General features: G+C 38.8%; 3 protein-coding genes across 5 annotated transcripts in view; 2 read left to right on the forward strand and 1 right to left on the reverse strand.

The window, feature by feature from the left end:
• Window positions 1-3,932: 3,932 nt before the first annotated feature.
• LOC104593226 (homeobox-leucine zipper protein HAT5-like) lies at window positions 3,933-7,018 on the forward strand. 3 transcript variants are annotated; one of them, XM_010252992.3, is made up of 5 exons: window positions 3,933-4,070; window positions 4,157-4,552; window positions 4,998-5,131; window positions 5,805-6,044; window positions 6,431-7,018. In XM_010252992.3, the coding sequence occupies exons 2-5, from the start codon at window positions 4,471-4,473 to the stop codon at window positions 6,812-6,814; spliced, it is 840 nt and encodes a 279-aa protein (XP_010251294.1). In that variant the 5' UTR covers window positions 3,933-4,070; window positions 4,157-4,470; the 3' UTR covers window positions 6,815-7,018. The 3 variants fall into 3 exon arrangements, with proteins under 3 accessions (XP_010251294.1, XP_088757233.1, XP_019052550.1); XM_088901107.1 differs by having other exon boundaries at window positions 3,975-4,552; XM_019197005.2 differs by having other exon boundaries at window positions 3,976-4,552; window positions 5,795-6,044.
• A 3,110-nt stretch (window positions 7,019-10,128) lies between these two features.
• Window positions 10,129-56,615, reverse strand: LOC104593227 (methyl-CpG-binding domain-containing protein 9). Its single transcript, XM_010252993.3, has 10 exons — window positions 54,873-56,615; window positions 47,208-47,940; window positions 45,907-47,046; window positions 45,105-45,785; window positions 26,996-27,295; window positions 24,594-24,929; window positions 16,690-16,788; window positions 15,810-16,244; window positions 12,527-14,920; window positions 10,129-11,053 (listed from the first exon to the last, which is right to left on the reverse strand). Exons 1-10 carry the CDS (start codon window positions 55,379-55,381, stop codon window positions 10,811-10,813), a joined length of 6,870 nt encoding a protein of 2,289 aa, XP_010251295.1. The 5' UTR covers window positions 55,382-56,615; the 3' UTR covers window positions 10,129-10,810.
• An 11,274-nt stretch (window positions 56,616-67,889) lies between these two features.
• LOC104593228 (uncharacterized) overlaps window positions 67,890-72,089 on the forward strand; it is a 7,397-nt gene continuing 3,197 nt past the window's right edge. Inside the window, exons 1-5 of the mRNA XM_010252994.3 lie at window positions 67,890-68,708; window positions 69,353-69,641; window positions 69,779-69,885; window positions 70,241-70,373; window positions 70,514-70,708. Of these exons, the coding sequence (XP_010251296.1) occupies window positions 69,372-69,641; window positions 69,779-69,885; window positions 70,241-70,373; window positions 70,514-70,708 (705 nt within the window). The 5' untranslated portion in view covers window positions 67,890-68,708; window positions 69,353-69,371. The remainder of the gene's footprint in view (window positions 68,709-69,352; window positions 69,642-69,778; window positions 69,886-70,240; window positions 70,374-70,513; window positions 70,709-72,089) is intronic.

A 72,089-nucleotide genomic window follows, 5' to 3' on the forward strand; every position in this document is an offset into this window, starting at 1 on the left:
ATTCTGAAAAGGGGTAATAGCATATAAGTGAAGTTTAATATCAATAAAAATAATATATTTAAAAAAATTTCAAAAACAGGTTAATTTTTTAAAAATAATATCAATAAAGAGAAAACATTGTTCATCTTTTTCTTTTTGCCATTTGTTCATCAGAGCCGTCGCTTGTCGTCGCCTCTGCCCATCTCCGCCTCCGCCTCTGTCCATCTCCGCCTCCGCCTCTGCCTTTGGCAACGTTGTCGGAGGTGACCAGAGGCAAAGGTGGCGGCGGCGGCGCTGGTGGTTTTTCTGTCCAACACCGCCACCTCCGGTAACATTGCCGGAGATGGGTGGAGACAAAGGTGGCGGCGGCGGTGGCGGGCAAAGGAATGACCACTAGCACCACCGCTACCACCTCTGCCTTCGGCAACGTTGTCGAAGGTGGCGACGGGTGATGGTGGACGGTGGCTTTGATGAACAAATTACAATTAGAAGAAGATGAACAGTATTTTTGTCCTTTATTAATATTATTTTTAAAAAGTTAACCTATTTTTGAATTTTTTTTAAATATATAAATTTTATTATATTAAACACCAAAAGTTACCCTTATATGTTAGAAACCCTTCTGAAAACGATGTAATGGTGAATAGATAATTTCGAATTGGGTATTCACTGGATTTGGTGGCTGGTGCTGACTTTTTTGTTCACTGTTTACTTCAAAAATTATTAATTGTTTCTTTCATTCATTTACATCAACAATAGTTAATTAGTTAGGTTGCAATTTGGGCGGACCCAACCTGACCCAATCCAAATATTTTTTTGGGCTGGACTTAGATTTTGCTCCTCCATAAGATTGACCCTAGAATCTCAAGGATTTTCATTTTCTCGGTCTGGGGTTGGGCCTAGCCGCTGTTATGTAGCTCAATAGCCCAAGCCCATGCCCGACCCAATACACACAGACAATAATTTCAACTAAGGCTTAAGATAATTAACCTGAGATAGGTTTAAAACTTTTTCAAGGGCTTAGATCTTAGGCCAAAGCATTAAAGTGGGACCTATGTTGACCTTAATTCCAACTAATCCCACCCAAGTTTCAACCTAGTGATTACTAACAAATCACACAACACACTTACACACACCTGGTATTCCTTTCTCTATCTTTCATATTGACATCATCATTTCTCTAGCCATAGCTTATCACTTTTAAGCTTTTCTCTCTCTCTCTTGGGGATTTACAGACTGATCATATTTTCATAATCATCAATGCCTTTGTCCTAATTATATGAGATTGGCCACATGAATCTTATTTAGCCTCTATTCAGTTTAGGCCATGTTTGCAAGTGATTATGTTAAAAATAAGTGTTTAAAAATAAGTACTTATTTGAATAAGTATTTATGTGTATTTTGGCATCCAATTTTTTCAAGTGTTTATTCGATAGAAGTGCTTTATAAAAGTATTTCTGTAAAAAATACTTTTATAAAAGTATTTTTATAAATGTATTTTCGTGCAAGTGATTATGTTAAAAATAAATGTTAAAAAACAAGTGCTTATTTGAATAAGCATTTGTGTGCATTTGGCATCCAACTTTTTCAAGTGTTTATTCGATAGAAGTGCTTTTATAAAAGTATTTCTGTAAAAAATACTTTTATAAAAGTTATTTTGTAAAAGTAATTCCATAAAAATATTTTTATAAACGTGTTTTCATAAAAGTGCTTTTGTAAAAGTGTTTTCATAAAAATGCTTTTATAAAAGTATTTTCGTAAAAGTACTTTTACAAAAGTGCTTTCATAAAAATACTTTACTTTCATAAAATTACTTTTATAAAAGTGCATTTGTAAAAGTGATTTTATAAAAGGTTATAATTGGTATTCTAAAAATTTACCGGAGATGATTGTGGGAGAAAAAAATGAATAGGTGCTTATTGTATGAGCACTTAAAAAAATCTGGAAATTTGGGCTTAAAAAATAAGCACTTATTTCAGGCTTATTTCCCAAACACCAATAAATGCTTAATGGTGTGGTCCCTACCCAAATAAGCACTTATTTTTAAGCACTCCCAAACATGGCCTTAGTGCCATATCAAGTATAAGCAATTAAATAATTTCTTGTTACTTCAATCCATGTCCATTTTTTGTGTGCCCTTAGCCCTTGTAGCCTGTTCAACTTGTAGATCATTTTTTCTTACAAGTGATAGTCTTTTATGCATGTGACCATATAATTTTAGTATATTCATTTTTCTTAATATATTGGAGCTACTTTTAAGTTCCTTCAAATGATTTCACTTCTAACTCTATCATTCATTCATTTGTAGTTTTTCACTCATCCATCTCAATATATGCATTCAAGCCACATTAATTTTTTAGACACGTTTCTTGATTGCCCAACACTATACTCCAAACAGCATTACTGGCCTAATGACTACTTTATAGATTGATCTTGTTTTGATTTCTTTTTAATTTTTTTGTTAATTTATGTTACTAGTGCTTCCTTATGATCTAAAATGGTAAAAAATAAATAAATAAAAGATTCCATGGCTTAAGAAGTAGTCTATTAGATAGAGGTGATCATGGGCCAGGGTTAGCACCTAGAATAGGGGGCTTAACCTAGGTTAAGGCAGGCCAAACTAGGCATTTGGACCAACAAGCTTTAAATATTTAAAGTATGTTATTTAATATATAAAAATATTTTATATATAATATTTAGGGTGTAAATTGCGTAACCAATTTGAATGAATAGGGGCTTTTTATTTTCTTTGGGGGGCGGAGGGGGGTGAAATTGATGTAAATAAAGTCAGTTTCCGCCTATCCGGCAATGTTTTCAAACCATTATTGACCTGAAAGGTAAGACCACTTGACCAAAGAATAGTCGAGGCAATCGGTTCCGTGTTACCCCAAACCCAATTTCTAGCCAAAAACCATTGAATTGGTCAATAATTTATTAATCCGAGCGATCGAGTTGTCCACCCATTCAATGGTTTTGACCATTTTTTATTTTATTTTTTTTAATTTTATTGTCAAAATAGGCCATTTGTTTGAACTTTGAACCAAATGGTCGAAACATTGACCCAAAAACCGGTGGTCAAAACATTCCTTTTTTGAGAACGCTTCTAGACGCCATCATGATGGTATGGACCATGGTTTTCAAAACCGGACTGGAAAGTTAGACTGGAAAAAACCGGGAACTAGTTAGATGACCGATTCCATTTTACCCCAGAATTATTATTTTGTCAAAAACCGTATATTTGGTTAGCAAACCGCTGACTCGGGCAATCAAACTGTTCAATAATTTTGGCCATTTTTATTTTTTAATTTTTTTAATTTATATTTTTTATCAGAACATGCTACCCATTTGGTTCAAATGATCCGACCCTTGGACCTTGGAACCGGATCCTGACCAGTTCGGTTTAAAAACCTTGATATGGACTATGGACTATGGAGCAAAAGTATGCAGATAACTTATGGTCGTGGAAATAATTTAATGGAAGCTGGAGGATCTAAACGAATTCTCAAAGTCATAGGGACCGAAATAAAAAATATGGTATTAGACTGAGCCACAGAGCCACTGAGGGGATGATAAATCATAAACCTAGGATGGCTGTTAAAAAGCCAAAAAAGGGCAAAACCCAAAAACTGACACAGTAACAGTAACTTGGGTAGCCGAGGACCGAGGGATCCGACAAAGACCCGACCGAAAAGCATGCAACTTTTTTTTTTTTTTTTTGAAAATGAAAGCATGCAACTAATTAGAAAGCACCTCGCACAAACCACGAGAATCTCACTGTTTGATCAACCTTATCCAATGGCCCAGATCTGCTAGATAAACTACCGCTTGCGGCGTAAGTTAGTTAAACTTCCAAGCTGGCCTTTCCGAATTCCCCCCATGGAGCAAATATACCCTCGCCTAATAAAAAAATTACAAATACAAATCAAATTGAAGGGTATTTTATTCGTTTTAACTTTGCTTCTACCGCTATAAAATGCGACGTCTCTACTCGAACTCAACTTTAGCTGCGAAGAACAGCTTTGACGGGGGGGACAGTAGCAAGGAGCCAGAGACACAGACGTGCTCACCGGAATTCGAGCAAACAGCCGCCGGTCTGTCTGATACCGGCCAAAAAAGTCTTCTAATTGTATCTGCTTTACTTTTTGTCGCTTATTTCAAGTGTTTGGTTTCTTGTTAGATCGTCAGCTGGTCCGAATTTTCGATCTTGTCTCCGTCTGAACCCCAGGTTATCTGACACTCGCCTGAAAACTTCCCGGAGATAAGAACAATTGTTCCCGTGATGGGATTTGGCATTTGTCCACTGGAAACCCCGACGAGATTGCTGTGGAGTACTAGCTTCTTTCGTCACAAGGTCATGATCTTCTGAGAATTAAGAAGATAAAAAGACCAGAGTTTGGGGGTTGTGGAGTTTGCTTTTCGCCGGAAAAATCATCCACGAGGAAGAACTCTCCGACGATCCGAGATACAAAGATATACACTAAGTTATCTTTTATGGATTCCGGCCGTCTATTCTTTGATGCCTCCTGCCATGGGAACATGTTACTCCTTGGAAGCGCAGATCCCCATCTCCGAGGTGATCTCTCACCTTTGTTCTCATATTATCCCTTCTGTTTCCTTTTTTTTTTTTTTTTTTACTGCATACTTACTTCTTCAGTTCTGCGAGCAAAAGCTTTTCCGTTTCGTCATAATAAAGTTTCAACTTCAAGCGTTTATGTAAAACCTCATGCTATTTATTGCGCAAACTGTGTCTGTTATGCAGTTCAAGTTGGAATCTTTTCTTTTATCGAAGATCTGTAGCTCTGTCTGTTTTTCTTTGTCCAGAGTGTCGTATTTTTTTTCTGCTCTTTATGGTTGCATCAAGATCTGCTTTCTATCGATTGTTTTGTTAATCTATACTTAGCTTTAAATGTCAATTTGATCCTAAAATTTAAGAAACCTAAAAACTATATTAACTAAGTTAATTCCTGTAGTTGATCTACAGAAAATTACTTAAATCTCTCCTTGAATTGGCATTGCAGAGTCAAGATCGGTGCTGAACATGGAGGAAAACTCAAGGAGGCACCTTTTTTTCAGCTCGCCGGACGATCTGCTAGATGAAGAATATTACGACGAACAGTTGCCGGAAAAGAAACGCCGCCTCACTCCCGAGCAGGTTAGTGACCTTTCCACTTACTTTGTGCTCGTACCTTCAAAGTATCCCACACACTAAAATTCTTCAAGATAATGGCATATTCACTAAAAATGTTCTAATCTAATTGACGACTGGTATCAGCATCTGCTCTGCTTTTCATAAATTGTTTTGTCAAACATCAAAAGTGTATGAACGAAGACTCTTGTGTGAAATGAATTCAAGCCCCTCCCATTCCTGTTAAAAAATTCCCTCTTATCAAAAGAAGAAATTCTCGAGAATCCCCCACTCCCGTTTCACGAACAGTTGCCGGAAAAGAAACGCCGCCTCACTCCCGAGCAGGTTAGTGACCTTCCCACTTACTTTGTGCTCGTACCTTCAAAGTATCCCACACACTAAAATTCTTCAAGATAATGGCATATTCACTAAAAATATTCTAATCTAATTGACGACTGGTATCAGCATCTGCTCTGCTTTTCATAAATTGTTTTGTCAAACATCAAAAGTGTATGAACGAAGACTCTTGTGTGAAATGAATTCAAGCCCCTCCCAATCCTGTTAAAAAATTCCCTCTTATCAAAAGAAGAAATTCTCGAGAATCCCCCACTCCCGTTTCCATTTTATCTTTTTGGTTTGCAACTTTTTCGTTAGAAGTAATATGTTTTGGGTTGAAATATTTGGCGGAAGCTATGTCCAGGTTCACCTGTTAGAGAAGAGCTTCGAGGCGGAGAACAAGCTGGAGCCGGAGAGAAAGACCCAGCTCGCCAAGAAGCTCGGTTTACAGCCGAGACAAGTCGCTGTTTGGTTCCAAAATAGACGAGCTCGTTGGAAGACTAAGCAGCTCGAAAGAGATTACGATCTTCTCAAGTCCTCTTACGATTCACTCCTCTCAGATTATGAATCCGTTGTCAAGGAGAACGAAAAGCTCAAATCCGAGGTTGAGTATCAAATCCTTTTAGGGGCTTTAATTTGTTTATGGCATTTTGAGGATGTACAAAGAAAGGTGGAAAAAAATGGAGGGTTCGTATTTCATAGCCAGGCCACCACCAACCCAAATCTTTTCTTTTCTTGCATTGGCCGTTGAGGGGGTGATGGGTCTTTTATTTACCTTTTTTTTTATTTTTTTTATCTTTGTGGTAAAATTTGTAGAAAATAGAATCTGTTCTTCTGACTAATGGTTTTAAAATTGATCGACGAATATACCAACCTGCTTTTTCCTGAAAGATGTCTGTATCATCTTTCCATCTGGTGACAAAATCTATTTAAATGAAGGGTGTCTTAGTAATTTCCGATCAACGTGTGGTTCCTCTTGCATGGTTGCAGGTGATCTTCTTGAATGATAAGCTGCAGGCTAAAGAAGCGGCGGGAGAGGTGGTGGTGGTGGGGCAGAAAGCCGACCCACCCCTTTTGGCTGCTTCCAACGGTGAAGCAGTCTCTGTAACCGTAAAGATGGAAGACCGGCTGAGCACTGGCAGTGGGGGAAGTGCAGTAGTGGACGAGGATGCCGGTCTACAGCTAGTGGACAGCGGGGATTCCTACTTCCCGGACGACGAATATCAAGATTGCATGGGCCCTATCGATGGCATGCAATCGGAGGAAGACGACGGCAGCGACGATAACCGGAGCTACTTCTCCGACGTCTTTGCTGTTGCTGAACAGCAACACCACGAAGCGGGCGAGGCGTTGGGTTGGTGGGTCTGGTCTTAAATCTTCTTCGACAGAAACACAGTAACTTTTATGTACTATATATGTTCGTTCTTATGTCGTGGACGTGGAGTAGTTGTCTGTCATGTTTAGGGCTTTAAGTTTAAGCTCGTATTGTCTTCTCCCTCTGTTACTTTACAAATTACAATCACAATCTCTCTCTCTCTCTTTCACACAAATTATGGACGTGGGAGAAATTAAAATTAAGGTTTCACTCATGGTTCTAAAAAACGACCCGGAAACGGAATTGTTGAGGCCACCGTTTTTCTGGGTCAACGGTTTGATTGTCTGATTCGAATGGATGGTTTATTGTGATGGGCGGGTTGAGGGTTTTGACCACCTAGGTTAATAGTATTGATTGATTTAATGGTTTTTTAGTTAGGGGCCAGGTTTGAGGTAAAATAAAACCGATTGTTGAACGATTCTCAGGCCCAATGATCCGACTATCCAGGCTAACGATGGTCGGGAAACCATGGTTTCACTTACTTTTGATCCCATCAATTTGGTCACAGACACTGGTGTATGTATATACAGTGGTACACTTATGCAAACTTTGTAGCAATCATATACTTGAAAAATGATAACCATAACTCTGTTTTAAGTAAAATCGTTGCACAAGACCGACCGTCGTGCAAAACCAACTGCGCACAAACAAAACCAGACATAGATCAATAAATAGCTCACATATAAGAGTGAGTGACTTTACTGACTTGATTGAATTGAACTTCCATGGTGGCAATGGACTATGATGTTGTACGTAGTAACAGATATGAATAAATAAAATCAAGGGTTGGACTTAAGATATTGAAGGGTGCAATTTGAAAGTAAGAATGACGTACATGGTGGACGATGGATCACCGTTCACCGGAAGTGTAAAAGTAAAACAATTGTAGTAAAGACTATCTCATCATCTTCCAAGGAGATCCAACGCAAAAAAGGCCATGGATTAGAAGGGTAGATTAGATACAAGGACATGTCGCGTCTGTTGTACAGGTGAACAGGTGTGTGATATGGTCATCATACTCATATATCCCCATTCTCCCACGACTTGGGATTTGCTCCTCCCAGAGAACGCCTCCTCACACCACCAGGGGTCCCGACTCCCGATCACCTGCCGGCTGCCGATAATAATTGTTCCAATACCCTTCCAACATGATGTGACAGCATACATACATCTCATAGTCATAGATGGCCGATCCCACCTTTGGCATTGGCAGGTGATTCCAACTATGTGGACAAGTAGAAAATCCCATATGACTTCTCACACAAACTTCACAGCACTTTTCAGCCGTGTTTTGTGAGTAGTAAGTAAACCGGGAAGTCGTCCCCAAAGGCCGCCTGCCTCTCCAACCCCCGCACCTTGCCAACCACTCCAGGTAGGCTCTCTCTCTCTCTCTCGACTTTATTTGCTTTTTGAATTATATAATTAGAATGATGCTATGTCGGTAGCAAGGAGCATGATCATCTTTTGGGTGGTTCCGAGCATTTAAACCATACAAGTCACAAACAAGAGTACGTACACACATGTTTGAATGGCTAAATGCTAGAAACTGCTGGTTAATCATTTATAAATAATAGTGAGCCAAAATGGATAAAAGAGAGCATTAGACGTGTTTGATTTGTCAAATGATATCATCATCCACCCAAACAATTGTAAGAGACGGGCCTTGGTTTGTCTTTGGTGTTCCATTTATATAAATAAATAATAAAAAAAAAATTGATGTTCTAATATTAATTACTTTCCTCACTTTTCTTATATCAGCTTTTGCTTTGACTAATTGACTCTGTTGTATAAGTATTTTTCTCTTTTAGTAAGAACCAGAAATACCGTCATTTCGTATGTTTGTCAGCTAGAGAAGATACCTATTTCCTACATCAATACATCGTTGAATTGCTTATCTCAACAGTGAGAGGGATCAACTACCAAGTACCAACCACCAAACCAAATGTGAGCCATTTTAATGGAATTTAAACCATTCATATTCATGCTTAGTTGATCAAGCAATTACACTAAATAAAAAGTGGACGTAAATATACAATGACACTTCCTACCATTTGATTGTCGCTCATTATCTACATAACCACCCTAATTTTAATATTACATGTAATAAGAAATTAAAGGAATCTCCTTTTCCTCGTTTTCAGGGAGTGGATCATCTGCCTCTTTTGCAATTAATCAGCAGCTATACTGCCACCGAATTGAGAAATCTTAAACCGTTCACCGGTATTATAGATGTCGTTGAAAATTTTAAAAATTTTTTGCTTGTCATTATGAAAGAGCATACATATCAAAGGCTTTGACAAATCAGATTCAGAACCTCCCATGAATTTTAATTTTGATAAAAACCTACCTGATCGATTATCACTTTTATGATGCCAGTTGTTTGGCTATAAGTTTTTCCGAATCATATATAGTCGCAAAACATAAAGAACAATGCAAGTTCTTCATACAACATTTAAATTCTAAATCATCTCACATGCTTGCAGCGTTCACATGAAATATAGTCATTGGAGCTCTAGCAAGATTTGAGGCTGTGTACCCACCAAAAAAAATTAAAAAGAAAAGGACTAGAGCGGATGACAATAATTGGGATGATGAAAATATGATCAACGAATGACGGTGGAGCGGGTTCCTTATCTAAACGACTCCACATGATTATGCCACGTAGAGGAATGACGTGGCCAATTAATATGTTATAGCACTATATGGTTAAAAAATTGAACTTCATTCTCCAACCCAATTTTGGTTGCACTTGCACTTGCACGGGAAATGGGAAGGGTGCAAAATTACTTCATCATTTGTCATATAGTACACAGAGAGAGAGAGAGAGAGAGAGAGAGAGAGAGAAGTATAAAAAGACGGCCTTTAATTTCTTAAAAATTTTGGTGGATTTTTTCATCAAGAAAAATAACAGGTCACTTCTACCTTAAATGCATAGTGGCATCAAAGGGACATTTGATATTTGGCTGAAACGGCTGAATTGAATGACTAAACAGCTTTTAGGGAATAAGTTATTACTTGCGTTTCTCATTAATGGCTGAATAAGATGTTGGGCTGATTGCTATACCAAAAGATGTATATTGCCTTTTTAATTTTTTTATCCACTAAAAGTCTGAAAGTAACTAATCACTCAGTTCAGCAACTTCAACTATTGTTAATGGCCCCTGTGTACTCAGGTACTTAAGACATTTGATCAAGTACCTGAATTAGAAATTTTTGGACCGCGATGACAGATCAAGCGCTATCCCATTTCAGAATTCAGATTTGCTCTCTAACATAATGATCCACGATTTGCATGGATGGACTCCCATAGTTCTGGGCAGTAGGCACTAATCCCAGGACCATTAGATCAGTTAAGTTGTGAGTTGTCTCCAGTAGTTGACCGTGCCCGCATTTTTCTGCAAAAATGCAGTGAATATGCACGAACCTGTTACTGAACAGTAAACCATGGCAGTCACCACCAAAGTTTCAGTATTGGCATCAAGAAAACCAGCTATGAGGGGGTAAAGAATAAACCAGAGGTAAGAGCAAAACATATATAAAGAATGAAATATATTGACTGCACTTGCTCAGCTTCATCTTTTTCCCCTTTTTTTACATTGGTTCCCTTCCTATGTGGACGTGGATCTGGTTCTTGTGGAAAAAAATCTTCCCATTTCCCTCCGAGTGACCATTCTCGGCTTTGTGGTGGCAGCCGATTCAAAATGAGAAGCATTCCCATGCATCGTCTTCCCTCAGCTTCTGAACTCCCCCATGGGAATCACTTCAATGAACTCTGATCCAGCATCCATGTTAGTTTGTTAGCCGTTTGCTCTTTATGTACAAACATGAGGCAGCAGTGTAAGAAAATTCCTTTCTTCAGTCTTTATCCTCGATACCCATTTGACCCAGCACTAGGAGAATTCCTTTACATCGTACCAGGCAGGGCCTTCTGCTGCCTCACATTGCCACAAGGAATAAGACAGATTCCCCATGAACAGGAGGTGCATGCTTTGGGATCAACCATCCATATCCTTCCTTTTCTTGCCTGGTTTGCTGCTTGGCTTAGGAATGTCTGTTGGATCCAAATTGGATGGAGCCTTCTGGTACACAATGGCAGAGTCAAGTGTGTATATGCGGAGAGCAAGGGAGGAAAGAGTTGAGGTTTTGACTGCAGCAGATAGTGATGACCAGTACCACCAACCATTCTTCAAGTACTCTGTCTTGATCATGTCCTCAAATACAATAGTTGCTTGAACTATCTGAAAAAATAATAAATAATAATGATAATAATTTTATCTGCAAATTTCACACAATTCTAAGGAACATACAGGAGAAAACTAAATGACCAAAAATTGTTCAATAACTTAGATTTTTTGTTTTGACTAGTAATTGTCAATAACTAAGATTGGTAGAAGGGTGATCTATTTTCATTTGCACTTTCTCCAGAAAACTCTTGTTCCTTCTATATGAAAACTGTCAGCTTGAATATTACAAACAACAATTCCAGTCAATAGATTTGAAAAGAAGCCTGGATTGATGGAAGTGGTAAATGGTGTTAAAAAGAAGCCTAGGTTGATGGAATCATCCAACCAATCAGGTTGGCATTCAACATAGCTATGCCCAAGAATAGAACCAAACATGACCATGATCTACATGGACGTATGAAGCTAGATTCTATCCACCATACTCCAAAGATTTACCCTCCAAACTAATTAATTCTTTAAGTAGGGCTGTACATGGGTCAGTTCGGTTGAAAATATTGGATTCATTTTTATGTAAACTGAAACTGACCAACTGGCATTAAAACCAAAACTCTCAGTTTACATAAATGTTGGACAGTTTAATCAGTTCTAATTCAACCAACGGAAATTTCAAAGCAAAAAACACGTCAGGAAAACTACTAAACCACGTGGGTCCCACTACAATACTTGGAAATTTAAAAAGAGATGGCTTGAAAACAGGACACTAACACAAAAAATTGTTTGCATTTTTAGTTTTTTTCTTAGCAAATGTTAGAAAAGGAATTATTAAACTGCCCACTTTCGGGTTTTGGACGGTAAGGAATTAAATCATCACCACGCATCCTCCCTTGTCTGTCCAAGTATAGCACCAGTCCCAGCATTTATGGCTCAGATTTTCTCATTTTCACCTGTTAGTAAGTTAATATGAAACTGTCATTTCATTCGCATGACTTTTTTTTGGCTTTTTACATTTTAGTTTGTCTTTTTGTTGGAGCCAGCCTGACACAATAGACTAGAGAAAAGGGAGGCGGGTTAGGGGCTGAAAACTTGACTCAACTAACAAAACAAAAAACATGAAGAGAGTCTGGGGATTTTGATACATATGTCAGATCAGGTCGGTTTTATTTCAGGTTACAAAACCATAACCCGCAACCAAACTGAGCCTTTGGGTTATAACTTTTTCTAAGCCGAAACCAAGCTTTTTTAGAACCCACTATGTCAGGTCAAGTCGGTCCATTTTGGTCGGTTTTTAACATTCTATCAACAGCCCTATCTTTAAGTATATGATACAAGGCAATTTGGTCATTCCTTGTAAACAGCAGCAATATCAAATAGCAGCTAACAGGTTATCAGCAGAAATGTTCTTGAATGGACAGTCTATTCAAATCACAGATCAAATACAGAAAGATGGCAAACAGTGAACAAACCCTGATGAGCTATATGAATTTTGATTGTGAAATAAATGATGGAATACTAATGAAATCAGCTTACCTCAAATATGGACTCTGCAGATTTAACATATGCACGCCAGGCACATCGCTTTGTCAGGTGCCCCTTCGATGGTCTGAGAGCCTCTTCAGGGAGAGCAGCATCCATGTCAAGTAAGTTGATCTTAAGGCGCCTTAAAATTTGAGAAACTTTTCCCACCAGCGGCCTCAGTGAGGACTCAGGAACTATGCAGCAGTGACCAGTCTCAGGGTCTAGAGTTCTATTATTTAAACAAGATTGAGTACCTCTATCATCAGTACATTTGGATATGGATCCATCTGTTTTTAGAAGCTCCTCATTGCTGCCGGTAGCAGCACATCTTTTTGGTGAGTTGTGGACAATCCCATTATGGTTCATATCAGCTGCAATGTTGTTCTCTTGAAATGAAAACAGTTGCTGTTTTTCTGCAGGCCCAGCTTCCAGATCAGCTTCATCCTTTTGAGTAGGGACTAACACTAGTGCGGGATCACTGAGATAAGAAGATGAAGATGGGACAAATGAAGGAACACCATTTGAACTAATGAGTCCTATTTCTTGCACCAAATCCTTGTTAGAGTTTGTAGTGACAAACTTTCTACTGATGTCATCGATGTCAAATGGGCATGCTACCCCCTTTCTTTGAAATTTAATAAGCCTAGAATTGATTTCAAACTTCCTAATCTTTGACGGATCAGTAACATCCACTTCCTCATTGCAACCCAGCCATGTAATCCCCTTCCCCTTGAAGAGATCATCATTTTCCTTGTTGCTGTCAGGGGCAGATGATACCAAACTGCATTTTCCGTCATTATGCCCCTCAAGTTCCACAATAGTGCAAAAAGTCTGGTGGCACAGAAGGCAATGATGTCTAGAAGGCCATACAGGTTCTAGGCACTCGCATCTGTACATTCTTTCCTCATAAGCTACTTTTGCCTTCCTTCCCCGCTTCTTAGGGATGTCAGTGGTTTCTGGCTCCAGGCAAGGACCATACTTCTTCTCCAGCAATGTAAGAGCCCTGGTAAAAAGACAATCAACAGCCGCTGCTTTTTCACTATCTAAGGACTTTGGTGGAGTAGTTTGAGAGTCATTCTGAATAGGATTTCCAGACTGATGAGAGTCTTGAGGCCTTAGTCTCTGCCACTGCAAAATAGATTCTTTCAGTTCTTTCTCTCTTGGATCACTGGCTTTTAACCACCCAATAAGTTCCTGAATTTCAGCATCAGATTCATAGGCAAACCAGGAAGAGGAATAGTGAAATAAGTCATTAAGTTCATATGCATGTGGACAGGAACCATTAGTGCCTCTTGAACTCAGGTGACTATCTTGGTATGGAACATTATTCCGCAAAGTTGAACTCTTTGCAAATGAATCCCACTGTTCTTCCATTTTTCTTTGTTTCTGTTGCACCACAGCACTCCCATCAACAACCAACCAAGGACGTCGACCAGGCCTTGCTAAAACCCAATAGAGTCGCCCAGCAGAGTCCCTTCCCAAAAAATCTCTTCGCATGGATACCTTGAGAAACTGTGATTCTACACTGGCAATGGAGTCCTGCAAAAGTGAAATCTCATTCTTCAGGGAGTTCAGTTCAAGGTTGCATGTTTGTGACTCTTCAGGATCAGGTTGGATGCTACAGTGATGGCCAGGAAGTGTACCACCTGAGCTCACAGGCATCGGAAAATGTTCAGCCGTGTGACTTCTCCTGGTATCAGATAAAAAACTAGATCCTTGTAGAACTTCAGGAACAGGCAGCATATGACCATTCCTTTCAGTGTCCAGCTCATGCTTTCCATTCATATTACTAATACCATTCATTTTACCCAAGTTATTGGTTTCTTGTTGTTGACAAGTTGACAGAGGCTGCTTAGTTTGTAAGTTTGGTTCATCTCCTCTAGTAGAAACCATGCTGGGAAAAGGATTTCCTTGTAGATTGTTACTCATGGCATAATGGAAATCTTTGATGTGGCTTCCAGTATCTCCAGGTTTAACCTTTATAATTCTAATATCACTACACTTTTTCTCTGTAATGCTCTTTGAATAAAACCAACCTGGGGGCTTATTAATATCGTTTTGTCTACTCCCCTCAGGACGATCTTCTAGCTGAAGTGAATTTCCAGAGAAAGCTGTATTGTAATTGGATCTGTTACCCAAACCATTCCCTTGACCATGGTTTGCAAGCACAGTGCCTATCCCTTCTTCCGTTCCAGGTTCTCCAACTCCACTACGTGTGTTCATGTTTTCTTTTACAGCTTGGGCAGCCAGAATTTCTTCTCTGAACTTAATATTTCTCCATTCTACAGCAAGAGATCTCAATTTCTGCTGCAGATCTACTGACATATCAGCACATTGCTCAAGATGTTCACGTACAACAGCTGAATTCAGCACCTCATCACATAAAAATTTTAGCAAGAAAACCCTCTGCATCCAAGGTAAAGAAAAAGCCCAAAAGGAAAAGAACATTAAATTGACATCAAAAATAAAAGTAGAAAAGTAAGCACAGATAGGAAAAATTCTATATACAACAGTTTTCACATTGGTCTTTTCACATTACAGTTCAAGAAAAATATTGCTCATATATATATATATATATATATATTAAAATCAATAATTAATAGTGGAATCAGAAAATGTTTTATGCAAAACAAAAGAAATGGATTTTAAGAAGGAATTTTATTGCCAAGTTACAAAAAGCCTCCCAGGAAGGGATCATTGTAAAGGGAAACAAAGAGAGCTAAGTTTGTTCTGCATGAAAGGGGGGAGGAGGAGGTTACTGCTAAGTGCAAAGTGTGGAGAAACAAAAAAGGATTTAATGCTGATGCAGATACCAGTACCATCGTCAAGACATGGCATTAAAAAAAGTGTAGGGATTATATCAGCCTAGACCATGAGCAACTAAAAAAGTAAAGACAAGGATAAGCCTTATGAGTGTGTATCAGAAGCAGAAAAACCAGAAAGAAAACAAAGGATTACCCAATGAATGTAAATAGAAGGAAATTCCACACCATGGGACTACAGATACCCATGCTGGGGCGATTTTCAAAAGAACTAAAGAACTAGATGAAAGAAGAAGAATGGAAAACAAGTTATTGTTATGGTCATCCATTCGTCTCAAAGCATTTTAAAACCACTGGATTTGCATGAAATAAAACAATGTTGTTGACTAAATTAACACAGTTTTTACCAAAGAAGTGGACATGTGCATAAGACATCATATAAGGCTGGAAAGGACATGAGAAAACTCATAGCATCCTTGGACATCAAATTCATAGTATAAAGATCTCTAAAAATAGGGTTCCTAAGAGCAAACCTCCTCCACACTGAACTCCCAGTACTCTTTTTCTTCCATTGAAGCTGCTAAATGAACCAATGCCTCTGAAAAAAGGCGGGTTTCCTCACTTTGATATCTCTTTTGTCGCCACCGGCTAATGATCTGGGTATGTTGTGATGTATCTAGGGTCTTACATTGATTAGAAATACAAGAAGGACAATACCAGTTTCCTTCAGGAATCCTTGCAAGTGGAGGATTTAAGCAGTAAGTATGGTACTCTGAGTCACAAGTATCACATAGCAGGACACTGTCATCATCCTTGTCAATGCCACAGACTTTACAGACACCATCATCCCAAGGAGCTTTTGGAATCTCATTCACAGATGCAAGAACATCATCCAGTTCCTTTCCTCCTCCTGTACTCAAACTTTCTTGATTTGCAATTTCTACAAACTTCTGGACAAGGGAGAGAACCTGCATCATATAAATACCAAGGTAACTCACAAACCAAGTAATAAAACAACATTTAAAGGTTTAGAGGGCAATTAATGGTGGCAAAAGGCCAAAGTATAGAACCAATATAGAGAGGCAATGAGGTCCTGTCTTTGCAGGAATCTATGTCATGATTCATGGAAAGAATGATGTTATGTTCTACAATTTGCTATTATATCCAGCTAAGCGCAGGACTCGTAAAATAGAGTTCCCATTGCACTCAGATAACAGATCCCATGCAGTGGGAGAAAAGGAACTAACATGCCCCACCAAGTAATAAGCCAACCAAATAATAAAATCACATTAAAGTTATACGCACACACACACACATGCATGTAAGAAAGATTAAATTTGCACCATGAATGGGAGTGCTATAATTAGATTTATGTAATGGTTAGAGTTGAAAATTATAGATACAGATACAGACCTCTGTTTCATACAATGATTCAAAATTTTGGGACAATGTTTCAGCCAACTGCATTAAGTCAGGCCGGTCCCCATATGCAGTCCGTATGTTATGCCAGACCTGCCAAATTAGAAAAATGAAACATGTTCAATGTCCAATTTTTAGTTTGATATCTGGACAAGTGACTACAGAAAGCTGTCTGCAAGACATCAGCATCATAAAAATTAGCTACAATTATAGAAATCTACCAAGAAAGCATGTAAAATGAAGCAAAAAGAATATCTAAAAGACAACCCATTATCAATCTTTCTAACACATCAAATGGCCAATGCTATCTGTAGAAGTCCTGTTCAAAGAGAAAGAAACCCTCCTCTCCTAGTCGACCATAATCTCTATTATATTAAAATAAGGGTACAAAGTCAAATATACCCCTACTTAAGTATGGGACAAGAAAAATAAAAAAAATAAAAAAAAACAGAATTGCCACATCACTACACTAATTAAACTATAATGAAAAGACTAAGTTACCCTTACTCGACCAACTCTAACCCTCCCCCTCAAGCTGGAGAATATGTCATATAATCCCAGCTTGTTACTCTCCCTGAACTCAAACCTCTTGTGAACAAGCATGCCCATTGATCACCTAAACTCACGTGTTCTGGGATTATCTCTCCAGTAAGGACTTACTCCCTCACAAAATGGCAATCAACCTCTATATGTTTTGTCCTTTCATGGAAAACCGGATTAGATGAGATGTGGATTGTAGCTTGGTTGTTACAGTACAATCTCATAGGTTTGCTCATTAAGAATCCAACTTCTTGCAGAAGATTTTTTAGCCATACTAATTCACATGTGGTGTGTGCCATGGCCCTGTATTCAGCTTCAACACTACTCCTTGCCACAACAGTTTGCTTCTTACTCTTCCACATCACCAGATTTCCTAAAAGAAACGTGCAATAACCTGTAGTGGATCTCCTGTCAAACACCGAGCCTGCCCAATCTGCATCTATATACCTAACTATCTCAAGCCTTCCCCTGGTTTGTACAACAACCACGACTTAGAGCTCCCTTCAAGTACCATACAATTCTAAGAACTACATCCCAGTGAGGTACTCGGGGGTTTTACATAAATTGGCTCACCACACTAACAGCAAAGGAGATGTCTGGTCTGGTAATGGTTAGGTAGTTCAGCTTCCCCACTAACTATCTATATCTTCCCAGGATCATCAAAAATTTCACCTTCATCACTGCTCAACTTAGCATTTGGTTCCATGGGTGTTTCAACTGGTTTTGCACCTAAAAATCCCGTTTCTTCCAACAAATCAAGAACATATTTTCTTTGGCACAAATTTATACCTTGCTTCGACCTAGCAACTTCTATACCCAAGAAGTACTTCAACTCCCCAAGATCTTTTTTTGGAAATGTTCTTGTAGAAAAGCCTTTAGTCTGTCAATCCCCAATCTGTAACTACCAGTTATGATTATATCATCCACATAAACCACTAATAAAACCTTTTTGGCTTCAAAATCATAGATGAACACTGAGTGATCGACCTGACATTGTTTCGTTCCAAAATTTTTCACCACTTCACTGAACTTCCAAAACCAAGCACAACGAGATTGTTCCAGCCCATAAAGTGCCTTCTTGAGCCTACACACTTTACCATCCTCCCCCTGAGCAACAAACCCTGGTGGTTACTCCATATAGACCTCCTCCAAAAGGTCGCCATGGAGGAAGGGGTTTTTAATGTCAAGCTGAAACAAAAGCCAATCATACATAACTGCCAAGGAAATCAAGACACAAACTGAACCAATCTTAGCCACAAGGGAGAAGATTTCCATATAATCCACCCGATAAACTGAGAATAACCTTTAGAAACTAGCCAGGCCTTCAACCATTCCACACGGCCATCTGGTAAATATGTAATAGTATGCACCCATTTACAACCTACAACATGCTTACTAGGAGGAAGAGTGGGGAACTCCCACGTGTGATTGTGTTGAAGAGCAAAGAGTTCCTCCTCCATTGCTTGATGCCACCCCAGTGAAGTAAGAGCCTCTTGGACATCCTTGGGTATAGATATAGAGGACAACAAAAAAACAAACTAGCGATGTGAAGTAGAAAGGTGAGATACAGAAACATAATTGGAAATGAGATGTAAGGTACAACTACGTTTACCTTTCTGTAATGCAATGGGAAGATCAAGTTCAGAATATGTAGGCAACTATAGGATCCACAGAGGAGGTAGAAATTGGAGGAGGTGCTGATGTCTGTCGATGAGTATACACGTGCCAGATCGGTGGTCGTTCAATAGGAATATGCACTGGAGAAGGTGAAGGGTCAAACATAACAGGAACAACCAGATTGGGATCCCCAACTGGAAGAGAAAGAGGGATCAATGGTGAAGAGGACGATACATCAGGACCCAAGAAGAACGGCACGGACTCAAAAAAAGTGACATCAGGGCAAACAAATGACTTTCGAGTGATAGGATTGTAACACTTAAACCCTTTTCCGGTCCAAGAATAGCCAAAAAAGATACACTTAATAGAGCGTGCATCCAGCTTGTCTAAACCAAGGCCCAGATTATGAACAAAGCACATACACCCAAACACCCGGGAGTTGATGGAAAAGGGGACAAAGTGGGAAACAAAATAGAAAAGGGAGACCGAACATGAAGAATGAAGGAGCGCATCAGATTAATGAGAAAACAAGTTGTAAACACTGCACCACTCCAAAAACGTTTAGGAACGTTCATATGATGAAGGATAGACGGAGCAATCTCAAGAAGATGACGGTTCTTTCGTTCAGCCACCCCATTTTGTTGAGAGGTGGATGCACACGAAGTCTAATGAATGATGCCATGTTGTTCCAAATATTGTTGAAAGGAATTAAAAAAATATTCTTGGCCATTATCAGAATGAATAACTTTTATTGGAACACCAAATTGCGTATGTATTTCAGCATGAAATTTTTTAAAAATAGAAAGCAATTTACTCCTTTCTTTCATTAAATAAATCCATGTCATCCTTGAACAATCATCAATAAAAATGACAAAATACTTGTAACCATTATAGAACTCAACTTTAATCGGACCCCAAACATCTGAATAGACTAAAGCAAAAGGACTCAACATACAACTATTAACCCTAGGACTAAAGGAAACCCGAAGGTGTTTTCCATAGTGACACAATTCACACTACAAAGAAGACAGATGACTCAAAGAAGGAACTAATAGCATGAAAGCCTTGAGAGATGGATGTCCCAGTCGACAATAACATTGGAGAGGAGTCAAGGAAGTTTGAAGTGCAACTGAAGATCAACCACCGTCAAAATAATACAATCCACCGGCTTCATGCCCTCCACCAATCTTCTTCCCCGTCTTGAGATCCTGAAAAACACAAGATGAAGGGTAAAAAGTGATAGAGCAACTAAGGGCCTTAGTTAATTTACTAATAGACATAAGGTTGAATGGAAATTTAGGCACATATAGAATAGATGATAAAGAAAGTGATGCAGTGTCAACATTACCAACACCACAAATGGGGGAAGAACCATTAGCCAGGGTAGCAATTTGTGATGTGGAAGTTTTAGAGAGGGAAGAAAACACACCTAGAGTCCCAGTTATGTGATCAAAGGCTCCAAAATCAATAATCCAGTGAGAAGGTTTGGATGCCAGACAGGCCATACCTGAGTGTGCAAGAGTAACAGTGTTATGTTGTCAAGTGGCCTGAAGGAACTTCTCATACTCATCTTGTGGTGCATTCATCATCTCCTTCCCGGAAGCAGATGTAGATGTGGAAGGTGTTTGATCTATCTGTTGGTTATCACTCACATCACCACCACTAGCAACTTCATGATTAGCCCATGTAGAGGGTGGGCCATGTAGATAATAACAGAAATTAATCGTATGTACGTCTTTGCCACAATGTGTACACTTTCTAGTAGTGTGCCCTCTTCCTCTACCATGGCCTCCCCCTAAGTCATGACCTCCACCACCACATCCAAACATGGGACTACCACGGCCTCCTTGAAATGCATGCCCCCCCTCCATTGCCATGTCCACCTCTCGCTACAACAAACACTGATCCGTCAGACGTTGTGGTACTCTCTGTGAATCTCAAGGAAATCTCATGAAGCCAAGCAAAAACCTCCTCAAGTGTAGGAAGAGCAGAACCTCCCAATATTTGTGCTCGAACTAGTTCGTATTCTGATTTCAGCCCCAGTAAGAACACGGTTACATCAAGCTGCTCCCTTTGTTGTTGCTGAATTTTAACATTTGAAGCTAGGGGATAATAGAAATTGAATTCATTTTGAGGTTCCTCATACTGGCATAATACTCTTCAAGGGTTTGATTTCCTTACTACAAATTAAAATACTCCTGATAGAGTTGATACACTCTCGTAGTATTATCCTGTCCCGAAGCTTCGAGAACCCTATACTTGGTAATGTTGTTCATTCATTCATCCTAATAAAATGTCTTCTTAAAAAGCAATTAAAACTATAAAATCATTATTTTTTGTGTGAGAATTAAGAATTTAAGACCTAACGTCAACTTGTTTGGGCTTGCCTCGAGGGGCGTGGTACAAAGGCAGCCCGTAGAATCAAGAAAGTAATATGTTTTACATCACATTTGCTACTTGAAGTAATGCAATTGAGAAAAAAAGAGATTGTGGGTTTTATATGCTTGAAAATGTTTTATATATTTGATTTATTTTTAAATTCTCATTTGAATATGGTTTACATGTTATATTTATGTATTTTAATATTAGATAATAGGTTTTTAAAACATTTATTTTAAAAATAAATTTTATATTTTTATTATATTATGTTTAATGATTTTCTGATTTTTTGCTTTTTTTTAATTTTTTGGCATTTTTTATTTTTTATTTTTAAGCCTTTATTTTTTATTTTTGTGCCTTGCTTAAAAAGGCATGCGCCTCGCCTTGCACCTCATGCGCAAATTGACCCCTGCGCCTTGCACTTTTAGAACACTATTGTTCCCATATTTCCTTGGTTGTATCTAAGAGCATAAAGTTTACACTTATCTTGGGTTTCATACTGTTCCATAGCCATGTCATGATTAGGGCAACTTCTTGTTCCCAATCATCAAACCCTGGAAAGTCAACTAATGGGTTATCCTCCTTCACATGTTTCACCTTCCTCTTGGCCTTGAGAAAAAACCCCCCACCGACTTGGCCCATGGAACATAATTTTCGCCATTAACTTTAATTGGTGCCATCTGCACACCTAAATAGTCTGAGGGGATCACCACATTAGATTTCTGATCACCACCACCATCTCCAGTTGCTGCCATTATGTTCTCAATACACTAGATTTCTCCTAGTTCTGAATTATCAACCAACAAAAAAAGAATTCTGCCATTCAATCAACATTGTTGCATGCATATCACCTTATGGCACTTTCTCAACCAGCCACAATAAAAAAAACACTAACATATACCACCATTCAGACACATTCAGCCATCTCCTTCATAAAAAAAAAAAACGATTTCTCACACCACTATTGTTAACCACACTATTATTCACAAACAAAGAAAAAAAACCCTCTTGAAACTGCTCAATAGAGGATCTGCAACACAACAAACACCACCACACAACCACTAGGGTTGTCACTCATGGTGACAGCAATCTGAGAAATACTCACCTAGGGCAGCTACACCTTCCTAACACCTGTAATGGGGATTGTGGCAGTCCTGGATCACCAAAAAGGGGTACCACAGCCTTCTACTAGGTGTGCCACAGCCTTCTACCTGTGTAACTGAGGTCGCACCTCAGAGGAAAAGGAGAAAAGAAGAATAGAAGAGATAACAGGTCCAGGAACTTGAGATCACAGCCTTCCTCTTTTATTTACGGCTCTGATACCATGTTTTAGTGGTTCAGATAAGTCCTGTTCAAAGAGAAAGAGAAAGAGAAAGAAGAAGAAGAAGGAAGGAAGGAAGCTGTCGAACTAGAGAGTCAAAACCCTCCTAGTCGACCATAATCTCTATTATATTAAAATAAGGGTACAAAGTCAAATATACCCCTACTTAATTATGGGACAAGAAAAATTAAAAAAAAAAAAAACAAAACAGAATTGCCACACCACTACACTACTTAAACTATAATCAAAAGACCAAGTTACCCTAAATCGACCAACTCTAACAGTATCAATTAAGAGCAAGCTCATAAATTGATCATCCCAGTTAGCATTGTGTGTGTGTTGCTACAAGCTTACAGACAAATAGAGGTCTGGCATCCCAGAATTCAGAATGGTATTTGGGCAGGGGATTCACAACCTAATCTGATGTCAAGTTCATCTTGGGTCAAGACCTAAAGCAACCCGACCTGGCTTGAGGGCAAAAACATGTATCATATGATATATTATTGCATGTAACAATAAAATCTGAAGCGATCCATTGATGGTGAGAATATTACAAAAAGCGCAAGTCAGAACCAATAATGGTTGGAGACTCCAATAAGGCAGTGATGTAGGACCACATCTTCCAGTTCTATGGCTGTTGATGACTACAATAGCTTCTTAAGGGAATAAGAAAGAAAATAAAAAAGAGAAAGAAGAGAGAGAATATCCGGGATCACTCATCACTCACAGGGTGCCTAAAATCTCCAGGGTATGGGAATCACTCATCATAATTAACATAAGCTCAAGAAAACTCAACAAACTTTATTGATCCTTTTGTAAAACGCCTATACATATTTATAGACTGTAGACTCGTAAGAAGACTCAATAACTCTTAGACTGTAGACTCGAACTGAATTGCCATTTTCCTTTTTCAATCAAAGAAGACTCAATAACACTTATTCTACTATTCAATAACTCAAACTTTAAACATAAACAAACTATAATTAGACAAATCAGTAACATATCATTAGACTCCACAGAAAAAAATGTAAAATGAAGAAAATACCCCTACTTTCCAAAAATACAGAAATACATAAAATTTCAGAAAATTCCAATTTTTTATTCTTCAGGTAGAAACATGAGTGATTCTTCATGGGCTTAAGAGATCAAAAACTATGAACATCAGAAGTTTGTTAGTTGAAGGAGAACTTTCATTGATTAATTAAAAGAAATATAGAACAAGCACCCCAACAGGAATGCTGAACCCCACAAACCAGTCCCCCCATTACAATGCTGCCCAAAAGAAGTCGACCCTGGTTGATCCTTGTTTAGCTAAACCATCAGCCAAGGCATTGGTTGACCTTCTAACCCAGATAAAATTTTCATCAATTTCCCTTGTCAGCCACCAAATTTCTCTCATAGCCTGTCTCTGTCATTACCCCCAAATTTCCTTCATGCATCCATCCTATTACCAACCTTGAGTCCCCTTCTACTTCAATCTGATAGAAGCCTAATTGTTTAGCCAATCTCAACCCATGTAGGAGGGCCAACACAGATATGTTGGCAGGATGGAATTAAGGGTATGTCTTGGAAGCTGAAAGCAAAAGTAAATGATACACCGGTCTGCCAATGCTCTGGCCAATGGATTGGCAAACAAGGGGCTATGAGTGACCAGACGTATTGGGGTAAAGAGCTGTAAATGGAATGCAATTGTAATTTGCGGTTAGTTGAGACTAGCTGCCTCATAGGAATATACAAATGATCATTCAGTGCACTCTATTTCCTTTAATAATAATAATATGATTGACAGTAATTTATCAAAAATGTGACCCTCTCCAAGTTTTCCCTTGACCTAAAACATTGACCTCCAAACTATACCCACCTTAAAACAACCTGATCAGGTTGTTTACAGTTTCTTGCTCAGTTTGCAATGTTGAACATTCAAGGAGACCAAATTGGGTAACTCAGCTTTATTTTTTCTGTCTCGCAAGGTTAAATAGTGAAAGATTTGGGGAAATATTGCCCAGTAAAACCTAATGGAAACAGGAAAAAGAAAACATACCTCACGAACATCCTCAACAAAAGCTTCATGTGATCCACCATAGGCACCAGCAGCCAGTCGTAGGTCAATGGTTCTAAAATCCAAAGGGCGAGATACCATGGCAGGTGATCCAAGAATACCATCATCCTCATTATCATTAGAGTTCAACAGTGTTGTTCCCAGCAAATTACAGAAAACTCTTTCATCATCTGCAGCAACAGCACGACGTAGCACACTACGACATTGTTTCATAATAATATCTGAAACGGTGTTAATATTCTTCCTTTTTCTTCCCTTGTCAGGCTTCTGATGCAGATTTTCACCACACACATTTGCTAGTACCGAGAGAACAGCTTTCTGTACCCAATCAACAAGGAATGGCCCAAGTTCAACAACAGATTCAGTATTTGGTAATTCAAAAGAAAATAACAAATTTTAACATGTAAAGGGAAGTCTATCTCAGAAAGTATCAAACATATCCACAAACAAATTGGATGCCCAAACAGTGAAAGAAAGACTCAAAACCACATCTTTTTTACTTTAAACCCAGGTTCCCATGCTCCATCCACAGAAGGATTCCCTTCTCAACTCTAGGAGCATCTGAATTAGCTGACTCTGACAAATGCTTTTGGAGTTACCCAGGCCTTCATCATTGAAGGGATTGTCTCCAAAAATGGCCTTGTGGGCTATGTTACCCAGACACAGGAAGGACACAACTGGATCTCGCATCAGATATGAAATTGACACTAAAAACTCAAGTATAAGGGCATCTGAATTAGCTGACTCTAACAGATGCTTTTGGAGTTACCCAGGCCTTCATCATTGAAGGGATTGTCTCCAAAAATGGCATTGTGGGCTATGTTAACCGGACACAGAAAGGGCACAACTGAATATGTCATCAGATATGAAATTGACACTAAAAATTAAAGTATCCAAAATTATATGGCACCCTTGTATAGGTATCCGGGTATCATACTTTGTTGGCCTCTCAAAAATAAAAAAGAGAAATGAAATAGTAAGAACCATTCAGTGAAAAAATACATGTTTGCATGGAACAATCAAGTAGTGAGAAATGACTTAAGGCCCATAACTGGGGCTGCAACTTGGGTACCCAATTGGAGCAATTTACACTGTGTCAGGCCTGGGCTTTCGGGCCAGACCCATTCATATTTTGATAATTTCTCAACCTGAGACCTCCCAAGTTGCACCCCTCCCATTAACTGACCCCATATAGTTGGGACTTGGGACAAGGCATAGTTGATTTGAGTTCTGTCATGCAGTTCGGTTTAGATTCTATGTTGTAGTTGAATAGACCAGGAAGAACAAATATATTTTCACTCCAAGTTAGATTTTGCAAAGAGAACACGAAATCACAAAATGTAAATATGGATAATGGTAAAAGTTAGAATAACCACAACAACAAGAACACCAACCACATAATTAATCAACCAAATGAGAACCAAGCTCAGCCCACAAAAAAAAAAGAGAGAGAAAAAAAGAACAGTACCACACTAAGTACTGTTATGTTATTTTCTAGAATTTAAACTCCAAACATGAAGTTCACTCTAGTTTAAATAATGGAATGGCCATCATAATTGTTCAACAAAAAAAAATGTCATGTTTTGTATTGGAAGAAATTTATATTTCCTCCATTTAATTATGAAAATTGTCGCCTTGTAGTCATACTTTATCATGCCATATCCTATCACAATAAAAGTTCAAAGTTTTTAGTTCACTATAAAATTGAAGATTATGAAACAAAGGAAAGCCCATGGTCAAGCTAGCATAGGGTAAGGGTTGCAAAGGATCCAGAGTTAAGAAGGTCCAGAATCTAAGGAAACCATGGAGTTGAGTTGAAGGATGCACTCTTGACACCACAAAAATTCCCACTAAAACACACCTGCAAATCAATTACCATTTTAGGATTACCAAGGTGAACCTGGCCCATCCAATGTCTCTTCTGAAAGAAACCAATTAATTCTAATTCCTTGTTTTTCTACATCCCATGTGAAAGACATGAATACATGCATGCAACATGGCAATGTCTAGAAACAAAACATGGAATCATAACTCATAAGGACATGCAGCAATCATGGTCCAATTCTTGACATGCTTCTGTCTCTTACAAACAATTAATACTCCAATTCTTTGCTTTTCTACATGCCATGTAAATAATTACTCCATAAAATCAGAGAAGCTATAAACTGAAACATGCATGCATGCCCATGTCCAGAAACATGCATTCATGAGGACATCTAGGCACCAAGTTCTAATCTACAACATGAAAAGCAAATTGACAGAATTTAGTTGGCACATCTACCAATATGTGCCATATTAAATGAAACATATATTTAACATTTCTTAATACAACACAGTTTTCATGAATGGCCCAGCAGAACATAAATTTCATTATCAAAAAGTACCTTGGTAGGTCCGGATGCATTGCCCTTATAAACTTCCTTACTGATTGAATGCTCCAATATTTTTTTTGCCCATTCAGGTGGACCTTTCTCCAAGGCATCATATATACACTTTCTAATCCTGGTTCCCACATTTGTTGGCAACTTTCTGACAGGTTCCAGCAGTTGTGCCCACTCAGGGATGTTATTGTCATTCACCACTGTTTCAGATGAACCAATTGCATCAGGATCCTTGTCTGTATTCCAAACCTCATTATCTCCCATCACAGAACCACATATTTGTTTTGTAGCCTCTGCAAGCAGCTGAGAATCACAAAAATGAGTGACTTCTATTCAATGAAGTTTCTTGATACACCATATCAGAGTTATTTGACTAAATTTGGAACTTAAGAACAAATTTAAAATCTCGTGAATCCAGGACCAAAAAACAGAAAAAATCAGTTTGAAGACAAATGTATGCCATAAATTTGATGGATGCAGCTTAGGCAATCCAGGTCCCTCTGGTGGTGGTGGTGGGGGGGTTGGCTTTACTCTTGGGTCCCATTGGAGTAGGGATGCTGTGAATATGGAAGTCCTTGCAGTCTTACAGGCAAGGTTCAAAATATCAATAAGCCCAATACGCCGGGCGAATCGATACCTTTTTTTTTTTACTTTTTTTTTTTCAAAACCGGTTCAGGGGGGCTGGTTTAGAGATCCTCCACCCCCTGAACCGGTCAGACCCCCAATACACCCACTGTAGGGGCGTATCGGAGGGGTCCCGGAACGATACGTATCGGCGGATACGGGCTGATACTCTGAACCTTGGTTACAGGGAGTGGACCTTGCTAGAAAGTTGGGCTTTGATAGATTGCTAGTTGAAGGTGACTCTAAACTGGTAATCAGGTGGCTAAGGGAACCAGAGAAAGTCCCTTTGTCCTTTAGGGGGGGCTTTGCAAAGATTTAAATGGCTAACCACAAGCATTGAAGTAAGGTTTCATTGGGAAAGAAGATCGGCCAATGGGGTGGCAGACTGTTTAGCTAAGCAAGGGATACACAAGAATCAGTTACTTTAGGCACAGTTGTAATTTGCCTTTTACTCCTTGATGCTGCAGCTTGCACCTCTTTGGTGGAAGTTTCCACCTTGTACCTTTCCCATTTTTATTCTTTAATTTCAATAAAATTTCTATATCTTATCAAAAAACAAATGCATGATATACAAGGAAAAGGAAAGATAATGAGATGACGAAGTTACATAAACAAGACATAAGCACCCACTACATCACCACTCTTCAATCAATATCTAATAATAGGAAGGACCAAATAAACATTGGTCGGAGGGAGCAGCAAATCTGGAACAGCATGAAATGGAAAAACATAAAGAAAACCAGTATACATATGAATAAAAGGCAATTAAGATAATATCAATAGGAAATGAGCATCAAGAAATCCTAGATGCCTGCAAAGTATCAGATCCATGAATCCCGTTCCACTATTCTGTACTGTTCAGTGCCATATCCACTTTTAAACTATGGGCCCGTATATCATTTCTCACTATTCAACCCATGTCCTTTTTTGGCCTGACCCTGGTTCTTCAAGCCCCTTCAACCTGTAACAGATCACTACTTATTGGTGCTGTAGGTGGTTATTCTGCACATGCCCAAACCGTTTTAGTCTACTTTCCTTCATTTTATTACGTATTGGAGGCTTGGAGCTACTTCCAGATTCCTTCAAATAAGTCCTTGTAGGTTGTAGCCATACAAACAGAGGACCAAGAGAGCAAGCCCTTACAAAAAAAATCTGTACATCTAGTTAAAGACATTACAAAACCATTATCATAAGACCAAGTTTCAAATGAATTCATTTATGATCCTACCCTTTCTAGTTTTCCCACTCATCCATCTCAAAATTCATGTTTCTACCACTTATTTTTTGGGCATGTTGTTTCTAAACTGCCCAACACTCTACTCCATACTAGATCATTGGCCTTACAACCATTTTACAAAATCTTCCTTTTAGCCAACACGGAATTCTCCCATCACATACCCTTCCAATTTTCCCATCCTATGCTGTGGATGATATCCTCAATGTCTCCCTTGTAAATTATCAAACAAAGGTGGGGCTGACTTCTCAAGGGCTTGGGCTGAAATAGCATAATCGTCAAGAGTAAAAGACAGAATCACATTGGATTGGAAATCCCCAGCAGGTAAAAGAGTGAAATTGAATTTCGATGGGAGCTCCCTTGGAAACCCGGGTATGGCTGGAATAGGAGGGGTCTTAAGAGATTCAGAGAAGAGGACTGTAGCAATGTTCTCAGGGCCAATTGGGTGGGGAAATTCCTTGAAGGCTGAACTGATGGCCCTATTGCAAGGTCTCAGCTCTCAGGCTAGCTAAATAGCTGGAATTCAGAATGAGGCAGAAGGAGACTCACAGGTAGTCATCCCTTGGGCAAAATCCAACAGGCATATTCCTTTGACCCTTCAGCATGTGCTGAGAGAAGAGGAAAAGATTGCAAGAGAAAATAGAGGTCGAATTCAAGTGGGTTAGGAGGAGTGCAAATAGGTTAGCTGACTCATTAGCCAAACAAGGGGTTATGAGGCAGAATTTGTTTTGGTCATCCTTGTAATTTGGGTTTGCTAGAGGGGATTGGCATTTTGGTCAATCAAGTTGTATTAATCACCCGTACTTTTCAAGTCAATATAATGAACCTAACCTTTGCTGATCAAAAAAAATTATCAAACTAAGGTGACAGAAGGGATCACATTGAGATATCTCTTGGACAAAATTTTTTGGTTAAACCATAAATTTTTGTATTCTTAAGCAGGAAGAACACCTCTATTGCGAAAACTTTGATGTAATTCAAGGATGGGCGGTATGGTGTCCAAAATCCAGAAGACCCCTTTTTGGATTTACAGTTTACGGAATGTGTGGATTGCTCTCAAAATTACATTCGTCTTCCCAAAATTTTAACGTTGAACCATCCCCAACCTTGAAGGAAACAAAATCAAGAAAAGCTGCTTGAAAAAGCTCATTACTCCTTTCCAAAACACATACTTCATAAGAAGACTCCACCTCCTAGGTAATTGGTATGCCAACCGAACCCAACCACACCATATTTACAAAACACTGCCCTTCTAGTGCTTTAAAAGTGCAAGGCGCAAAAACAAAAAAGCGCAAGGGCCATTTTGTGCCGAGGCACAAGGTGAGGAACGTGCCTTTTTGAGGCAAGGTGCATAAATGCAAAAAACAAATGCTAAAAATAAAAAAAAATGCAACTTATTAAAAATATTAAACACAATATTAATTAAAAATATAAACTTAAATTTTAGAATAAATGTTTTAAAAAGCCTATTATCCCAAATTAAAATATATAAGCATAACATGTAGAACATATTTAAAATGAAAATTTTAAAATAAAATCAAGCATAGCATATAAAACATATTCAAGCATATAAACTCTTAATCTCTTCAATTTTTTCCAATTGCATTACTTCAAATAGCTAATGTGATGTTAAACATGATGAATTCCCGATTCTACAAGTGGCCATTGTACCAAGCCCCTCGAGGCAAGCCCAAACAAGTCCATATCAAAGTCTTGAATTCTTAATCCCTATAATAAAAGGTTTTCGAAAGCCCCATATTTGCTAATGTTGCTCATTCATTCATCCTAATAAGATATTTTTGAAAGACGCTTATAGTTTCAAAACCTTTTTCTATAGGGATTAAGAATTTAAGACCTTGATATGGACTTGTTTGGGCTTTGCCTCGAGGGGCTTGTTCAGAGGTCAGGGTGATGCCCCCGTCCCAACTGCTAACATAAAAAATTAAAAAAAAAAAGAAAAAAGAAAAAGCATGCACAAATTTTCAAAAGAGGCTCACTTGGGCAGAAGCACAAGGTGCACACCTGGGCGTACCAAGCACACACCTTTTGAAAGTGTTGTACCTGGAACGTAGGCAAGAGGTGCATACCCTAAAATGTGTCTCGCATGTGCACCTAGGTGCGCCTCTTTAAATTATACCCTTCTCCACAAAGCACCCCTTTCAATCTCAAATCTCCATAACCACTTCCCAAAAGTGCCTTATTAAACAACTTCACTCTTCTAATTCCCAAACCTCCCTCCCTTTTATCCCTACAAACCCAATCCCATTTCACAAGATATACTTCTTTTAGCCCCTTTAATACCCCAAAGAAATTCTCTTTGCATCTTCTCAATTGATTTGCCCCTAATGAAGGAACTTTGAGCAAAAATAAGTAGTAGATCGGCAAATTGGATAAAACACTCTCACCCCCCCATTGATAAATACTTCCCTTTCCAACCTGCTAACCTCTAATCAATTTTTTCCAACATCGGATGCCATGTTAATGGGATTGAAGCCTTTGCACTTGTCGGTAGCCCCAAGTATGTGAATGGAAACTCCCACAACAAACATCTCTGAAGAAAACTGAAGAGAAGAGAGTTGAGGGTTCGGCAATGAGGGTCTGAAAAGAGGATTTCGAACTCACACTCTCTCAGCCCCCTAACACTGTTTTATTAGAAATATTTGAATAATTACAAGGAGGCCCTTAGTTGGGCAAGAATTTACACAGAACTTAATATTGACAAGATGGACCCAGAACAAGGCACATTACAGAAAAGAAACATAAATAACAAGAAGGAATAAGCAACCTATGGGCCATTCGGCCCATCTTCTCTACACTCCCCCTCAAGCTGAGCATAGATGTCAATCATGCCAAGCTTGCTGGTATCATGCTGAAGTTTTGCCTTGGGAATGCCTTTGGTGAGAAAATCTGCCAACTGTCCTTCAGATGTGATGAAAGGAAGACACACTTCACCCGAAGAGACCCTTTCCCTAATGAAGTGTCGATCAACTTCAATATGTTTGGTTCTATCATGTTGCACTGGGTTGTGAGCAATGTTGATGGCAGCCTGATTATCACAGTACAAAATCATTGGCTTGTCATATTCAACTCCAAGTTCTTCCATCAAAGATTTTAGCCATAATAATTCAGAAACCCCATGTGCCATGGCCCTGTATTCTGCTTCAGCAGAAGACCAAGCAACAACCGATTGTTTCTTACTTCTCCAAGAAACAACATTACCAGCTACCAAGCTGCAATACCCAGAGGTAGATCTTCTGTCATCAATGTTCCCGGCCCAGTCAGCATCGGTGTAGGCTTCAAGTTTCATATGACCATGCTTGGCAAACAGAATACCCTTTCCTGGGGAGCCCTTCAAATAACATAGGATTCTCTCTGCAGCTGCCATATGAGTGTCTCGGGGAGCATGCATGAATTGGCTAATGCAACTGACTGCATATGCAATATCTGGCGGAGTCATGCATAGGTACAAAAGTTTCCTAAGAAGTCTCTGAAAGATTCCTTTGTCTTCTAACAATGTCCCTTCTGAGGCTGAGAGTTTATGACTCATATCAATAGGAGTAGCAACTGGTCTAGCACCCATCTTTCCAGTTTCAGAGAGTAAGTTAAGAACATACTTCCTTTGGGAGATAAGAATCCCCGTCCTTGGATCGAGCCACTTCTATGCCAAGAAAGTATCTCAATTCCCCCAAATCTTTAATCTCAAACTCTGTATGTAGAAAAGATTTTAGATCATGAATTCCTGAGGCATCATTACCAGTCACTACAATATCATCTACATACACAATGAGGTATACTGCCAGAGGTCCACTCCTCTTCACAAAAAGAGTATGATCGGACTGTGTCTGCACATAACCAAAGTTAACGAGTGCTGTTCTAAATCTCTCAAACCATGCTCTAAGGGACTGTTTTAGTCCATAAAGAGATTTTTTCAGCCTGCATACCTTCCCTTTCATATCAGTTCCATACATCCCTGGAGGAAGAGACATGTAAACCTCCTCATGTAACTCACCATTCAGAAATGCATTCTTGACATCCAATTGATAAAGGGGCCAGTCAAAGTGAGCAGCTAAAGATAGAAGAACCCTCACAGATGTCATCTTGGCAACAGGTGCAAAAGTCTCTAAATAATCAATCCCATATGTCTGTGTATAGCCTTTTGCAACCAGCCTGGCCTTGTACCTTTCAATGGTATCATCAGCTCTGTATTTGATAGTAAAGACCCACTTGCAACCAACAGGATCATTCCCTTCAGGCAAATCCACCACTTCCCATGTGTCATTCTTGTGTAGGGCATTGATTTCAGATCTCATAGCATCCCTCCATTCTGGAATCTTAAGAGATTCTGACACAGACCTGGGAATAGGATGAGAAGCAACAGAAGAGAGATAGGCAAAGTATGAAGGTGAAAGCAAACTGTAAGAAAGGTGCTTGGAAATGCAGTGTGCAGTGCACTTCCGTTTTCCTTTTCTAACAGCAATGGGAATATCAAGGTCAGGAAAGGATGAATCCAAAGGTGCTGAAACAGTACCTGTTGTCTCTTCTGTGACTGGAAGTGTATGAGGCTCATGTGTTGTAGGAGAAACAACCTGCACATTTCTGGATCTTTGCCTGTGATACACCTTGGGATTGAGGATAGGACGAGGAGGTAGAGTACTGGGACAAGGAGAATGGAGCGACTGATCCACCCTTGATTGAAGGAGAGGCAGACACATCAAGAGACTCAACAGGGACAGGAAGAGGAAGAGCAAACACCTGTGTCAAATTCTCCCCCTGTGGACAATGTCCTTCTGGAGAGGAACCATAAAAGGGGGAAAGCTCATCAAAGGTGACATCCATTGAGACATGCCGATTGCCAGACTTTGGATCAAAACAACAATAACCCTTCTGTGTGGGGGAATAACCAAGGAAGATACACTTTTGAGCTTTGGGTTCAAATTTATGCCTTTGGACACTTGGAACATGTACACAACAGGTGCAGCCAAAGACACGAATAGGAACAGGAAAAAGATCATTGTCTGGATGAAGAAGAGTGAAGGGAGACTTAAACCCCAAAACCCTGGATGGCATGCAGTCAATAAGGTAGGTAGCAGTAAGTACAGCATCACCCCAAAACCTGGTAGGAACATGTGAGGCAAATAAGATACTTCTTGCAACCTCAACAATATGCCTGTTTTTCCTCTCAGCAACCCCATTCTGTTCTGAGGTCCTAGCACACAAGCTTTGATGAATAACCACCCATGTCAAAAAGATAGCAGGATAGGTTTTTCTCAAAGTATTCTTTTGCATTGTCCGATCTGAAGATTTTAATCCTGGTATCAAATTGGGTTAGAACAAATTCATGGAATTGTTTTACAAGTCTTAGAACTTCATCACGGGATTTCATCAGGAATATCCAAATGAACCGTGAAAAATCATCAATAAACAGGATAAAATATTTGTAGCCACCCATGGAGGGTAAGTGGTAAGGTCCCCACACATCAGAATGCACAATATTAAAAGGAACAGAAGATCTTTTATTGCTCAAAGGATAATTGCTTCTACAATGCTTTGACAATTCACAAGACTCACAATGTAGACTGGACAGACTAATTCCCTTAAACAGTTCAGGGAATAGATGACTCAAGGCAGAAAAAGACAGATGACCAAAACGATAATGACACAACATAATCCGACTAACAGACTTTGAAGAGACAGATCCAAGAGCAACATTCCCAAGATGATCAGTGCATTGTCCCGGAGTATCAAGCAGGTATATTCCGTTCGCCTCATGGCCACTCCCAATCACCTTCTGAGACTCCAGATCCTGAAAAACACAGTAGGAAGGAAAAAAAGTTACACAACAGTTTAGTGACTTGGTTAAACTACTCACAGACAACAGATTTGTATTTAGCTTAGGTACATGAAGGGCAGAAGGTAGGTACAAGGAATTCGTAGCCTTGATAGTTCCCTTACCAGAGATAGGGGCAAGTGAACCATCAGCTAAAGTGATTTTATCACGTCCAGGAAGTAAGTCATATGAAACAAACAAGGTAGACAGATTGGTCATATGGTCAGAAGCACCAGAGTCAATAATCCAAGGGATCTTGAGATTACCTGAAGAGGTAGCATGATTGGCAGAAGCACTTATACCTGAATGAGCAAATGCTGAAGTAGTAGAATTTCCTGAAGGGTTGGAAGGAGAGGTCACATCACTTAGCTGACTGATCATCTTCCCAAACTTTTCATATTCTGCTTTCATGGCTGCCAACTGTGCAGAAGCAGACATCTCTTCACTATCTGGCCCGGCAGCTACATTTGCACTTCCTGATCTTTTACTATCATGTTTTTTCTGAAACCGAATGGGAACAAGATTAGGATGTAACTTCCAGCACTTGTCTTTGGTGTGCTTCGACTTCTTGCAGTACTCACATATAACTTCTTTCTTTCCTGTGCCACTAGAAGTTCTAGCATTACCTTTAGGTTTGATACCCATATTGGCAAAGTGATCATTAATATCAGCCCCTTGAACCTGAACAGCCCTTCTGCTCTCTTCACTACTCACCAATGCATAAGCTTGTGACAAAGAGACACACTCCTTGGAAAGAATATTCTGTTTTGTGATATCATATTCTGGGTTTAGTCCAGTTAAGAACTCAAAAACCCTGTTCCTTTCAACCAATTTTCTGTAAGTCTCTGCATCATTGGTGGTGTCCCAAGTTACAGCTTCTATTAGGTCAATCTCTTGCCATAGGGACTTAAGGGTTGAGAAATATACAGCAAGAGGTTTCTCTCCTTGCCTTAAATTCTTTACATCACTTCTCAATTTATATGCTCGGGCCACATTGAGCTTTTGGGAATAAGTTTCTACAACACTGTCCCAAATTTCCTTTGCTGAATTCATCCATAGGTAGTGTTGACTGATTTGTGGCTGCATTGAGTTCACAAGCCACCCAATGACAGTGTAATTTTCTTGCATCCACTTCTCGTAGGATGGATCATCTTCTAGGGGAGCCTTCTTACTCCCGGAAATGAACCCCCACTTTCATCTACTACATACATGAATCTTTACTGATTGCGACCATGCCAGATAATTAGTTCCATCTAGTTTAACTGTGGTCACAGTCAATAAGGAGTCACTTGGAGTCCCCTGAACCAGTCCATATTCAGCACCACTTTTGTTTTCAAACTCTGAGGAGTACATCATGTAAACACTCCAAATATGATTTCAGATGACTTCTACAAGTATACTGAATAAGGACAAGCAAGAACAGAGTTCAGCCGACCACAAGAAGGCAATACACTGAGTTCAGCCTTCAAGAAGTAAAACAGAAACTTCTAGATACTCAGCCGAAGTACCCTTTTCAAATCTGGACTTCAAAGTAAATACCACTTGGCACTCAGCCGAAGTACCCTTTTTACAAACACAGTGTGGGCAATAGAGACAACCCCACTGTCAAGAGGAGAAAAAAGGCCTCAATAACAGTTCGTACAGCCCCCCAAAAACAGCCAGATATAAGCAACAATCCACAACCTTGTTACAGGGATGTTTCAGCTGTTTGACAGTCCAATAAGGAGTGAAAAACAGCCCAGAAATTTCTGGGTTAAACCAGATTCAATGGCAGCCGAAGGTAGTACAGAACAACCAAAGCTTTCAGACAGTTCAATAGTCCAAACACAGTCGAAAGCAATACAGAACAACCGAAAGAAAACTGAACCCAGAAATCTGAGTACAACTTACAGTTTCGAACCAGAAATCTGAGTACAACTTACAGTTTCGAACCAGAAGAAAATTGAACCCAGAAATCTGAGTACAACTTACAGTTTTGAGCTTAAACAGAACCGAACTGTTCCTCTTCCCCTTTTCTTTTCTCTGATTCTTCCTGGCCACCGAACCACTTCTCCAAGAGATTCATGTCTTGGGCACTTCCAATGACCTCCAAGAATCAGGCAACACGAGTCAAGCTTCCAGCCCTAGGATACTGAACTTCAGGTATGCTCTGATACCATGAAGAAAACTGAAGAGAAGAGAGTTGAGGGTTCGGCAATGAGGGTCTGAGAAGAGGATTTCGAACTCACACTCTCTCAGCCCCCTAACACTGTTTTATTAGAAATATTTGAATAATTACAAGGAGGCCCTTAGTTGGGCAAGAATTTACACAGAACTTAATATTGACAGGATGGACCCAGAATAAGGCCCATTACAGAAAAGAAACATAAATAACAAGAAGGAATAAGCAACCTATGGGCCATTCGGCCCATCTTCTCTACAATCTCAAAGCTTTGCTCATTCTTCTAAAAAGGTCTGAGATATATTGCCCACTCCAATCACCACTATTCATCAAATTGATCATTTGCCCTGCTAATACCTCAAAACATCTCAAAATAGCCCTCAATTTCAGAACGTGGTCAACTGAAGCTTCTAGGAATATTAATGAATCATTTGCAAGCTGAAGATGAGAAATGGAAACTCCTTCCTTGCACACGTTGAATCCCCCAGTCATTCCTAATTCTACTCCCTTGATCATCAATCTACTTTAAACTTACCACCAATACAAATAATAATGAAAAGAGGATCGCCATGCCTTATTCCCCTCATTGCTTGGAAAAATTGTGTTGAAAGACCATTTACAATCACCGAGAATGACACCAAGGATACACAGGCAAACATCCAACTTCTACACCTTTCCCCAAAGCCCATTCCCAAAATTTCTTCAAGAAAGCCCCATTCTACACGATCATATATGCCTTCTCAATATCGATTTTACAAACACCTCCTTGCCACTTTTTATTCTTGCATCAACACACTGACTTGCCACCATCACTCCAACCAAAATCTGCCTTCCTTCAACAAAACATTTAAGCGGGGCCCACAATCTTGTGTAAAAGTAAAACTGATTCAACCTTCTTGATAAAACCTTTGTGATGATCTTATATGGATTTGAAATCAAACTCTTATTGGTCTAAAATCTATCACTTTGTTTGCTCCATCAACCTTGGGAATAAGAGAGAAAAAATTGCATTTGCACTCTTCTCAATCATTTTTTCTTGCCAAAACTCCTTAACCATCGGCACCACATCATCCTAACTATACTCCAGCAAGTCTTGTAAAAAGAGAGGTTGAACCCATCCTTAAATTCCTTTCTTCCCACAAAGTCCAACAAATGGAAGCTCTTACACATCTCCACATGATTTTACCCCTTTTCTTCGACCACCTAAAGAAAGAAGCAACAAACAAGCTTTGTATACTTGGAGGAGGGAGCCAACTGTAACCAAAAAGGTCCATAAACCAAACCCAAATATCAGAACCGAAAGAGCAGGAAACTAATAAGTGGTAGGGGCTTTCACCATTAGCCTTGCATAGGATGCACCAATGTGGAGACAAGCACCTATTAGGCTTTTTCCTCCTCATGAATTACATTCTTTAACTCACCCATCAATAGTTCACTTTCCCTCCTTCTCTTGATCTTGACAATACGTCACCTTCCTCCAATCTATACAAATCCACCATTTTTAAAATTTGTAATTTTTTGGGTACCACATTTCCAAACACCACTCTATTCCACACTTTTAAATCCTCTGTTAAAGATATTAATGTTCTCATCATAACAAAACCAGCCCTACCTTCAATCTGATAACTTTTCCACTTCTCTTCAACAAAACTACAAGAATTGTGGATGCACCAACCACATGTTTTCAAACCTAAAAAGCTTGGAACCATCCAACTTTATGAAACTTCTCAAGGATAGGTATGTGGTCTGAAATAGAGAGTGCTAATGTTTTCTGTACCACATCTGAAAATAGCTCCTCCTAGTCCCCATTTAATAAGAACATGTCCAATCTTCTCAAGATAGATAGATCTTACCCATTTGATCAAGTAAATTTTGATCCCAAACAACTACAATCAATCAACCCATTTCGTCTAATCAACTCCCCGAAACTCCTCATTAATTCATTTCATTCAACCTCACACATATGTTAAAATCCCCCCAAAATCCAAGGGCCCACCCCCACATCATGAAACCCTTCAGGATCCTCCGACAACTCCCCTCTATTCCCCTTTTGTTTCCAAGTGATCCAGCATTACTGAAACCGAATGTAAACACTTAAAGAATCCCACTTTTATCCTTTTGTCCAAAAAAAAAAAAAAAAAAACTATTTGCCTCACACTCAACCCACCCACAATTATTTGAGCACTGTAGTGTAGGCCATCTCCATTTTTTCCACCTTTGTTTCTTGCAAAAGTAATAGATCCACCCGGTTCTCCCTCACCAAATTCTTTACAACCTCTCTTCCCTTGAAGTCTCTTAACCCTCTCACATTCCATGAAATAATCCTCAACATGGTTCTTTTTTTTCTTTTTGTTTTTTTTTTCTTTTCTTTTTTTACCTAAATCTAAGGTCCAATGACTTTTTTTATCAGCAATATAGAAAAGATTTCATTGATTAAAAGAAAAAAATGGTTACAACAAGAAGCTGTGAAAGAAACCCAGCTTTAGCAAGCTGACCCAAACCAAAATTACAGCTGAGCCCAAAACAGATGTGTTCTTTGTACCCCTTGCATAGCTAATCTATCTGCCAAGCTGTTGGCAGTTCTCCTCACCCTTCTCACACAAATTGACATGACCTTTGAGAACCATTTAAATCTTCTGAGTTCATTTCTCAATTGCCATGTCACCCCCTCCCCTTCTGCAGCCATTTTATCACAGTTTTTGAGTCTCCCTCGATGAACAGTTTGCTAATACCCAGCTCCTTTGCCTTTTCAACCCCATATACTGCAGCCAGAAACTCTGACCTTGCCACATCACCCTGTCCCACAGAACAGAGAATAGAGAAATGATGTTTCCATCAACATCTCTAACCCCCCCCCCCAATGCCTGAGGGACCCAGATTACCCACACAACTCCCATCAAAGTTCAGCTTCTTCCAGCCATCTAATGGGGGAGACCGTGTCTCAACAGCTTCTTCCAGCAATAACACCCCAAGCCCTGAAGAAATTTTCAACCTTGAAATCTGAGAACAACTTCTTGCTTTTTGCCCAGTGTGCCACTCTCAATATTATTGTCTCAATCAAGGCTTCCTTGTTTTTTTTCTCTTTCTTCAAATATTCTTGCATTTTTCTCCTCCCAAACAGTCCACAATAGTGCTACTCTAGTACACCTCCACAGGATCTTATCCCTCTTTTTAGTGCAACTAATACCTGTAGGGGCTAAACAAGCCACCCAGCCTGTCAGGAGAAGATCACCTGCAACCAAAGAGGGCAGCAAACCAATTTCTAATAAAGCTAACAAAAGGGCAAGAGATTAGAAGATGAAGTGCAGTCTCACCATTCAACTTACACAGGACATACCAGTTAGGGGACAAACACCAATTTGGTCTTTTTCTTTGAAGTCGATCATAGGTATTAATACAACCATGACACACTTCGCAGCAAAAAGCACTAACTTTAGGGGGAATGGGAGAGTACCAAATTTCCTTGACTGGGAAAGAAGGAGACGAGGAGGTGGCTACCAAAGAATGTAACAAGGATTTACAAGAAAAAAAGCCATCAGAATTAGGTCCCCAAACCCTAGAATCCGATCCAACTTCTCCCAAGAACACTGAACTCAGCAAGTTTAACAATTCGGGCACGCTAGGAAGTTCATACTCTCCAAGGTTCCTCTTGAAGCCAAAGTTCCAATTCAGCCCCGAGGGATGGGAGTGCTGACTCAAAAATTCAGAAATAGGCCTACCCTTGAAGCTAGAAAGATCAAAAAGAGAAGGGAATCTCTCACACAAAGGGATGTTCCCAATCCACACATCCTCCCAGAATCTGATTTTTTTTATCAAAAGCCAAATCATACCTGATATGATTTAGAAAGGTAGGAAGGAGATCATGGATGAGCTTCCAAGGGAGCAGCCAAGGTAGCTCTATGAATACATCCAGCATCCCATCCATTGCCTGACAAGCCGTGAATGCTTGCAACTATTTTGTGCCATAATTTCTCATTTTCATTCGGAAACCTCCATAGCCATTTGCTGAGCAAAGCCCGATTCTTCAAACTAACATTACCAATTCCCAATTCCCCTTCTTCCTTCAATTTCACCACCTCTCCCCATCTGAACTAGCAGATCTAGGGTTATCACCTAGGAGTAAACCTAAATATTTCATAGGCCACACTCCTTTCTCACAACCTAGGGAATCTGCCATGAGCCTCAAATCTTCCTCTTCAATGTTGGTTGCAACAACTAAGCTCTTTGACCAATTAATCATCAAATTAGACACCCTCTCAAAGAGCTTTACCACCAACGTCAAGTTTTCTACCCTCTCCTTACATCATGTAATTTTACTCACCAACATCTTGTAGATTTCCTCCAATTCCTGAAACATTTTCCTAGTAAAGGGTTCTCCTATAACATTCAGCCCAATGCCTTACTAACTTCCAGCTTCATATCAACCACTTTATTCAAATCAATAGTTCTTTCAATGTAATGTGTCTCATCAACACAAATTTCTTCTTCACTTGAATCCCTTACACTTCTATCATCTTCAGACAAATCTTCTGCCCTCTGTTGCCTTCCCTTCTCTGTTAAAGTCCTTGTCCAATAGTTCCTTTTTCTGTTGTAAACTCTAGAAGGAGCACCTTGTGTATTTTTCCGGTTGCCTCCTCTTCTTTCTTCACCCACCTCTTTACCTCCTGAGCCATTGTTTACAACTTTGCCAATCCCTTCAACCTCTTCTTTCCCCCTTCTTCCCTAATATCACCTTCCAGATAATCGATGGACTCTTGCACCTCAGTCACTGCCTCTCTCCTTCATTTCCATTTGTAATAGCATCCCAATGTGTTTTTTTCTCTCTCCATAGAACTTCCCCCACCCTTATTGTCCTTTTGTCCAACTTTAAAACCAAAGAAATCCAGAAATGAATGCACATCTTCCATAGAGCCATTTGATATTCTAAAAAAATTAAAAATTTAAATTTAAGCCTAAATTTGTATTCAAAATTGTATATTATCAATTGCAAACTTATTCTCCTATTCACTCACCCCCTATTTAGAAATTTTTTTTTGAAAAGGTAAGATAAATTTATTAAAATTAACTCATAAAAGTACAGAACAGAACCTGCCCACAAATGGACAGGGCTGAGGGACTCCCACTACAAACACCAGATTGACTGAGTTCTCAATAGATGAGTTACATTTGAGTTTCTGAATTCAAAGTGACCGAGATCCAAGAAAGCAGTTTACCAACAGCCAGTTGAACTATATCCTCTGCCCCTCTCACTTTTTGATTAAAAATTCTGTTGTTTCTCTCAGACCAAATGGCCCAAACCACAGCTGCCGGAATAGTGGCCCAAATCACCCCCTATTTAAAAATTTAAGTGGGTCATATAACTGTACACCAAAACACACACAAATACATAAAATTAAATCCAGGCCATGGCCACCAGGTAATGCAGGCCTAATTGATTTGCTGGCTAATTTAATGGCCTCTTCAGGCCTTAGGCTTTACTTAGTTGTCAAAATAGAAGAGTATATTAGGTGTTTTGGCCTTTTCTTCTGGAATTGTTTGGATGTGAACATTAATAGGTCCTAGTCACGTTTGCATTTTTTTTTTGATAAATAACGTTTGCATACTTTTTTGATAGTAAATAAAAAAGAAAATTCATTAAAACAGAAGAGGTAAGTTACAAAACAGGTGATAAGGAATCACCCAAGACAAGGAACAAACATAACAAAAACCCAAATAATCAATCCCTTATTTCACAACCCCGCAGACCCTACATCAAGTAAATCAAAAATCCACACTGGCCCTGCCCATGCACTTTTTTTTATCAATAACCCTGCCCATGCACATTACTACATATAGAGCACCAACCTCAAAACCCACCCTCCCAGGAACAACTAGCTAAGAACCATACCCACTAAATCCAACTCCAACATGCCTGATACAAAATCTACACCCCAAGAGCAAAACAAAAACATAGTAGGACATTCTGTACCCCATTGAAATTCTTTTCTTACTGGAGCCAGAACCCCTTTGTTTCTCTTGCAAATACTCTTTGTTTTCTTAACCTTTTTTGGGACTAACCACAAACAAGCCCCCCTTAATCTGGCAAAAATTTATGTAACATGTACCATTCTAGTCTTTCTGAGTTTTGAACCTTCTTACTGCATTAGAGACATTCTCTGACCTCTTTGTAAGTCCTTGGAATTTTCGTTTATTCTTTCTAATTCTAGAACCACATTCCTCTTGAAGATTTGCCCTGTTACCAACCCACCTTTCTCAAAGTCCTTACAACCATATTGATCAAAAAAAGTTAGTCCTTACAACCATACCTTACACCTTCCGTAGACCTAGTTTTTTTGTGCTTCAACACTTCATCCACTGGAAATGTTCTTGTCAGAAATCAACTTCTCTTGTTCTGTCCTCTTGAGAGGCCTCCCAAATTTTCTTCCAATTCCTTAATTTTTTTTCCTTGCAGCTTCCTCTCCCCCCCCCCCAGAAAAAAAAAAAAAAAAAAAAAAAAAAAGTGTGGTTGTAAAACTATATTTAAGACATGGAGTGAATTTTAATGGCTGAAAAGCAGCTAACAAAAGTGAAGGAAATAACAAACAGCTGACAAAGGCAGAGGAGGCAACAAGCAGCTAATAAAACAATGTGGAGGTGTATTGAGGTAACAATCGTGTTGACAATCTGGAAAGAAAGGAGTGCAAGAATACTCAAAGATAAAAGTTAAAAAAAAAAAAGGAAGCAAGCATTGAAATTATTATGGTGAGGATGGCACATCAGGTAATCTTTGCTCAATTTTCTATGATGACATCATTAGAGGACAGGTCACAGGAGTGGTCCTTTCTAGCCTGGCCAACAAATTTCCAGGCTTCAGCTAGGTTTGTGCTCAGGCCCAGCATGCACCAGGCCTGGAAATTTGTGGGCTGGGCCTGGGCCCAACATAACATTTATTCCATGCATACATTATAGGACATTAAATATTATATATACATTTAATATAATGTATTTAGTCATAGGCCTGGAAGCCCAGCCAAGGCTTATATTTCAGAACTGAGCCTGGGCTGTCGCCCTTATCATAGGTGCTAAGCCTGGCCATGATCACCCCTATTAGAGGGTGGCAAATCATTGCTTGCTCTTTAACAGCTAGAGCACCTATAGTCAACTGTGATCACCTCCTACTCATGATTTCATCAAAATGAATTTAGATGGCTGCAGATTAGGTAATCCGGGATAGGAGTCTTCAGAAATTGCTATGGAACTAAATTGGCATCATTCAGAAAACAATTTCCTCCCTCCTACCATTACTACTACTACTACCCCCCCCCCCTTTCTACTATCTAGTTCCCTCATTGTTTGCTATGCTTCCTCAAAGAAGATATTTTGAGCCTTGAAAAGTGGACTGGCATGCACATTTTTTGTAATAAAAAGAAAAGATTATTAAAAAAATAAAAGAGAACTGATTACATCCACATGAGGTGTTGAGATAGCATGCAATAAAATCAAACAAAAACACAACTCTAAAACCACCCAACACCTAAAAGGGCCACTGCCTACGCAAACAGCACAACCTGCCAATGCTCCAGATAAGTAGAAAACAAAGAAAGATCCCCAACAGACTGATGTGCACACACATGGACTAGATGTTCATTCATAAGTAGATTTCCACATTTTCATAAGCCCTTGTTTTAAACCTTAGGCTGCATTTGGTTTGAAGGAAAACTGGAAAAGGAAGGGGAAGGTAGAGAAATCTGTACAATTTTACTTCTAAACTTTTTACATTGCACCTTTTACCCTAAATCAGGTATTCTTTACTAAGATTGCCAAGTGATCCTACATCAATTTGGTATGGAGCATTTTTTTGCTAAAACTCCATGTCAGTCCAATATTTGTGTACTGCCTGGGTTTGGGGGTCAGTATAGTATTATTGATTGTTGAATGAAATGAGCATGATATTTAAAGGGTTTCCTTTGTCAAAGCAATAAAATATCCACATAACAGATTGGGAAAGTAAATAACACTTATCCCCTTACTAATGCAGCCGTGCCCCATATTTTCATGCAACCATATTAGGTAATAATTATCATGACTGTTTCAAAGAACAATGATGTACAAGACATGTCAATTTCAATCTGATGGTAAGCATATACAGATATACTACTGAGTCATAAGGAGAAAATGGGCAAGGCAGTGAAGGAAACAGTATGAAGATTTTCATCTGAAACTTCGAAAAGATTTTGCAATCAAAACTACAAAACAGAGTAGAATAATAAGTGTGATCCAATCTTACCAAAGCATCTGCTTCCATTCCAGCCACTCCAGTAAGTGAGCCACAAAGCATTCCACCATCACCATGCAAGCACCGAAAAATTTTCCCCCCCTCACGGTTGGTAATCTCTGCAGAATCAAGGTTGGCATCCATGGAAGAGACGGATAAAATATATCTCCTAGCTAATTCTGGCCAAGTCAATTCGTTAACTGGGAGCATATCAAGCTTTGTTTTTTTCACCAGAATTGAATTGTCAGCATCTTTCTTTCTCCCCCTTCTAGATTTTGATTCTCCAGCATCAAAATTTGGATCAACAATTGCTGCAACTCTGGACTGAAGCTCACCAATTAGCACTTTTAGCAGAGTGCTATGAGCCTTTGTCAAAGCAACACCAGTGCATCTATTGTAAGTTTGAGATGCAAGCCTAGCTTGGGCTGCTTCCTTCATTGATTCAGTTTCCACTTTAATGAATGCATGTGGATTTTCCCCAGGTACAGTACCCTCAGGTTCAGTACTTGGGAACAAGGTATTGCCACCTGTATGTATGTTTGGATCTCTGGTTTCCTGAATTTCTTTTTCAAACTTATCAAGGAAATTTGAGCTGTCAAACCACGGATTTACAAGCTCCTCCTCAAATTCATCAAATGACAATGGTTCCTTCAGACCCAGAATATCATAGAACCGACTTAGCAACTCAAATACCTGAACACATAAACCATAAAGGGAAAGGTCATAAAACCTAATGAAGTTACAGCAAGAGTTCTGTATCACAACTAAAGAATCACAATATACTTTAAAAAATAATCGCAAGGCAAGGACATACCTGAAGAACATCACCAATCAACTCTGCAGGAAGCCTAGAGCTCAGAGGTTTGCCAGGAGGATGGTGATGATCTATTTCATGATCAACCACACCCTCCCTCCTGGGTCTTTTATACTGTCTGAATAAACCATCTAAGCCCTCTCCTTCCAAATCTCCTACTTGACTCTTCCTTTTAGCCAGGAGAAGACCACTTCCAACCGTATATGCTTTTGATGAGTAATTTCTCTTATCCAGAAATTCATACCGTGAGCATTCATCAACTCCAGGAAGCCGTTCTATGATTTCCTGCACAAATTCCATATCTAGTCCAAATCTATCCTGGTCCAACCATCTTGACAGTGCTTTACACGAGTTCTCAAGGTCAGTCTCACTCTGAATTACACATGGGATGTCAACAGGCCCCATCAAACTGCAAAATTTGGCTAATGAACCAAAATCATCTTTACTTTTTGGATCTTTAACATTAGAATATGATGAACAACCCACATCTAAATCATGATTACATAAAAAATTAAGTCTGCCTTTTTTATTGTAGACTTTGTGGCAAGCATCAACAAGAGTCTGAGAAACCATCCCCCACACTGAAGAAGATGATCTCCCTTCTACTACAAACTCACCAATTTGATCCCTCACTCCTGAATTCTCTGTGACAAATTTGTCAGTTCTCTCTAGTAGGCAACTGGATTGAGATGGCAAACTATTCATTGTTTGAAAATCACAAGCTTCACTTGAACTACTTTCAAAGCATGACAAAGAGTTATGTTCTGTAGGTGGAAGACACAGTTCAGCGAGAATCAATTGGATATCATAATCATCATCATAGTCCATGCCAAAAGTTGGAGAAGCATTAGTTTCTATATTTTCTGTAGCATCAAGTCGACCAAGACTTGTGTTCAAGATGATTGTTGACCCAGTGGGGATTTCTGATGCAGAGCATGGACATCTTTTGACCTTGAAAATAGGTCCAAAGGTACCACCATCCAATACATCACATGTGAAAAGAGACCCAGTAATCCTGTCATGCCAAGAGGATTTATAACCTACAGTCCATATCTTGCTAGTGTCATGATATGATGGTCGGGCATCAATGTTACCCAATGAGAGAACAAAGAAATCTTCATACTGAACCGGAAGTCCATCCTGGAAGTAGCATCAACAGTCAAGCATGAAAACCAAGACTAAATAACTTATGTGACATACTAGAATATATCAAGAATAATTCAATAATCATTATAGCAGCAGAAAATAAGGCTCTATAAGGAACAGGTTGACAAAATAATAAATATGTATTATTCACTTACCTCAGGTTTAGGTTGCTGAAGTATACTGCCACAATCTCCCCCTGCTCCATTTTCTGTAATTCTTCCATTACTCCCTAAGTTGTATGCCATAGTTTCCACAATATCCATGTCAAATGAGGGATCCCTACTACAGCCATTTCTCAAAGAATCTTGATTTTCTGCAGAACTATTCGTTCTTGAAAGTCTTGCAGATTCTTTTCTTCTTCTACGTGGATGTAAGCCTTTCTGAACTGAAGTAAACCCATCACCTCTATCCTCAGCATCTACAGAGTTGCTTTTCAACACCAACCCAAGATGACAGGCAACATCCAACATTGACTCAAATCTCTTGCCATCTGGAGCACAATAAATTGCAAAGGCATCACACCTACCTACATGTTGTTTAAGTTCAACATGCCAGCCTTCTCCAAGTACACCATGCTTTTCAAAAATAAATTCTCTCAGAGCCTGCAGAAACATCTCATTTGTATTCTGAGGTGGTAATCTAAGGGTTGTATTATTGTTACTCCGAAGCCTTCCTTTAAGTGTGGAGCTCGAATCTGTCTCCTCAAAACTTTTAGTAGTAGTTAGCCTTTGGTGCATTGCTTCTTTGGAATCTAAGTTGACTGTTTCAATCATCATACCAGGTTCCTTGAGTAAATCAAATCCATTCCCCACACACAATGAGCTAGAACATGTCGCTGAGGCGCCAAATGCAATCCCAGTAAGAGAATTTTCACACATCGTAGGCATTCTACAAGTCACCAAAACTTCAATCAGTAATCATTCCTAGGAGCAAAACCAAGTAACATAACCGCTAATTAACCAAAAAAGAAGCTATCCCAACCGAATAAGCAATAAATGCATGGAGGTGGGGGAGTTACTTTGATCAATGTTAACAAACAAAAGGAGCAGGGTATACTTTGATCCCAAGGAAAAGAGTAATCCATCCAATGTAAACAAATACAAATAACAGTTTGAGTTGTTACTTTTACCATCACCATCTTAAAAAGGCAGGTATTCATCCTTATACATTCACCACTATTACCAAGTATAGTACATTTAGAGGATTAGTACTGACACATTTGGCAATACTATTGTTGTTACTATTATTTGGATCGACAATAGAGGTGCTCTTTCCTTCTTTTTGAAGAGTAGAGAAATTTTCTTTATGCATTAGCACAAAAATATCATAATAATATATATAAACAGAATAAATACAAAAGGTATGGGAGTCTTTTTATTTTCTTTTTTTCTTTTGTTGTGTGTTTGTGTGAGAGAGAATTGGTATCTGCCCTCTTGCCATTAGAAATCGAAAAAGGTGAGGACAAGATATTCAAACAAAATGCTGTTTTCTTTTCTCTCAAATTTAAGAGAAAATATAGAGAGTCTACGAAGGCACCAATCAATTGTGGAACCCCAGAAAATAGCCTTTGTCCAGTCTCCCATCATGAAAAAATGAAGTAGGTTCTTCCCTGTCTCAGCATCCAACATGAAAATTAGAGTTCCAGTCACCTACTATAAACAGGACTTGAGCAACAAAATATAACCTGACCCTTTACCATTCAAAGACAACCTTCCAATTGAAGAAGGCCCATCTTACCTATCAGGCGATAATCTAAACCTTCTCTTTGAGATCAATAAAACAGTTACACCAAGGATCAATGTACAGAAAGGAAAAAAAAACATAAAATAAAATTGATAGGGGAGGAAATATGGGCCTAATATCTGCATAAAGAAAGGTGTCATACAAGTAAACAAGCTCTCCTTGATTTTTTTTTTTTTTTTGATGAGTAAGCTCTCCTTGTATTCAAGCACAGAAAACTCACAGACACCTTTCAACAAGACACACCCCTATGAGAGGCCTAGAACTCGCCACGCTCCAAGTAGCCAAAAAGGTAACAAACATTGAGGTTGAGCACCCTAAGAATCACTCACCCAAGCCAACGCACTGAACACTGATAAAGACTTCACCATATGGCTAGGGATGTCAATGGACGGATCGGGTTAAATAGTAAACCCACCTTGACCTGATCCTATAGGGTCAGGTTTATTCTGGTAAGGGATTGCATTAGGGTTTTCATTCTTTAAGCCGAGTCACGTTGGGGATTGGCTTGCCCACCCCACCGGTCATGGCTTCTAACTCCAAACCCTTAAAATTTAGGATTTCTTTTCATGTTTATTTTGGTTTTTCTTCTTTAACTAATGGAGGAAGTGACACCTCAGAATCTATTAACCAAATTCCAACCTAAACAAATGTCTTTTAGATTTTCAAAATGTGTTATAAATAATGCAATTGAAAGGCTGTGGGTGGGGAAGGATTGATATCAGGTCCAACCCTACAGGGTCAGGCAGGTTCAGGAAATGGCATGTTTCTGAGTCGGGTGGGGGTAGAATTATTCATAATACCCCTTGTCTTCAACATTTCTTTTATCATCCACATGGCCATGTCATACCCTTCAAAGCTAGCTTTACCACCAGTTGCAGACATTTATTGGATTTTGCTGCTAGCTCTTTGCTCCTGTGACAGGTGGTGTATTTGTAAATAGACAAATAAATTATAGAACCTATATCTTCATAACAAAGCCCATGAATTCAAGCATTCAAAGAAACAGGTTACAACCTTTAATAAATTTTACAATTGGTATCCCAAATTCCCCCAAAAAAAGCTAAGAAAACAAAAGGTCAAAACTAAATCAACATCCCATATCACATCCCGATACTCTTATGCATCAATTCTCCTGATATCCTTAAATTCTTTTAATGCTAGTTGATTGCACCATACAGTAAAATTTAGTCCATTAGGTTGGGTATGCTTGGTGGTGGTTGCAAGCAGTTTAGCATCAAGACCTTGGAAAGATGAATTAGGATTTTCCTGGAGGAATTGATGTTTTGGAAGGAGAGTAACCATCTGACGACATAGTTATTGATGACAAATATAAAGAAACAGAAGTTAGACCTGCAACAAGGTAGTGGATAATAATCAGATCTTAGCCTGGAAGAGCATAAAGAAAAAGAATTTCCAAAAATGCATAGCTGTCAATTTTGTAGTAGGGAATAGAATTCAATACACTTCAAGACGATGCCTGGAATAGTTCAGTCACTGCCTATCCTAATCTGTGCCTTGAGGAAGCAAAACTTAATGAATGCCATGGGATTTTTTTTATAAGTAAAATAAAATTTTAATTAAAGATAAAAGAAGTTACAAAAGAGGGTGACAAGTCATCACCCGAATACATAGACCAACTTTCAGAATAAAGAACAAGCTCCACATTACAAATCTGATAATCCAGGAACTACCCTAAACTATTTCCAAAATCCTCCTGTTCTAACTGACTGAATTCTGGAAGAATCAGCAACCATTCTAACACTGATCTGCCCACAGCCGCGACCATCTTGTCCATGCTGCAGGCTTTGTCTTCAAAAGTCCTTCTGCTCCTCTCCTTCCAAATGTTCCAGCAAATTGCAAATGGGATACAGCTCCATACACCCTAACAAACCCACTGCACCAGCTCAGCCCACTCCTCTATTTGACCCCCAAATGCCATGGGATCACGACCCAGCAAACAGGAAGTGCATTTATTAGGCATCTTATGGGCAAGGCTGGAATGTTCCTCTCAGACCATTAACAAAAAGAGATAACACAAGTATATGACTATAGGACGCTAAAGAGGTTTTTCTAATTACGTCCTTTGATCCTTGAGAATAAGGATTTGGACTTCCCTTATTTTTCATTTGGAAATTCAGACTGTGAATAAAGGTAGTCCTCTTTCTTTTAAAAAAAAAAAAACTGAGACAAGAGTTGTAAGGTTGATCATTGAAGGGGATTCAAAGTTAGCAGTAGGATGGTCAAAAAAGTTAAGGGGTGGTTTGGCAGTTAGGAAATGAAATCAGACACAAGTGAGAAGTAGGGCTGCAAGTCGGGCTGGGTTAGGTCGGGTTGAAGCCAATCCTAACCCAACCCTATGTTCTAAACCCCAACCCGGCCTTCAACCCGACTAACCCAACCCTAACCCAACCCGAAGTCAATTTCGGGTTGGGTTGAACTCGGATTGGGCCCAACCCAACCTTCTTCCCATCCCTTAAAACCTCGTAGAATTTCTTGATTTTAGATCTTAACTCAACTCTCACTACATATATTAATCCTATGTTTCATTAGTATTTGTTTGTTGACGTTTTTTTTTGTTCTTTTGGTACAAAATTGAGAAAAACAAGTATCAGAAATTACTATAGTTTATTATGAGTTATGACTTACGATAGATCTTTCTTAGGCGGCAAACAACATAGAGGAGATGAAGAATAAAATTTTCAAAAAACAAAAAATAATGTTATTAAGGTTTAGTCTTTCTAATTAGAATTAAGTGAAGTAATTATCTTCAAAGAAATACATGATACTATATGGTGGGAGCTATACAAATATCATGCATCTAAACAAATCAATGTACGTTATATATTACATATAACATATATTTATATATGACATGTACTATAGAGTTAGATTCGGGTTGGGTTGGGTCGGGTTGGCTAAGGGGTCAACCCTAACCCAACCCGAAGTAAAGTCGGGTTCATGAATTTCAACCCTAACCCTAATCCAAACATCAACCCAACCCAACTTTTCCGGGTTGGGTTCGGGCCAACCCGGCCCAAGCTGCAGCCTTACTGAGAAGTGGCACTCAAAAGATTCTAACGTCCAAATAAGATGGGTAAGAAGATCTGCTAATTGTCTCACAGATGGTCTGGATAGACAAGAAATCCATAAACAACAAATGTGTTGAGCACAATTGCAATAGGGTGATGGTGGCGTGTGTGTGTGTGTGAGTAATGTAATGGTTTAACTCAATTGTATTCACAACCTCTTGTTGTAACCTCTTGTCATTTTAATCAATCAATGAAATATTTTCTGTGTTGCCAATCAGAGAGAGACAGAGAGAGTTTTAAGTGATGACCACTTTATTTCAAGAAGGTATTTCTAAACATTTGCACAACATGAATCATTTAATATTAGAATGTCCTTTCCCAAGCAAAATAAGAAACAATTCAATTGTACTCTATGTTTGATTCTAGAAGCCAAACTAAAATGGGGTTATATCAGAAACTTTCATGCTAAATCTGCAGCAGTGACAACACCCCATGCCAGCCATAAATGCTAAGTGAAAGAGTGAGTGGTTGTGGGCCATCTGCATTTATAGACTAGCATGGGGCGTTATCATTAGTTCCACAGCCCACTAAACAGCCACTGCATATTGACATTCCGCTAATCCGATCTCTTTTTGAAGACATAGGTGTTAGCTCCAAATTGCTCAAATTAATTCCATTCAGTTCAACTGATAGATTAGATGAGTATATAAATGTATAGGAAAATTACTTGAACTTCTCCTGTGTTTTCTGACAAATACTTAAACCTCCTCTGTTATTTGACGTCCGCAAAAGGCCAAACCACCCTTCACATTTCAAAATAGATATGCAAGTACACCCTTCCATTAATTGTCCTGATGAAAAACGTTTATGTAACACTTTGAGGTTCTTAAAACCCTGTTTTGCCCATGCACCCCAAGTAGACTGACTCCTAGCCTCCCCCTTCTTACATATACAATCTTTACATTACATATTCCCCATGACTCCCCAGAATAATTGCTCTCTATAGACTATTTGCTTAGCCATGAAATGTCTAATTGAGACAAATCTCCAATGATGATGTGGAGGCATATTAGGGCAGCCATACCGTGGATGATTTGGGAAGAAAGAAATTCAATGATTTTTCAGCAAATTGGTTAAAGGCCATTATTTTATTCAAATTGGTTAAAGTCATGAAGGTGTTATCATGGCCATTTACTGAGGACCTATAGGCCACGGCAACTCACTGAAAGCAGAGCTCTAGGCACTACTACAAGGATTGAGGCTTAGCAGATCTCTCAACATTACAAATTTGCAAGTGAAAAGTGACTCACGGACTGTAATAGAGTGGATGAAGAACAACAGGCCAGGGTCATGGTGGTTCAGACAAAGCATCAGGGAAATTAATCAGCTCAGATACAAGATTCACCTGGATTCAGAGATCAGCAATTCTCTAGCCAGAGAAGGAGTAAATAGAGATGCCGGATGAAATGCATTTGTCGTACAACTTAAAAGGGTGATTGTCACAAAAGCTACTGTTAGTAGCTGGAGAAACTATACATCATTTGTACGTATCTATTTTTATCACTACTCAATAAAGGTTTCTGTTACATTCATCAAAAAAATAAAGATTTCTGTTACCATCAAAAAAGAAGCGGAACCAAATCTCCATGCCCTTTATTATTTCCTTAATCTCCACATAATGTTAGGATAACATTATGGAACTTCTCCTTACCAGGCCATTTTTTATCAAATCGGATGTCTTGGTACTTCCCTTTGGTCTAAAAACACTAAGAAACTGCATGCCAAATTGCCAAATAGACAGGGAGTCAAGACCATGAAGAACTCATAAAGACAACCCCACATGGTCAAAGAAATATGGTGCCTTGGACAATCCATGAACATTTTTTTCTGCTGCTGGGTCTTTATATTTTTTGGCATTATAAAGGTTTTCCCAAATATATTTCTGTCTAGATAATAGCTACATGCCAATGGCCCCAGTACCTTAGTCTTAATTGAATGCTAATTAGTCATAATAATGAATATTAATAGTTTAACTGACTTCAATAAATCAAGAAAAAAAAGGAATATGACCTTTCTAAGTCCAAGGTCTTGAGTGATGTTATATCTTATATGTTGGGCTTTAAGCAGTTATAAGGAACAAGCAGAAGATCACAATAAGTTAATTTATGAATTCAATTTGGTTCAGGCGGTTTCTACATCCATTAGACTAGTGAACAGTTTTTCTACCTTTGTATTTTTTCCCTAATAAGTTTCCATTACCTGCCACAAGAATGTCATCTATGCTTTGAATGGATATCATCAATGGTGGGGGAAATTAAAAAATAATAATAATAATGAAAAATACCGTAAATGATAATAAGCCATCTTCAAAACAGAAATTAGTTGAACAAGTAAGCCACACTTACAATTCCGTTCAAGTTGTTTCAGGAGGGAATTATCCAGTTCTGGGGAAAAAGTTGAAGTTTTTCATTTAATTTAGGAATCTTACACTTCAGCAAGTGTTCGCACTAAAGCCGAAGTCCAAATAGGGAAATTATTAAAGCTTATACATATTGCATTTTAAATTCAAATTGTAAAGTTTATATGTGAGAATTTGAGCAATAATAATTTTTGGGCGTCTCTCTTCAAACTGTAACTTTTGGGCAGTCTCATTGCAAGCAAGCTTCAAAATGTTATAGAAAACCAATTACCAGAAGTGGGTGGAGAACTGGCTTTAAGTCATTTAGGAACTTCTAAGTTGCTTACATTAGCACTCCTATAAATTGTTTTCTATGTTTAACTTTAGACAACGTCTTGAGAACCTTTCATTGCCGATTAAAGGAGCTCTCTTCCCGGTTTTCTATTGCTGAAAACAGCTAATGCGATAAACAAAGAATAAAACAGAGTCTCACATGGAAGAAAATGGGATTTTAACTTTTCTTTCTTTTTCTTCCCGGAAGCAAACTACATTTTCAACGCGTCTTTTCTCACCAAGTTAGAATCTTAGAGACTAAAGAACATGAATAAAATAAAAAGAGAAGGATATGAGCAAAAGCCAAAAGCCCATACCTAGAATTCTGCCGCAACTCCTCGCTTCCCTCGCCATCCCCATCGCTCGGCGGCGAAGCATTGATGTCAAGAAGCCTAACACCACTTCGGTTCGGGCCCGTACGAACGGCTCCCAAAGGCCACCGCTTACTCCCCACTCCATTCTTCTGACAATCAGAACAAAGCCAGTCTTCAAGCATGATAGCCTGGCGACCCCTCATACCAGCGCAGCTGAGGTGGAACCCGCGCTCGCAGCCGTCACAGACGAAAACGCTGTTCCTGACCTCCGGGCGGCCACATGCACTACACGCCGACCCACGGACATCACCGGGCAACTCGGCAAGAATTCCAGCTGGTGGCGGGGGGACATCGATAAAAGCCCGAACGACGGCGTACGGGTCCTGGGAGGAGGAGGATGGGGAATCGAGCGAGGACGACGATGGGATCTCGTTGAGATCGATGCCGAAGAGCACCGGACGGATCTCTGGCTTCACATCGTTGGTGCTGGTGCTCGAATCCTTGAACTCCATTAAAGAAAAAGGAACCTTGATTTCGCTTTCGACGGTGCCCTCTGCGTCCTTCGTGGCATTTTATTTTTGAAATTTTCGATTTTTCCCAAGTAGCCGTGACAAATGTGGAGGAGATTACAGGATTCGAAGGCTGCGATTAAGAGGAGGACAAATTAAGTTTCCGTTTGGGCTCGAGACTCGACCGACCGACTGGAGCAGCCAAAAAAACGAGAGAGAGAGAGAGAGAGAGATTAGAGGTGGAGGCAACAAACAAAAAAAGAGGGAAACGAGCAAAGTGCCCAAACTGAACAGACCCCCACCACCAAGACCAATCGAACCAAACACACCCCCACCCCGCCTCTTCTCCTTTCTTCTACCCTTCTTCTCTCTCTCTCTTGTTAATGTGTGTATGTGTTGCGTGTGTTGTGTACGAAAGGTCTATAAGACTATCATAGTATTATGGATGGATAGAACGAGACCCTGCTTTTGAGGGCAAAAAATAAGAGAGTATATATATAATTAATCAATGTGAATTGTGTGATGCGAAATGACTTTTATGCCCTCATCTTACCAATAACAAGTTTGACTGTTTGAATTGAAACAGGGTCACGGAGATGGAGTCATGAGATTTGGTAAGTGTAAAAGGATACCTCTGCGTCTCTGCTCTACCTCTACCCGGCATGCACAAAAGTGGTCTGGTGATCTGCTCAGGTCAGGTCAGGTCAGGTGAGCCGAGACAGACAGGAAACAGGGCACGCGCCATCTCTGATCTAATCATCCGGTAGAACTGTAGAGTTAACGCTTTGAGTTGAGGATCTAAAAACTTGTATAGGCTTTTCTGTCCAAGGTGGCGTCGAGAGCACGATTGATCCCTAAAGACCGGGTGGGCTGAGTGGCTGGTCTCTTGCATAGGCTTTGCTGCACGGAAGAGAAAAAGAAGAAGAAGGTAGAAGAAAAAGTTCGCAAACATCGGGACAGTGTCCATTAACGCAACCTTGACCTCGATCGAAGACAATCCGAAAGCAATATTGTCGTACTTCGGTTCTGCCGCTTACTAGACCGAACATGCGGTATACAATAGTTTCAAATCTCCGGGCTTCTTCTGGTTCTGATAACACTGCATCTGGCATCTGCATAACGTTGAGTTTGAGTTCCAAGATCAAAAACTTCCGGCAGGAACTAATGAAATTAACTACTCCGAGTTTCCTTTACCACCAAAAAAAAATTCGAATTTCCGATTTCGATGAATTACGATAATAGAAATCGTTGCCCGCTGGCTAACTAATCGGCCCAATCTGCCCTCCTTTTCGTCTGCATTACGGCAGTCCTCTTTTGCTTGTAAAAGATGATATTTGGAATAAAAATAAAAGGGTTTGACTATGATACCGAGAAAAATTTAGGGCCAATCGCATTCAGGTGGTGCTCACCATTAGCAAAATTCACGGGATAATCAAAGTTTTCCGCTACCATATCTTTCTGGTATCATATATATTTTTTAAATAATATTATTTCAATGTAACGTTTCCTAACTTCAAAAATTTTATCAACAAAAAAAAATTGAGTTTTAGAACGTTTATATAATTAATAAATGTGCATGGGTTTTATATGTACGAATTTCGATGATGATAATAGTAATAATATGATTTCAAATTTTTTATATTTTTTTATATTTCTATTCTATAAAGATAATTCTTGTTTATGGTTTTTATTCTTATTATTTAATTTGATGAATATATAATATTAGAGATGTATCTAAATGTTTCTATAAAAAATTTATATTTTTTGTGATTCTGTCCTTTTAGAATTTTACTATTTAATTATGACATCAATGGTTGATGTGTTTTACCCAAAATTTTTAATTGATGGCTTGCCACTAAAGATGAAAACAATTCAATTTTTTGGTCAGTTTTGAAATGTGTATCTCATTTCGATCATCAATAAAAACCATTATTCTTTATCATATTTATTTTTCTTTAATATGATTAATGAATTTGTGTATTTTGTTGATATCTTTTGTGATGTTTCCTTCTTTGTTTTTATTATTTAATTTTGGCATCAAGATTGACACAAAAATGTTGAATTGTGGACCAACCTCCAAACAATTTCACTTTGGGGATCAATTTTAAATTTTGTATTCCATTTACAACATCAATAAAAACAATTATTCATGCTCGTTTTCTTTATTGTGAGTAATATAAAATATTGGAAATGTGTGTTTTTCTATAGTTCTCTATTTAATGTAATATTTTTAGAGGTTTATTATTTAAATCATGGGTTGCCCCATTTGACCCATATGGTTGAATTGCTGACTTGCCACCAAGACAAGAGAACAATTTCGTTTTTAGAGGATTTTCAAAAAACATGAGTTTTATATTGTTAAAAAATGTATTGGATATATTATATACAATTAATATGATTTATTCATGACAAAAAATAACATAAATATTAGATTCAATGAGAGAGGATAAGGGTTAGTATCTTTAATATAAGACTTAATGAGAGGGGAATTTAATTAGGTAAAAAGTAATGGTCCAAATTACATTTTCTATGGTGAAAAATAGCAATACAAATTACTTTTTTTTTGGCCTTCACAATCATGAATGAGCCAAATTAAAAATGGGATATTTTAGTTAAACAAAAGTTCCACACTCTCATTCGTACTTATGATCGCAATTGTAAATTCTAAACCATCATTGATTCCCGAAAAGTCCCAACTTGTACCCTCTCCAAAACTCACAACAAGTTAGGTTTTCAAAAATCCAAACCCTCCCCACACATGAAAAATGCAAAACCCTCATCAACTCTACCCTTCCTGCATTTAAGTGTGGACAAATCAGATTAGCTAGTTGGGTCCTAAATCCACATATAACTTTCTATTATATATAAGCAATAAACAAGCAAAATAACATGAATAAATATCAAATTCTCTAACTAATTGATTAAAGCATGTAAAAAGACACATAAGTTATTAATTATCATTCGCGTAAGATTTGAATTAGAAACAACCTCTCTGTCTGTGTAGGATAAAGCTATGAACATTTGTCCCTCCCCATACCCCGCATTGGTGGGAGCCTCATGCACCAAGCTGCCCTTATTTACATAAGATTCAACACATAATACATAAGGCGATATGCCTAACAATGATAGTTTAATTATAAGGACTAAAGGCATTTTAGTAAATTCAATGTATAGGCCAGGGAGGTTTTGGTTTAGCCCAATATGTTATGAGATGTAAAATCCAAATATTCATCCCCACCCCCCCCCCCAAAAAAAAGTCCATTATTGAGGTAAAAAAAAAAAGAAAAATTGCAACCCCATCAAGGAGAGGGGTGAGGGTGAGTACACGTCATGTAGGGTGCAAATTGCCATCCCTAATCATACTTATAATAGTAGTATAGATATAGATTCGATGATAGGAAGGCTTGTTTCCTTATGAGAAATGGCTCTCCAATACTATCAAGTATTCCAATAGACTTAACACTATTATACAACATCGTCTTATTATCATTGTATTTAGGTCTTATCAAGTCATCAAACCTATAGACTTAATTAACATTAGGGTTGGTTTATGGTCTATTATAACAAAACTTGCAATGTTTGGGTTGGGATTGGACATATGTTTCAAGATTTTTATTTTTTTTAATTACAATTACATATTACATGCTACAAACCTACTAAGAATTAATGGGTGAGGAAAGAGCAGAGCACATGTGAGAGTGTGCATGAGAGGTCCATTGACCATACCACAAAGAGCTTGCAAGTTGCAACTACATGGATTTGATCTCATGCCTCATTGTTCAAAGGGAGGCCAACTAAGGAGGTATTCAGTTCATGGTTGTGCTCACATCTTAGTTCAAGAAAAAACAACCAACATTTTCTATGCAATTATCGGTTATAATCAATTTTTCCAATCCAACAAAATGGCATTATTTTAGAACATATATGGCCTTATCAACCATAAAACATGATTCCTTTATATAAGCATTATATGGCAATTATATGGTGCATCTCATACACCAACGCGGCCTCAATCATAATGCCTCTTGTAAGTACATATGTTTCTCTACAACAGTGACCACGATAAAGGCATCAAACTAGTCATGCGATGGACCGTAGCCATTATGGAAGCCATCACAAACCTACGATGAACCCATAACTTGTCATACACTCGCGACGAGCTCGAACCCACTGTGAACCTGCGGTGGATGAAAGGACCATCGCACGACTACAATGAGTCGATATCACCAATGGAAATACACCTAGCAGATTAAGAGGAATACGTCAAATTAGCTCTGACGTCACTCGCACCACATCAATGCAGGAAACCTACGAAGGGAAGTAGCATATGTGCACGATGAGAATCATCAAATGAAAGGAAATTTCGTTTTGTGGAGATCTCGCGTGACACGTGGCGAACCCCTAGTAGTGCCTTCATGACAACTGACATTGAATTGAAAATCCCCTTTCTAAATAGGAGTCAAACCTCTTTTGGCTCATCTTCAAGGCCTCGAGATCTCCCCTTACAAGGGGCATAGACCATAACAAACACACGATTCTATAAATATAGAAGATCTTTGCCTACATTTTTTACCCAAAACCTCTAGCCTTTCTTCGTCCTTCAAGGAGACCACCGCACTCGGCCTTACTACACCACTTACACCTCTATTTGATGTTTACCTTACAATCAATGGTAAATATATGTACACAAAAATCAGAGTCAATGCTCACATATTATGGTTCAAAAGATGATATATGAACACAACAACCTCTTATAGCTAGATTGTGCGATTAAACAACGTCATTAAAAAATAAATAAGAAAAATAAAGAGTTTTGTATTGTTTTGGAACCGCACCACTATTTTTTAACCATGAACTAAAAACCACATAAGTCTATTTCCTCACTCAAACCCACATTGATAACCCAATCTTATATCAGTCCCTTGTTGATGTAATGTATAGGACCCACATGACAAATGAGAAGCTCACATGGAAGTTTGTATAAATAACTAATATCACATCATTATAATAGGAATTTCTTCTTAAAATTATATTCCCCAATGGTTGTCTTTGGTTTGGTTTAAAACAAGAGAGAAAATAGATTTGAAGGAAATTAAAACACACATACACACACTAAAATCCTATTATAAGTGCATAAATGAATATTTGTAACACATCGAATCTCAATATCAACCAAACATGTTAAAAATGTTACAAGGTCTATTTACCTTTTTTTTATTACATGTCACACTAAAGTCTTTAACAGTGTTATATATGTCAACTGTAACATCTAACTTTTAGCATTGGTTCTCATTTTTTTATTTCATGATAGCATTTGTTAATTTGTTACGAACTCTTCATAACCTTTCTATTTTATGCTTATTTATATCAACCAAATATGACCTAAAGTTTCTAATTGATAGTAAAATATCCCCTCATATTTATAATGAGTACTTTTGTTGGCTGTCATGACAACCTAAAAATCATCAATTGTTTTGTAATTTGTTGATTTTTGCATGCACGTGATTGCACTTGGGCTACTAACGTAGAGCCCTTCCCATAGGGAATAATGGGCAGAGGGTCTAAACCATAGAGTGCCTTGAAATGGGTTATGCATGTAGATGCATGATATGTAGAATTATACCATAGTTCGGTCCATGATAATCATTGGGCCCACTGATTATCATGGGCCATCCATTTGAGGATGGTAGTTGGCTGGAGTTCATATTGGTGCCTCATAGAGCGTGCCCTATATGCACATATCACTGTGCATTGAGAACATCTTCCATACTTATAATACATACCCGGGATGTGTTGTGGGGTGTGTGCGGGCACGCCTTGTAGGGTGCTGATGCGAATTTAATTGGTTGATTTATTCAGTGTAGATCCTCGAAGATTGAAGTATTCACACAAAAAATTACTCAATAATGTGGGATCCTGGTATGAAAATATAGTATTGGGTGTCCCATGGAGGTGTGTAATTTCCTTTGTAAAGGCAGATGCAATTGAGGTTGGCGTATAAGAGTGTGTGGTACACCCAATGGTATGAAATGAGTGTACTTGGATAAATGATTCAGAACAATGTGGATAATAGAGAAACCCTTTGATTTGGATAGGTCCACAATGAAATCAAGTGATATTTCTTCCTAAACTAAATCTCGTATTTTTAATGGCTGGAGGAGTCCAGTAGGATGTTGGGCCTTGTACTTTTTGCATTAGCATATAGGGCAAGAAGCAACAAAATTTTTAATAATGTGCTTCATTCCTACCCAAAAATAGTGTGAGGTAATGTATCTATATGCTCTTAGAATACCTGAGTGCACTGCTTCTAACGAGCAATGATATAATTGTAACAACTGAGGTAGTGCGTTGAAGTATAAGAGAGAACCCAATGTCTCATGTATAGATGAGTGTGGCCATTTACTGAATACATAGGAACTAGTGCTAGGTTTGGGGCCCATCTTGAGCGTATAAGCTGCAGGTTGGAGTCTTCCTCTGCTTCCTTCTCAAGGATATCCAACATGGATATTGAGGTCATGAGACTGATAAAGAGTTCAGACCATGCATGCGTGACAATGCATCTGCCGCTCGATTGGAAGTCCCTGACTTGTATTCAATCACATGGTCAAAAACCCATAAGCTTGTAGGCCCATTTGACATGTGCATCAGTTTGTATTTATTGTTCTAACAAATGTTCTAAACTTTGTTGATCTGTGTGGGTAATAAACTCTTGACACTCTCCATTTTTTAACATTAAGTAAGAGTGCCATGAGTTCCCGTTCACCTTGATAAAAAACCAATCATTGTTTGTCAACCACACATTGTCTAATCAAATTCAATTCTCTCTCGATACATTCCTCAAAAAATCTGATTTGTGCAGATTCTTCCCCCAATTAGTGAATAGATCTTGGTGGAGTTGCCACTTATGAAATTGAATAATGGAAAGAGAGAAAAAATGGAAGAAGAATTTTTTTTTTTGTTAGACACATGGAATTAGCTAAACATTTTATTCAAACAAATGTAGAACCATAATGGATGGTTTTTTAACACCCAACCCTCATTCGGAAGCATCACATTCCAATATAAACATCTTGTTGAAGTCAAGCAATGCAAGTGTTGGGTGGGCCAGAGAGAGCATGCTTTAATTGTTCAAACACAGATTGGGCTTTTCCTAGACCGTTCAAAGTAATACTTGCATAAAGGTTGAGTTAATGGGCCTGCCAACTGCCTGTAGCATTTAAAAAAATGCCTATAGTACCCCGTGAGGCCAAAATATACCTTAAAGGCATTTAGGCTAAGTTTGGTTTGAAGGAAAAGATAGGAAAAGGCTTTCCCTACTTTTTCCTTTAAACCAAATACAACTTTAAGGAATTTGGGTTGTGGGCCTTATGGCCAAGATTGAATAGCATTCACTTTGTTAGGGTCGTCTAAAACCATGCCATTGCTCACTGCATGACCCAAGTAATGAATATGAGTTTTCCCAAAATCACAATTTGATTCTTTAGCAAATAATTTGTGATGGCGCAATGTAGCTAGTGTAGCTTTGAGGTGGTCTAAGTGAGAAGCTCAATATGAGTTGTACACTAAAATATCATAAAAAACACATGAGTGAAGCGGCGGAGATATGGAGGGAATACCTCATTCATGAGAGACTGAAAAGGTTGATGGTTCATTTGTCGGTCCAAATGGCATCTTAGGAAATTATAGTGGTCATCATGTGTCCTAAATGTCATCTTGTGGGTGTTCAGTAGGTGTAATCTCACTTTATGATAGTCAGATTTTAGGTCTAGCTTAGAGAAGATGATAGTCATCGAGAAGTTCTTCAATCAATGGGATGGAAAATATGTCTTTCATGGTGATGCTATTTAAAGCTTGATAATCAATATAGAAGCGCCACGTGCCATCATTTTCTTTATGTACTAGTGAAGAATATGGGCTGAAGCTGGGTTAGATGTGTTGTTTGTTAAGTAATTCTGTAACATCTTTTTAATCTCTTCCTGATGAGAGTTTAAGTATCTATATGGTTGTGCATACGTGGGTGGGGCCCTAGGCTTGGATCTATTACTCACAATTTGTCCACACATCTCTACCCACACTACATTACAGTTGTACATTGAGAATATCTTTTTTGTCATTCATGTGAAGATATTTCCAATAGACAAAGGTGTTATTCTGTGAATTTGTGGATAGGGATGTGGGAACATTTGTTGGTAGCAGATCCAAAATGTAGGGCTCCTGGAACAATGGGAATTCTGCGATCACTTTGTCTAGTGGGTGGTAGGCCCTGGGGCTCTTTAAACACATCCACGTAGTATTGCAAAAGTTAATGTAATGCCAATTGGGCCAAATGGTTTGGTTGATCATGGGTTGATGTTGGCAATATTGGATTATTGGGGCTAGAGCCCATGCTCGTAAGAAAGTGACGACCTTGCTGTTTGCAACGAGTTTGGATCTGCTCCTCATAGAGTGTGCCTCACATCGATCTCACAACACATCTCAGACTTGCATTAAGAACATCTTGCTATGAATAAAAATTTACAATTAAAGAAATGTTCTAAATGCACAACTGAAACTTACTATGAAGTTGGTGTGGGGCGCACTCTTTGAGAAGCAGGTTTGAACTCGTTTACAACATTTAATTATGGTATATTTGTATGGAGGCTGTGAGGTTGGGCCTCTGTGGGCCTAACACCTTGAATAAGATAATATATACCAACCACTAGAAAATCCATTGTCATTCGGCTCCAATCACAAATCACTGGCCCAAGTTGAATGAGTCAATGGGCTCCCAAAAAGACATCAGTTTCTGTGAACAATGGCAAGGGGGATGCAGATATACTTGGAAAACATGGCCTTTAGCCTTTGAATTTTAATGAGTACATATTTGCAAAAGTCGGAACATGGAATACTATAGTATGACCATTAGGTACCCATGCATCGAAACATGGGGCTCATAAATGGTCAAACCTAGCTGTTTTGAAAGAATATTGGAGATGAAATTCAATGACTTCTGCTGTTAATTAATACTATTGAATATTGATACAAGTCTACCTTGAACCACCCCTTCAACCCTCATTTTGTTTATGGTGAATGGGATCCATTCAAAGGCATGCAATGAGATCTCTAGTACGGCTGATTGGGCTTTCTTTTGCCTCAGGAAGGTTTTTGGGCCATACACCTATGGCCTGGGCTGAACTTCTGTTTGCAATTATAGCAAAGACCTCGTTCTCAACGGGCTTGCAGTTTCGCCCAAAAAAGTTTATTGGGCTTGAGGCACTGAATTGTTGATTTGGGCCAGCGACCCCACGGGCTTGGACTCTATGAGTTCAATTATTGTAGGATTTTTTTTTAACCAGGTCTTGGGTTGATGATATTAGGGAAAATTCCCGATTAGTACCCTGTACTTTGGGTCTAGTGTCACTTTGGTCCCCGAACTTTAAAATGCAACAATTCAGTACCTGAACTTTCAAAATGTGACAATCTAGTACATACAGTTAACTAGTTGTTAATCAGTCGTTAAGTGACATTTTAAAAAGACATAAATGCCCTTTGAGTGTCATCTAATTTTCTTTATCAATTATCCAAACATTGACAAAAAAAAAGTCTCAAATCCTTGCCTCTTCTGTTCAAGAAAGTTGGGGTTGCCAGAATGCCCACTCAAATGTAACCCCAACTTTATTGAATGGAAGAAGCAAGGATTTGGGACTGTTAATTTTTTGTCAACATTTAGATGGTTGATAAAGAAAACTAAATGGCACTCAAAGGGCATTTGTGTCATTTTCAAGTCACTTAATGGCAGGTTAACCACTGATTAATGACAGGTACTGGATTGTCACATTTTGAAGGTTCAGGTACTGAATTGTTGCATTTTAAAGTTCGGGGGCCAAAGTGACACTAAGCACAAAGTACAGTGTACTAATTGGGAATTTTCCCATGGTAACATTTATTAAACTACCCCTTAGGAAATTGACTAACTTTACCCCTACTGTTTCTAACAATTGGCTAACTATACTCTTATTGTTATCATCCACTAATATTCCGTCAAATTATGTACGCATGTATAATTTTTTTTAAACCCAATTTTACCCTTCTCTCTCTCCTTCCCATTCGCCATTGCAACTCTTCTTCGGACACCACATGAATATGGGTTTGTCACGGCCTCCGTCTTCTGCAAAATCATCTCCATACCATTGAAATCCAATTTCAGTTCTCTTGATTTGGTTCCCTATAGAACCTATATTTCTTGGATTAGGAATTTCTTTGATAAGCTTCGGAAGCTCGACTTAGGGATTAATTCATTTCGAGGGGATATTTTTTAGAGCTTATTCTACCTTGAATCGCTGAAGTATTTGGATATCTCCAACAATATATTGTGTCAAATTGTAGCCATTGAAGGAATTTCCTGGCTTGGCGTTCGAAACTACCGAGGAGGTGGCGCAATTTCCCCCTCCCTCTCTCAGTAAATCCACTGTAAGCAAAGTTTCAAAACCCTAGAACTTGAGCTCTGATCAGGAGCTTTTCATTGGGGGATCTATGTATGACCTTATTTTGACCTACATTAGAGATTCACATGCCTTCTGGCTTTGCAAACACCATGGTTAATATGGGGAACTTGAGCCCCCTCACTTGAGATAAAGGAGAGATCGAGAAAAATTGTAGAAAGGTTAATTAGTGATGAAAGGTCTCTTTGTGTCTAATATGTTGTGCAATTCATGACGATTGTTGTGCTGTTGAGCGGTCTTCAAGGAACAGGACATGACATATAGGATGGAGCTGCATAGAGTGTTGGGAGAGAAGATCACCAGCCTCCATTCATGCTTCAAAAAAATCAAAGGTTTTTCAATAACAGATCCAAATGGAACAACACAACTGAGAGAGAGGAGAGAGAGGAGAGAGAGAGGGGGTCCACCAACAGGGGGTGAGAGGGAGAGAGAACTAAGGGAACGTATAGAGAGGGAGGCCGAATGTCGAGAGGGAGAGAGAACGAAGGGGACGGAGAGAGAGAAGATAGACTTGGACTTGGGCGGCGATTATACTTCGACATTCATTTCTGTATGTTTTTGGGACTTGAATATCACTGATCAACTCATCATCATCATCTTCACTTGAGAAATGGTAGGCAGAAGAAGAAGGAACCCTCTTATGCATTTTCTTCTTTGAAGGAATTAAGAAGAAGCTAAGGCATTTGCTGCAGGGAGAAAACGACGTATTATGAAACTCGGCGAGTGATTTCCTCTAGACTCTACCTTCTCTAAACCTTCATGCTCCAATCCACGCACCCCAAGGTTCATGCTATCAACAATATCCATGGACTCTGATAACGAGAAATTGTCATCTATTACATCTGATGACAAAACCTCATCGTCGTCGATGCCGGTGTCGTCATCACAGTCCGTTGAACTATCATCTTCATCATCGTTGTTGTCGTCGACAAGTTTATCATCATCATCGTAGGCCACTTTTGCCGGAGGACGCCATCGACCCGGTGGGAGGTGGTGGGCCCTCAACAAGGAGGCCGCTTTTCTCAACGTCTTTGGGCATTCCAGGAGATCTCTCCCATGAAAATGAGATCCTTTTACTTATATCACGAGCAACTCCTCGGGGATTTGCATTTGCATCTACATCGATGGAACCAGCTGTGGCAAGACACCTTGTTGATAGAAGCGGTGCATTGAAGTTCAAGCTGCGGCCATGACATCTCTCATTCAAACCCTCTTGATCCATAGCATAGAGCTCAGAGCTCTGCTGACGGTGGTATACCAGTAGTAGAAGTAGTAATAGTATAGTGATCAGGCACAAAAAGAAGGTGAAGAGATTTGCATGGAGATGAGGTGAGATAGGGGGGTAAAACAATTGAAATGTGGGCATCTCGTGGACACATTTAAAACCCGTTTTAAAAGGGCTCACTGGTGAGGAGGAACTCATTGAAGGGTGCAAAAACAAAATAGTATCATCGTCGTCTTGTCGCAGCCAAGAACTGTGAGTTTGTAAGTCGGCAGAAATAAGTCAATGGCACCACCACCCAGGCCCATTGGAAAGAGACCATCCACTGAATTTGTTCTGACCATTCATTTGGGTAGCTGTGGCTCGCAGTGACAAATGAAGATCGACTAATTAATATCTTTTCTTCCTTATGGATTTATCGAGAAACAACTAACGAATACTCCATGAAACATAAAAGTAGAGTGGAACCATAGCACACATTTCTTCGCATGATCAGTATTTTTGCCCTTTTTTGATATTTTTCTAAAAAAATAATTTTATTTTAATTATTTTATAAAAATATTATTTCTTATTAATATTCAGGGCAAAAAATTGCCCTTATCTGCATTAAACCCTACCTTTGAATACTGACGGTAAGGAAGATTAACCTCGGCATTCCGAAAAAAGTATCAAAAATTTTATTTTAAAAATTAAAAAAAAGGATAAAATAGTCTTTTTACTCCTTCCGTTAACGAAGAGATAGACGTTAAGAAAGAGAATCAATTGTCAGAGGAATTCTTTAATACAATACTGAAGCAGTAATTTCGTCAATTTCCTAAACCTTAAATTGCCCTTAAGTTATTAACCCTCTGTCGATTTATTAGTTTCTCCTCCTGCAAATGCAATCGTGCAAGTCCAACCGCAGCCATTTTAGAGGAGGATTGTATACTCTTGAGTCTTGACTTCGACCTCGATTTCTTTCACGCAGACCGCCGATGAAACAGCCGAGTAGGGCCCTCTCCGACCAAGTTGCGAGTCTTTCGAACTCCTGTTGATACTCGCGAACAGTGCCCACCTGAGGGAGTTGGACAACGATTCATCGTGGTCTTCAAATCCCGTTGGTCCGAATCGAATACACAATGCGTCAGTGAAATCCATCCATGAGAGATTTGAGGATGGGATCGCCTGAACAACTGGAACCAGAGTATAGCTTCACCTTCTAAATGGAACGAAGCCGCCAGAATTATCTGATTATTGGGCGTCTCATGGAACTCGAAGTAATGTTCCACCTTGAAAATCCAGGACACCGGATCTTCGCCGTCCTACTTCGGGAAGTCAAGTTTTCCTGACCGCCAACGATTCCTGTCCGCCGGCTCTATTCTTACCGGATACCTCCTGATCTCCCTCTTGATTGCTAGCGCTCATGCCTCTTCCTATTTGAACCACCACCGTAGCAAGTGTCTCTTTGATCTTCTGAAAGTTCACCGGTGACCTTGTGCAGACTAACCTCCACAAGGTTGGTCCTTCCTTCAAAAGTGTTGGATCGTGTGCTTGGCATGGTGTGAGATCCAGAGCTCTGATACCAACTATTTGGTCTCTGCCCAACTCTGTGATCTCCTAAGAGTGAGTTTCAAACGAACATTTCAAGGTAATTGCTGTAACAACTCAAGAATTGAGAGTCAAGATTATTTGTAACAACTCAAGAATCAACACCATTCCCACTTGCATAGTTGGTTACCCTTCTGTTGGTCGGTTTTACAGCTGGATCTTGGCCCACGTGCCTTTTCCATGTATACACTTTCTGGACAATGGATCTATTGCTGACCTTGTTCTGTTCCTTGGTTTTAACAAATAAGGTTGAAGAAGAGAGACAAATTTGTGATTAATTGTTCATAATTCAACATATTTTATTAGCTTATAATTGATTAGTTTATTTTTTTTGACCAATATAATTGATGAGTTTATGATTTCCTGAGTTTCAGGATAGGTTTATAAAATCATCTAGTTAATTCTAGCAGTAGAATGAGCTTCTCACTGTACTAGGTCATGCTATCGCCTATGCTTGGTCATTCTTGTTCTGTGTTTTGGTCAGCTTCAGCTGATTTTAATTTACACTTGTATTTTTCCCTGGTATTAGTAGGGATTTTTCTTCCTGAGATGATTAATAAAAGCTTTCCGATCATCACTGCTAAAAAAACTTGTCTATAAATTCTATGATAATTCCTTTTTTTTTTTTTTTAATTTTCTACGAATCTAGCTTAATATTTAATTCTTGCTTCTTCCTTTTGTCAGATTACTGAGTCCAAGAGGGATGTCTGGGCAAGCTCTTAGAGATCTCAATACACTACCAGGATCTGAGAGGAAAAATGAAAGTTCCAGCAAAGGGATCATGAAGCCTTTCACTGAGAAAACCAATGGAAACCTTGACAATTGGCAGAGACAAAATCCTGCATCTTTGTCTTCCACTTCAATAAATGAAGGCGAAGCTGGGAATAATGGGGTAGAGGTGGGAGCTTCAGAGGTAGAATATATAGAATCTGAGAATCTTACTGATCTAGAAGATGTGGATATGAGTCTCAAGGTATGCGATACTCCACTTTGATGCCTCTTTTTGTTGTTTGGCCTAAATGTCTGAAATATTAGATGCTACCCCTGATAGTGTTCTTCTGATGGTCTGCTACCTAACGGTTCATTTAACGTATTCCTCTTTTTTCTCAGACACTCTTAGCAGGATTAGACTCCAAGGATTGGGTTTTGGTATGTGAGGCTCTCAATAATGTTCGTAGATTGTCAATATTTCACAAGGAAGCAATGCTTGAAATGCTGTACGTTTTTGGTTCTTACATGTAATTTGATTGGAATAACATCTAGAGTAATGTTTTCCTAAAATTGGGTTTCAATATGCTATTCTCTAGGTGCTAGCTTGAGTGCACAGTCGAAAAAACACTACCTGCTCCCTTTCTTTGACATTTGTATTGCTGAGGGTATTTTGATTAATTTCATAAGGTTGCATGATTATTAAAACATTATTTCATGTTTATGTGAATTTCCAAAATACCCTAGCTCAGGCACATGATAAAGAGAGTGGAGAGCAGACTTCTTATTCTTTGCTAATTGGGGAGCTTTCCTCATTCTAAATTTCAGACTTCTTATTCTTTGCTATTATATGTTGATGTCCAGGGAGAATGTAATCTTGCTCATTGTGAAATCCTTGAAAAGTCCAAGAAGTGCCATCTGTAAAACTGCAATTATGACATCTGAAGACATCTTCAATGCATACAATGATCATATAATTGATTCAGTTGATCCTCTAGTAAGTTCTTATCTTTTGTTTTATATTTGACAATTTATTTTTCTCTTGTTTATGATGATTGTATGATTGCTCTCTTGGTTTGGTCATTCCTTTTTTTTTTTTATAAATTGCATTTACACTTATATGATGTTTGGTTACAGCTTGTACAGCTTCTTCTCAAATCTTCACAAGACAAAAGATTTGTATGTGAGGCTGCTGAAAAAGCTTTAATAGCAATGACTACATGGGTTTCCCCTGCTCTTTTGCTACCAAAGTTGCATCCATATCTTAAGCACAAGAATCCTCGAATACGAGCAAAGGCATCAATGTGCTTTTGTCAAAGTGTGCCGCGGATGGTAAGGTCTAGTTTTTCTCCTGTATTTTACTTATTCCTAATTTGAACATGATCCTAATCATTGTTTTGAGCATGGTTTGATATCAATGGCACTTAGCCATGTAGAGATGGGGAAATTTGGGGATCTTTCACTAATTTTGTTAAGATATTTGGAAAGTCTGAAAAATTGAGGATACTTTCAAAAACATGGAATTAGTTATTTAACTTTCGAGGAATTATTATAATTGCACATTTAAGGCTTGAAAAGGCATAGCAAAACAATAGTATAAATCAAATAAGAGAAGACTAGGAGGCTTGAATAGTATCTTTCTCTTTGTCTTTCTTTTAGTCTTTTAGCCATCTTCACTTCTTTATGTATGCTGTTTACTTCCCATTTTGCTATTTGTCCTTTCGGTTATTAATCTTTTTCTTTATTTTTTTGTTTACTTTTGAGTTTTGACCCATATTGAAGGAATTTCTAAATTAATTATTTTTCATTTTGTTGTAAATAGAAACATTTGTGTTGTCAATTATTTTTCTAATTATCATTTACCCTCCTATCTGGTAATTCTAGTTCTAGCTGCCACTTCTTAAGGCACAGCCAAACAAGTACCAGTGTATGGTTAGTCTGCCAAATATGTCTTGTTTTCTGGACCTTAGAATATGGTTTAAAATTAAGACACAAGATTGTATGGTGGACCAGAAATGTGGAGCAGGATGCAGGATCAAATCATTAGAGTTCAAGATTTAAAAGCTTCAAAGATCTGGAGTGTGGTTGGAATGCATTATATAATAAAACAGTGTCTATGTGTGTGTGTGGTTGGATTGTATGTCTAATTGCATTCTTTGCATTCTAGTCAGGTTGCTTAGTGAGCTTCCCTAAACCCAGGATTAGAAAACTAATGTGAACCTCAAAAGAAGTCTTTGGGTTCATCTCCCCATCCTCTATCCATGGAAAAAAAATTCAGCCCAAACATATTGCCATGTGTGCAAAATAAGTCCACTTTGATACTGATAAAAAATGTCCAGTTTGATAGGTGATTTTTATGTTAAAATAAAACTTTGAACAGTTAATGTTAACCACAAAAATCACAAACAGAAGGTGGGATATATGGTTCATATGGACTGTGGGATTGGATGTGTAGCTGATTCAGTCAGTCCCATGTTTGATGGATGCTTGGGATCAGCCACAAGTGCTCTCCATGTGACAGAAATAGGGTTGGTTGCATAGGAAAACTCCCTGACATAATCACCATCACCATCATCCTCACCATTATCATTATCATTATCATCATCATCATCTAAGCCTTGTCCCAACTATATGGGGCAGCTACATGACATTCTGTTCAGTAAAAGCTCCCTAACATGATGTAGTATAATATATCTTTATTATATAATTCTGA

The sequence above is a fragment of the Nelumbo nucifera genome, chromosome 3 (genome assembly GCF_055504915.1).
Source record: "Nelumbo nucifera cultivar China Antique chromosome 3, China Antique-T2T, whole genome shotgun sequence".
NCBI classification, from domain to species: Eukaryota; Viridiplantae; Streptophyta; class Magnoliopsida; order Proteales; family Nelumbonaceae; genus Nelumbo; species Nelumbo nucifera.

What these genes read in the sequence shown, in the direction of transcription:
- LOC104593226 (XM_010252992.3), top strand. Translation starts at nt 4,471, where the DNA reads ATGGATTCCGGCCGTCTATTCTTTGATGCCTCCTGCCATGGGAACATG. An exon ending in CGCAGATCCCCATCTCCGAG is followed by an intron (nt 4,553 to 4,997) that starts GTGATCTCTCAC and finishes TTGGCATTGCAG; the next exon opens with AGTCAAGATCGGTGCTGAAC. An exon ending in GCCGCCTCACTCCCGAGCAG is followed by an intron (nt 5,132 to 5,804) that starts GTTAGTGACCTT and finishes AGCTATGTCCAG; the next exon opens with GTTCACCTGTTAGAGAAGAG.
- LOC104593227 (XM_010252993.3), bottom strand. Translation starts at nt 55,381, where the DNA reads ATGGAGTTCAAGGATTCGAGCACCAGCACCAACGATGTGAAGCCAGAG. An exon ending in ATGCATCCGGACCTACCAAG is followed by an intron (nt 24,930 to 26,995) that starts GTACTTTTTGAT and finishes GATTGGGTACAG; the next exon opens with AAAGCTGTTCTCTCGGTACT. An exon ending in TTGTTGAGGATGTTCGTGAG is followed by an intron (nt 16,789 to 24,593) that starts GTATGTTTTCTT and finishes CTAATTTGGCAG; the next exon opens with GTCTGGCATAACATACGGAC.